The sequence below is a fragment of the Lactuca virosa genome, chromosome 9 (assembly GCF_052849685.1).
Source record: "Lactuca virosa cultivar CGN04683 chromosome 9, Lactuca_virosa_CGN04683_v6, whole genome shotgun sequence".
NCBI lineage: Eukaryota > Viridiplantae > Streptophyta > Magnoliopsida > Asterales > Asteraceae > Lactuca > Lactuca virosa.
Window position 1 is genome coordinate 18,134,481 of NC_136434.1, and position 72,089 is coordinate 18,206,569.

The 72,089-nt window shown below is 41.0% G+C and overlaps 3 protein-coding genes across 7 annotated transcripts; 2 read left to right on the top strand and 1 right to left on the bottom strand.

Annotated features, from left to right (window-relative positions):
- The first annotated feature begins 14,261 nt into the window (after positions 1–14,261).
- On the top strand, positions 14,262–19,649 carry LOC145136555 (receptor-like serine/threonine-protein kinase ALE2). Of its 2 annotated transcripts, XM_079070678.1 has the most exons (10): positions 14,262–14,527; positions 14,603–14,798; positions 16,061–16,150; positions 16,602–16,721; positions 16,817–16,924; positions 17,013–17,381; positions 17,474–17,746; positions 17,837–18,229; positions 18,301–18,541; positions 18,621–19,649. In XM_079070678.1, the coding sequence occupies exons 2-10, from the start codon at positions 14,729–14,731 to the stop codon at positions 19,336–19,338; spliced, it is 2,382 nt and encodes a 793-aa protein (XP_078926804.1). In that variant the 5' UTR covers positions 14,262–14,527; positions 14,603–14,728; the 3' UTR covers positions 19,339–19,649. The 2 variants fall into 2 exon arrangements, with proteins under 2 accessions (XP_078926804.1, XP_078926805.1); XM_079070679.1 differs by lacking the exons at positions 14,262–14,527; positions 14,603–14,798 and adding an exon at positions 14,832–15,104.
- A 4,939-nt stretch (positions 19,650–24,588) lies between these two features.
- LOC145138361 (uncharacterized) lies at positions 24,589–29,646 on the top strand. 4 transcript variants are annotated; one of them, XM_079072456.1, is made up of 13 exons: positions 24,590–24,790; positions 24,882–24,942; positions 25,104–25,193; positions 25,963–26,040; positions 26,387–26,461; positions 26,656–26,708; positions 27,137–27,287; positions 27,408–27,518; positions 28,233–28,362; positions 28,471–28,571; positions 28,659–28,809; positions 29,120–29,172; positions 29,461–29,646. In XM_079072456.1, the coding sequence occupies exons 1-13, from the start codon at positions 24,699–24,701 to the stop codon at positions 29,539–29,541; spliced, it is 1,227 nt and encodes a 408-aa protein (XP_078928582.1). In that variant the 5' UTR covers positions 24,590–24,698; the 3' UTR covers positions 29,542–29,646. The 4 variants fall into 4 exon arrangements, with proteins under 4 accessions (XP_078928584.1, XP_078928582.1, XP_078928583.1 ...); XM_079072457.1 differs by having other exon boundaries at positions 28,671–28,809; XM_079072458.1 differs by lacking the exons at positions 29,120–29,172; positions 29,461–29,646 and adding an exon at positions 28,994–29,113 and having other exon boundaries at positions 24,589–24,790.
- Positions 29,557–33,126, bottom strand: LOC145138360 (C2 calcium/lipid-binding plant phosphoribosyltransferase family protein). The gene has a single exon (XM_079072455.1). The coding sequence runs from the start codon at positions 32,873–32,875 to the stop codon at positions 29,828–29,830; it is 3,048 nt and encodes a 1,015-aa protein (XP_078928581.1). The 5' UTR covers positions 32,876–33,126; the 3' UTR covers positions 29,557–29,827.
- Between the last annotated feature and the right edge of the window lie 38,963 nt (positions 33,127–72,089).

The window sequence follows — 72,089 nt, forward strand, 5'->3', positions numbered from 1 at the left end:
CGGGTTCTCATCTGATGATACCCTCTTAGCCACGAGGAGTCCTTCTTCTATTCTATGTCTTATGAAATGGTATTTTCTGTCAATGTGCCTAGATCTCCCGTGATCTCTTGGTTCCTTAGCCAAAGCAACCGCACTTTCGCTGTCACAGAAAATTTCCATTGGCTCCTTTATAGCTGGTACAACTCCAAGGTCTCCAATGAAGTTCTTTAGCCATATCGCCTCCTTAGCTGCTTCACTTGCTGTTATGTACTCTGATTCACAAGTAGAATCAGCTACTGTCTCCTGCTTGGAAATTTTCCAAGTAATTGCCCCTCCATTTAGGATAAAGACCCAGCCTGACTGAGAGCGGAAATTATCCCTATCAGTCTGGAAGCTAGCATCGCTATATCCTTCCACTCTCAAGTCATCACTGCCTCCGAGGGTAAGGACCCAATCCTTAGTCCTCCGCAGATACTTGAGAATGTTCTTTACCGCTGTCCAGTGTGCCTTGCCAGGGTTCCCTTGATATCTACTGACCATGCTCAAAGCAAAGGCCACATCAGGGCGAGTACAAGTCATAGCATACATGATCGAGCCCACAGCGGAAGCATATGGTATATGACTCATTTCAGCTATCTCAGCCTCTGTACTCGGACTCTGAGTTTTACTCAGCTTGGCATTACTCTGGATTGGTAATTCTCCTTTCTTGAAATCTTGCACACTGAACCTCTTCAGCACCTTATCCAAGTAAGTACTTTGACTAAGTCCAATTAGTCTCTTACTCCTATCTCTCAATATCCTTATCCCTAGGATATAGGCAGCTTCCCCAAGGTCCTTCATAGCGAAACACTTCCCAAGCCAGGACTTAACCTCCTGCAAGGTTGGGACGTCGTTTCCTATGAGAAGTATGTCATCAACATACAACACCAAGAAGCTAACTATGCTCCCACTAGCCCTGACATACACACAAGACTCATCCTCACTCCTAGAAAAGCCAAACTCTTTGACTTTCTCATCAAAGCAAAGATTCCATCTGCGAGATGCTTGTTTCAATCCATAAATGGATTTATCAAGCTTACACACTCTATTAGGGTATATTGTATCGACAAAACCCTCTGGTTGAGCCATGTAAACATCCTCAGCCAACTTTCCATTAAGGAAAGCGGTTTTGACATCCATTTGCCATATTTCATAATCATGAAATGCAGTTATGGCTAACAATACTCTAATAGACTTAATCTTAGTTACTGGTGAGAAGGTCTCATCATAGTCAACTCCCAGAGTTTGAGTAAAGCCCTTCGCAACCAGTCGCGCTTTGTAAGTATGTACCTTCCCATCCATGTCGGTCTTCTTCTTGAAGATCCATTTGCACCCAACTGTCTTACGACCTGGTACATTGTCAACCAAGTTCCAAACTTGATTGTCATACATGGACTGAATCTCGCTGTCCATAGCCTCCTTCCATTTAGCAGACTCAGGGCCTGCCATGGCTTCCCTGTAATTATTAGGTTCATCCAAATCTATTAGTGTACTATCACTAATAAACGTATCACCTTCAGTGGTGATGTGATAACCATAATAAAAATCAGGTGTGTTCCTCACCCTAGTGGAACGTCTTGGAGGTACAGACTCATCTATCGGATCAACAGGAGTTTCCTCCTCAGGTTGGTCGATAGCATTTGAGGTTCCTTCACCACTTGACTCTTGAAGCTCTTCAAGGTCAATTTGCCTCCCACTGTCCCCTTGGCTTATGAATTCTCTCTCACGAAAGACTCCTCTTCTTGCTACAAAGACCACATTATCACTGGGTCTGTAGAAGAGGTAACCAAAGGATCTTTGTGGGTAGCCGATGAAAATACACCTCTCACTTCGAGGTTCAAGCTTATCATGAGTCTCACGCCTCACGAAAGCTTCACAACCCCAAATTTTGATGTGGTCCAAATTGGGAACTTTCCCAGTCCACATCTCGTGAGGTGTTTTGGCAACCTTTTTAGTAAGGACTAGATTAAGGATATGGGCGACAGTCTCCAAGGCATACCCCCAGAAAGAGATTGGTAACGAAGCTCGACTCATCATGGAACGAACCATATCCAACAAGGTTCGATTGCGCCTCTCAGCTACACCATTCAACTGTGGTGTTCTGGGAGGTGTCAATTGTGAGACAATCCCACATTCCTTAAGATAGTCAAGGAACTCAATGCTAAGATACTCTCCTCCCCGATCGGATCGGAGCATCTTGATGTTCCTGCCCAATTGATTCTCTACTTCCTGCTTAAACTCTTTGAACTTTTTAAAGGTTTCTGACTTATGCTTGATTAAGTAAATATATCCATATCTACTATAATCATCAGTAAAAGTCACATAATAGCGATTAGCATCCCTTGTAGCAACTCTGAAGGGCCCACACACATCCGTGTGTACAAGGTCCAACAAACCTTCACCCCTATCACAAGTACCTGTGAAGGGTGACTTTGTCATTTTTCCAAGCAAACAAGACTCGCAACTATCATCTGACTTGAGGTCAAATGATTCCAAGACTCCAGCCTTTTGGAGTTGGCCTATGCGCTTCTTGTTAACATGTCCAAGACGACAATGCCACAAGGATGCTTTATCCAAGCTATATGAAGAATCAATATACAACACATTATTTCCTAGATTGTCTACAACATTCACGGCTTCATATACACCATCACAAGGTAATGCTTTAAAGTAAAATACATCATTGTAATAAACATTAATAGCACCATTTTCATTATCAAATGAAAATGAAAAACCTTGTTTGTACAAGCCATGAAAAGAAATAATATTTCTCGCCATTTCGGGCGAGTAACAACACTTATTCAAATCTAACATTAACCCATTATTAAGCAATAAAGAATAAACTCCTATCTTGGTAACAGGTGATGCTTTCCTGTTGCCCATGACTAAGTTTATCTTCCCGTGCTCCACTTGCTCACTTCTTCTTAGTGCCTGCAAATCAGTACAAATGTGAATACCACACCCTGTATCAAGCACCCAAGAATTAGCATTAGATGAGTTGTTAGACAATATTGTGTAAATACCTGCATGGGTGGGTTTAACCTTCCCATCCTTTAGATCTTGCAGATATTTAGGGCAGCTTCGCTTGAAGTGTCCCTTATCCTGGCAATAGAAGCATTGTGCTTCCTTTGGGTTTGAAGAAGGAGTAATGGGACCTTTCTTTGTCCCACTTGAAGAGGAACCATCAAGAGTCTTACCCTTGGTACCCTTCGAAGGGCTTTTCCTCTTCTTACCCTTTCCCCGCCCAATAGCCAGAACAGGGGCTGTTGAAGGAGTAGAAGTAGCAACCGCTTTACCCTTAAGGCCATTTTCAGCTGTCCTTAAGAGTCCTTGAAGTTTGCTAAGTGTGACTTCCTCCTTGTTCATATGATAAGTCATACGAAACTGATCATAACTTGGAGGTAAGGAATGGAGAATGATGTCAATCGCCATTTCCTCAGGAAAGTCAACATTTAGCTTCAGCAACCGGTCAACGAACCTTTGCATCTTCTGCAAGTGATCGGTGATGGGTTCACCATCCTTCATCCTTGCGGTTATCATGGAGGAGATGATTTTATACCTCTCCTGACGTGCGCTCTGATGGTACCTTTCCATCAGATCCAGGTGCATCTCATAGGGGTAGAAATCTTCATAGGATTTTTGAAGTTCAGGAGTCATGGTGGCCATCATGATGCATGCTACTTTAGTAGCATCCTTTTCATGTGCAACAAACTCCGCAAAATCTTCAGGAGTAGCAGTGGCTTCATTCACAACCTTAAGCTCCTTATCGAGGACATATTCTTTGTCCTCATAGCGGGTAATCATTCTGATGTTTCTGATCCACTCATTGAAATTGGATCCATCAAAGATGACCTTACCACACAAGTTCATAAGGGAAAAGGAGCCTGTTGGGTTTGAGCCAGAAGCATTGTTGGAAGACATCTGAAAGGAAAGAAAGACAAGTTTCATTAGATTAGGAATCCTTAATAATTATTGTTGGATATAGTGTCTAAGTCCATAACTTTATTTGGTATGTACTTGACCCGACCCGACATGGTCCATTTGGGTTGCATGGCATTGCAATACTTTGATAGACTAAATGAGAGAATAAGGCACTTATGATTATTAATATATTATAAGTTCTAATATATTAATAATAGTATTATTTAATTAGTATTGATCAAGTATTAATCTAGTATTAATCTAGTGATCAAAGTGAGACTAATTAAATATATAGGGTTGATTATGACAATCATCAATTCTTTTATGGTGGATTAATGATCCATGGTTTATGGGTTTGGTTATAACCATATGGAGCTCCATGGATAGTCCATGGGAGTTACAAACCCATGGGTCATGAGAAATCAAGAGTCATGACAATTAAGGGCATTCATGTGTAAACCCTAATTGTGACAACACTATAAAAGGAACCCTATGGCTAGCAAAATGGTGAGCTAGTGGACATAGTGTTACTAGAGAGGGCATAACCGATTTTGAGTGCTAGAAGTATTCTCTCAAGTTATTCCAAGTCTTGTGGTGTTGTGTGAAGCATTTGAGGCACAACATTTGGGGTGCTAGGCTCACAAAGTCTTGAAGGAATCCAAGCAACAACAAGGTATGTATTTCTACTAGTTTTTATGTTTTATGTAATCCCCATGCCATGCTAGTTAGGAAATAACCTTGAAAAAGAAATTTGCATGTATATAGAGAAAACATAGATTCAAGGTTATTAGGGTTGCATGTACACTTAGGAAGTGTTAGAATGCTCAGAACCCATCATAAGGTGCCTTGGCGATAGGCGCTGCCCCCGGAACCAAATCGATGCGGAACTCTACCTGCATCTCGGGAGGCACGCCCGGCGACTCCTCGGGGAAAACATCCGGAAACTCACACACTATCGGGACCTCATCGACCGACCTCGGTCTCTCTGCATATACTCTCGTATCCACCACATAAGCCAAAAACCCACTACAGCCCTGCTGTAGGCTCTGCCTCGCTCTAGCGGCCGAACAAAATGCTGACCTAGAACGGGTACCCTCGCCATAAACCGTAAGAACTCCCCCACAAGGATCTCGTATGGTCACCAACTGTTGCTCGCAGTCGATAATCGCTCCAAACCTGCTCAACCAGTCCATGCCCACGATGACACAGACATCTCCCATCGCAATCGGGACCAAATCAATCGGAAACTCAACGCCGAAGATCTCGAGTACACATCCTCGGATCACATCAGTAGCATACACCGCTCTCTCGTCAGCTATGGAAACTCGCAAAGGTCGACTCAACGCCTCTCGACAGATACTGATGTGTTGACTAAAGGCTAACGACACAAAAGACTGACTCGCACCCGAGTCAAATAACACCAAAGCAGGTACATAACTCACAAGAAACGTACCTACGCATATCATAATATAAGCATAACACCATAATCTCAAAATAAATAGATGAAAGAATACATACCAGCCATAACATCTGGCGCTGCGCGGACCTCCTCCGTTGTCAACTGGAAGGCTATCCCGTGAGCCTTTGGTGCCTCGGCCTTCACTGGCCGACTCTCTGCAGCTCGAACGGCAGCAGGGGCAGATCCCTGTGATGCTCCCTGGGCTGACCCCCGCAACTGCGGACACTCGGCTTTCCGGTGTCCAGTCTGGTTGCAGTGAAAGCAAACTGCAAACCCCTTAGGGCAATCCTTGGCCATGTGCCCCTCCTTGCCACACTTGTAGCAAGACCCTGCTCTGCAAACCCCCTCATGACTCTTGCCGCACTTGCCACAAGTGCGGCTCTTCTGGTTCCCTGATCTCGAATCGGCGGGCTTGGCCCGCTTGGCTGCCGGCTGGGACTGTGCCGGTCGCCGATCCCTCGTCTGAGACTCCGCCTCCTCCCTAGCCTGAGTCTCAAGCTCTATCTCCCTCTTCCGAGCATTTTCCTGAAGCTCGGCAAATGTCCGGTACGACGAGTTCGCCACGAACTCGCGTATGTCTCTCCTCAAAATGCTCAAATACCAACTCATGCGTGCCTGCTCGGAAGACACGTGCTCAGGGCAGAACATCGCCCTCTCATGGAACATCCTGGTGATCACAGTAACAGACTCGGTACCCTGCTTGAGGGTCAAGAACTCCTGGGCCAAACGCTCCCTTTCCACCGGGGGAACGTACTCATCACGAAACATAGCGGTGAACCTTTCCTAGGTCACCGCGGCAAGCTCTGCAGAAGAATAGTGCGCTGTCACGAAATTCCACCAGTCCTTCGCTCCCAAGCGAAGCTGGTTCAGCGCGAACCGAACTCTCAGATGCTCCGGACAAGAACACGTATAGAAGCATCCCTCAATATCAGAAATCCATCTCATCGCAGCGATCGGATTCCATCAGTGGTATCAGAGCCTAGGATTGTTTTCTGTATACTTGATGCAAAACTGCTTAAAAATCGAAAATTCTGCATTCTGACGACTGGACTCGCCGAGTCCATGGGGAGGACTCGCCGAGTCCATGAACAAATTCATCCTACTCGGCGAGTAGAATAATGCACTCGGCGAGTAGGAGCGTGCTGGGCAGTTTTTTTTCGAGTTTTGTTGCTGGAAATGGATTAAGATCATTATCCCAATCTGTTTTGGACTTGTAAAATCTGTTTTTCAAAATGATAATGATTATGTTAACCCATTTTACATGGCTTTTATCAATTTTCAAGTATTGTATATAGTTATATGATTTCTTGAAATTGTTTGACATGAATTTGTGTTCTTATGAGTTTTTAGAAGATCATAGGAATTATATGTAATCTCCATGTGTGTTTAATTCATGATCTTAATGGCTATGATGGTGTCCATAACTTGTCCTCAAGTTATGAATAACCAAAAGTCACTTCTTTTAGTTATGATTAAAGAACTAAAGAGGTTTCATAAAATGAAGAGTCTTCATTTTTATGAATCATTAAAACTCATAAGTTACAAATTGAAGAGACTTGGAATAGTTTCAATTCTTGCCCTCAAGTTTTGGAATTTGAAAAGTCTTATACTTTAATACTTTAATTCCAAATTAAACCTTAGATTTTTAAAAGGTTTAAAAACCAACACTTATACTATTATTATAATTTTATTATATAGATATGTATAAGAATATGTTATTCTTACCGTTAGTAGGCCTCATTCACGAAGCCGGTCTATAAAGGGGGGTATAAGGTTGTTGCCTATAAAATGGTGACTTAATGGGTGTCCACTCTCACCCACCGCTTCCTTGATCGGTGGAGGGTCGTTAGCCGAACGGGTAGGATACGACTTTAAATACTCGTTAAAAGTATAATGAATTATAAAGTAACTATACATTATAAATTCCCAATCTTAGTTACTTTAGGAAAATGTGAATTGGTGCTAGCCCATAAAATTACACTTTGTACCTTACCAAGTCGTTAGTGGAGCGTGTGTGGTTAACCGGCACACTAACATGGACTAGTAAGAGTGACAAATGGTAACTTAACTTTATTATAGATCGGTGGAGCGTGTGTGGTTAACCGGCACATCGATTAGGTAATATTGTTGAGGGTACCAAGTCAATTTGTATGGTTATTCACACCTTGTTTGTGATCCTCGGCATACCAGTCACAAACTTGAGAGGGCACAATCGAGATTCAAACATGCCATTGAAAAGTTCAATGTATCTCAAAAGATCTAGGAGTTTCAAAACCAATAAAACCTAATAATAAAATATTTCGTTCTTATGGTGGAAATTGGTAAATCGTCATTTACCTACCTTCAAATATTTTATAGTATGGATTACGGCATCCCTCTTCCAACTATAAATAGTTTGTTGGATCCTAGCCTTAATACCTTATCGCCTTGCGCCGCCAGAGATGCAGGAGTTATCCTTGCAGCTTCAGGAGCTGCTGGGGAAGGGATATATTCGACCGAGTAGCTCGCCGTGGGGAGCGCCGATCCTTTTTGTCAAGAAAAAGGATGGTTCACACCGGATGTGCATTGATTACCGGGAGTTGAACAAGTTAACGGTCAAGAACCGTTACCCACTGCCGAGGATTGATGATCTGTTCGATCAGTTGCAGGGAGCATCTTGGTTCTCCAAGATAGACTTGAGGTCTGGATATCACCAGATGAGGGTGCGAGATGAGGATATCCAGAAGACGGCGTTCAGGACTCGTTATGGGCATTACGAGTTCGTGGTGATGCCTTTTGGGCTCACCAACGCACCGACAACGTTCATGGATCTCATGAACAGGGTGTGCAGACCGATGCTTGATCGATCGGTGATTGTATTCATCGACGACATACTGGTGTATTCGAGATCCAGAGAGCAGCATGAGGAGCATTTGAGGGAGATTCTCGGAGTTCTGAGATCGGAGAGACTTTACGCCAAATTCTCCAAGTGCGATTTCTGGTTACGAGAGGTCCAGTTCTTAGGACACCTCGTCAACCAGAATGGGATATTGGTCGATCCGGCCAAGATTGAGGCGGTGATGAGTTGGGAGGTGCCGAGATCCCCCACCGAGATCAGGAGTTTTCTGGGGTTGGCTGGCTACTATCGGAGATTTATCAGGGATTTCTCCAAGATCGTCGTGCCTTTCACCAGGTTGACCCGGAAGGGTGTGGCTTTTTCGTGGGGACCGGAGCAACAGACCTCGTTTGAGACACTTCGCCAGAGGTTATGCGAAGCCCCGATGTTACCCCTCCTGGAAGGGATGGAGGATTTTGTGGTGTACTGTGACGCATCGATATCAGGGTTGGGTGCAGTACTTATGCAGAAGGGGCATGTGATAGCGTATGCATCGAGGCAGCTGAAGCCTCATGAGACGAGGTATCCCACCCACGATCTGGAGTTGGGGGCAGTGGTGTTCGCCCTCAAAATCTGGCGTCACTATTTATATGGGGTTCGGTGTACCATATACATGGACCACAAGAGCTTGAAGTATTTGATGGATCAGCCCAATCTGAATATGCGCCAGAGGAGATGGTTGGACGTGGTAAAGGATTACGATTGTGAGATCCTGTACCACACGGGCAAGGCTAATGTTGTAGCTGATGCCCTGAGTCGCAGGGCGGAGAATGCCCCGATACGAGATGTTTGTTTGAGATTGACAGTGATGACTCCGGTGTTGGACACCATTCGGGAGGCCCAGGCAGAGGCCGTGAGACCGGAGAACCGCAAGGAGAGCGGGTGATTGGACAGGTACCTGAGTTCGTTACCGATAGTCGTGGGCTTATGACCTTTCAGGGTCGGATTTGGGTGCCATATCCAGGCGGGACGCGCACCACTTTGATGGAGGAGGCGCACCGATCGAGGTTCTCGATCCACCCCGGGGCCACTAAGATGTATTTGGATCTGAAGAAAGATTACTGGTGGCCCTGTATGAAGAGGGATGTAGCATGGTTTGTTGAGAGGTGCTTGACCTGTCGCAGGGTTAAGGCTGAGCACCAGCGTCCGCACGACAAGTTGCAGCCACTTGAGGTTCCCCAGTGGAAGTGGGAACAGATTTCCATGGACTTTATCACCAAATTGCCAAGGACCGCGAGGGGTGTCGATGCAATTTGGGTGATTGTCAACCGGCTGACGAATAGCGCTCACTTCCTTGCTATCAGTGAGAGCTCTTATGCAGAGAGATTGGCAGAGTTGTATGTGAGGGAGGTGGTATCGCGGCATGGAGTACCGATCTCGATTGTGTCAGACCGAGATGTATGTTTCACTTCCAGGTTCTGGAAGAAGTTCCATGAGGAGTTGGGTACGAGGCTGCATTTCAGTACCGCTTACCACCCACAGACGGACGGGCAGAGTGAGCGGACGATTCAGACGCTCGAGGACATGCTCCGAGCATGTGTGTTGGACTTCGGGGGAAGTTGGGACACGTATCTGCCGTTGGCTGAGTTTTCTTATAACAACAGCCACCATTCGAGTATCGGTATGCCTCCCTTCGAGTTGTTATACGGGAGGAGATGTCGGACTCCCATTTGCTGGGGAGAGGTAGGGCAGCGCGTGATGGGTAGCACTGAGATAGTGCTTCAGACGACCGAGCAGATACAACAGGTTAGACAGAGGTTGTTGACGGCTCAGAGTCGCCAGAAGAGTTATGCGGATAGGCGACGATCCGAGCTTGAGTTCCAGGTGGGAGACTTCGTACTCCTTAAAGTGTCCCCTTGGAAAGGAGTGATTCGATTCAGGAAGAGGGGCAAGCTGGGGCCCCGGTATATTGGCCCGTTCAGGGTGACTGCGAGGGTGGGAAAGGTAGCATATTGTCTATAGCTACCCGAGGAGTTAAGCCAGATTCATGATACCTTCCACGTGTCTCAGTTGAGGAAGTGTATAGCCGACGAGTCGGCGGTGGTGCCACTGGAGGATATTCAAGTAAATGCGAACTTGAATTATGCTGAAAGGCCAATCGCGATCCGGGATCGGAAGATCAAGGTTCTGAGGAACAAGGAGGTACCCCTAATGCAGATGCAGTGGCAACATCGGAGAGGGTCCGAGCTGACATGGGAGCCGGAGTTGGAGATGCGGGAGCAACATCCAGAGTTGTTTGCTGAGCAAGACTTCGAGGGCGAAGTCTGATTCTAGCGGGGGAGAATTGTAACATCCGGATTCCCAGGTATCTTATTTTAAGTATTTACCTTGAGTTTTAGGGAGGGACTCGGCGAGTAGGCACTCAGACTCGCCGAGTAGGATCGCGAATTCTTGTCTGGATTAATGAGGGACTCGACGAGTCTATGCGTGGACTCGGCGAGTCCGCGCTGTAAAATGAAACCCTAAATCTCAGGGCTTGAGCCCTATTTAAAGGCCTTTATGGCCTCCATTTGCGGCTACCAGTCCAGAGAGAGATACCCTTGCGATTGTGAGCGAGTTGTGAGAGAGTTTGAGCCTCTTTGTTCATTTTTGGTGTGATTTAGCCAAGGAGGAAGGGTTTACAGCAAGAAAGGGGCAAGAGGACTTCATTTCAGCAAGATTTCAGCTTGGATCTTCATTTTGAGGTAGCCATTCGATCCTATTCTTCTGTTTTGCTTAAGAGCATTGAAATTAGGGTTTTCTATATCTTTTGTGGCTTGTTGGGTTGAGATTTAGTGTCCCATTGAGTAATAAACTTTGGATCCGGACCTTTTGAGGTCCAAAGAGCTTGAACCACCTTGCTTTTTGTGGTTCTATGGAGGAAATGGACATAGGTTGCCATGTTAGAAGGGATTTCACCAAAATAAGCCTTGGGAGCATTGTATGTGTACCAAGATTCGACCTTTACGTGTTTATTGGTCATGGGGAAGTCAGATCTATAGATTAGAGAAGCAGATCTGACCTCAGGAGGTCAGATGAGTGTTTTCATGGGAGGAACTCACCGAGCCCATAAGGGACTCGACGAGTCGAGTCGGGTAGCCCCGCGATTCACGACCTGTGATAACCCGTTGAGTGTAGGGTTGACTCAGCGAGTCGAGTGAGGACCAGGGGCGAAGAGGGCATGCATGTACTCGTCGAGTCACACGAGTGCACTCGACGAGTCCGGTCAATGTTGACCGTTGACTTTGTTGACTTTTAGGGTTTAGTCAGTGTTTGGACTTATGAGCCATTAGAGGGGTAGAATGGTCGTTTACCCTTCTTAGAGAACTTATAGAGAGGGGTTAGCTTAACCTTTAGAAGTTGTATTAATTAGAGTAATTATTTATGTGATTAGGCGGAGGCTAGTGCAGTATTTCAGAGTTCGAGGTTTACCGAGTTACCCGAGGTGAGTCTTCTCACTATACTTTACCTTGAGTGGTAAGTAGAGTTATGTGACAGAGTATCTTGTATGCTATGTATGTGATGTGTTGCACTGCATTATTTCTATGTGATTTATGCTGTGTGTTTATAGAGTTAGGACCGGAAGGTCCACAGAGTTAGGACCAGAGGGTCCACAGAGTTAGGGCTAGTGGGCCCACAGAGTTATAGCCTCGAGTGGCTAATATGTGTTATATGTGGTATTTTGGGGAACTCACTAAGCATTTATGCTTACAGTGTTTCGTGTTATGTGTTGCAGGTACCAGTAGGATCGTGGGAAGGCGCCGACATGATCAGTACACACTATTGGAGTTTTATACATTTTGATCTTGGGATGTGTTTTTATGGATTTGAGATTTGATACATTGAGATTTGAGAATATTTGTGAATGAAATTATATTTTTAAAAGTGAAAAATTGTTTTGAAAAATTACGGTGTTATATATATATATATATATATATATATATATATATATATATATATATATATATATATATATATATATATATATATATATATATATATATATTATGCATGCTGAAAGTGAATAAGGAAGCAATAGAAAGAAAGAAAACATAGTCGGTACAAGCACATACAAGTGAGGGATTTAGACCCTATAATTCGCCAATATTACTCTATTACCCTGATATTAAGCCTCTACATTCTCATATCTAATGTCATGCCTTCAGTAAGTTCTAATTGCCTCCTAATTTTTGTAATCTGAGGGGCCTCAATTTTGCTTTTGGCACGTGCCCTAAATATGGTTGGACCGACCTTGGTAACACCCCCAAAGAAGCTCCAACCCTAATAACTATCTCTTAATGTTTATATAAAATAAACCCTTGCAAAGCTTTCTATCATCATATAAAGGCTAAAATAATTTTTTTTCGTGATATTCAGTTCAAGATCCAACTATGGACCGGTCTTTTTAATAATGTCCAACACTTTGTCACTTTTTTTGGATCCCTAATGACTTTTAAATCATCAAGATACCATGCATGAAAGCTTGCATTTGTCTTTAAGCTTATGCACAAGCGGATGCAATACAAGAGAAAAACAATGGTCCTAAAGTGCCGCTTTGTTGAACCTAGTTATGGACCATATACACTCCTCCCAATACAACCTCGATGCATGTTTATATGAGAATTCTATTGACAAAGAGATATAATGACACCTCAACCTGACCTTATGAAGTAATATTAATATATCCACCAGATTAAATGCATTACTGTAAGCATTGCAAGAAACCCATTAGCATGACATTCATTCAACACTCTATTAACATTATGTAACACGACCTCGACACCACCTGAAAGTGGAAATCATAAATGTACTTTTGTCATTTCTTTACCAACACCTTTTATGACAACACTGTAAACAAATACCTCAATATTGTGACCAATGTAATATGTCATATTCCATTGTCAGGTTTTAGAAACGTCGTAAGAAGAACAAATTTTTACCAAACTCGATGGATATCTTCCCTTAACCACAAATTAACCATTATAGCGATTGCATATAAGAGATATGTGGCTACAAACGTCCCTTCTCCGCATAAAGCATCTGAAATGGGTTATGTTCCTAAGCCATCTCTTCGAAACAAGTTCATTTGGGAAACAATTTAATGCAACCAAGGACATTGCTAATTTCCACTATAAGGGATGGTCAATAAATATGATGTGTAACATAGATGATGGTGACTTTGAGTGGATGTTTAGACTTCATTAAAAATATAGTTATGTGTGGAATGATCAAGAGGATGTTTGAGATTTCATCTCAAAATAACTTATTGACATTTTGAAAAGTCAATAAGTAAAAAAAAACTTTTTTGAAAAAAGAAAAGAACTTTTAAAAAACATCTTCTCCTTAAGCCTTAAAAAAAGATTTTAAATAGTTAGAATTTGTAACTTTTATAAAATCCTTATGACTTTTGAGTTATAAAAATCAATATTACCTTCAAATACCCTTAAGCTAAGACAAACAAAAAAAAAAAAAACAGCTTATTGATTTTTTTCCACTACAAAAATTAATCCAAATATTTTTTAAAAAACTCTATTTTCGATAATCACAAGTCAATAAGTCATTTTATCTAAAATCCAATATGATACTCTAAAATAACGAGTTCCAAAATATGGGGTTATCTTATAAAAAAAATTCAAATGATCGATATTTTTGTTAACTGCCTCGTTAGGTTACTTTAATCAATGTTTTCTTTAAAATATAAAAATTAATTATATCTATCTAACTAAACGGTTTTTGCTCATAAAATAATTCAATACATAAAAATACATCCAACCGATTAGTGTATCTTACTTACAGTCTTACACGATAGAAGACTAAAGTCAACAAAAGTGTCTTAAAGGTGTATTAACAATTTATCCCAAAAAACAAAAAAGAGGTTTCTATTCTTTTATTTTAATCCGCGTTCAGTCTTTTCCTTTTCAGTAGTTTATACACGCGCTTAGATACAGCGCGTCGGCCAGACACTCATTATGTAGCCTGCTAGAGCTGGAGCGTGCAATAATAAATCGACCCCACATCACTCGCAGACCCCTTCCTCTTTTCATCTCCCTGCTTCTTCTATCCCTCTTCTTCCAGCCGAATGCTGTCATTGTTCGTCATCTCTCTCACACACACACGCAAAACACACTCTAAAAACCCTTTTTTTTCAATCTTCTTCAAGATCTAACAACTGTTTTTTTCATTAGATCTCTGTATCTTTCTCTAGTTCACTCGGTTTCTGTATCTACAACTCATTTGCTTCTGATTTTCGCCGCATTTTATGGATCTACATTGCGGTATTTGAGCTTAGTTTTCACTTGATATTACTCTGGAAGTGAAGTGAATAATGGTGTATTTACGTTTTGTTGAAGGACTCGACGGAGGTCTTTGTCGGTGGATTTCACTACAAGAGCAAAACCCTAGCTTGGAGTTCAGTGTTGCATTGTTAAATCAAGCTTTAGCGTTTTGACAATGGTGTTTATGTGTTCGATTACAAAATGTCTACTACTGTGATGCTGTTGTTTATTTTTCCTCTTCTCACTCTCGGTTCTCCTACAGTTAGTTACGGTAATAAAGCTAGAATTGGCTTCTTTTCTTTTTTGTCCTTTTTAATTATTTAGGGTTCTATACTTTTACTTAGTCCTTAGGTGAGTTGCGCCGAAGAAAAAATGGCCAAATGAATTCTAGAGCTGTGTATAGAAATCGCGAATTGACTGCACTTTGGCTCTGCCGACAGTTGATTACTTATCTCTCAGTGAAAATCGTGGCTTATCTGTTTTGATATAATCATATGTTCTTATTGTATGTTTCGTGAGAACCTGCTTAATTTGGGAATAGTATATTCTCTTCGAACCCTCACTTCCTTGAACAAGAGTAGGTTACGATTTGGTGTCAGCCTAATGCGTAAATTGCACAATTGTTGTTGATTGTATCAATAATTTACAAAAATCATTATTGTACTATGTGGTGTGCTTGACTTGTTACAAGGATTTATGTGGCTAGCAACATTATTCCGGTGGTTTGAAATTCAATATCAGTTTTGATTGCTACAGTAACCCAATTGACTTTTAAAGTCAAAATTCATATCTTTTCAATATGAATATATAATCGTTTTCATGGTTAAATATCCCTGTAGGGTGGTTGTGGGTTAAGACAATGCTGTATATCCAATTGGCAGCACTGATTGTATATTAACCTGACTATTACCATTTGCTATTTTTCTATAGAAGTTTTTTTTTTTGTTGAAAAGTTGGATTACTAAAAAGACTATTGGAGGTTATTTAGATTGCACTTTCTATAAGTGTGCTTGTTTGATAACACCTTCCTTTCTACATTGCAATATCCACAACCCAATGAGTATGTTAAATTGGTAGGCTGATGAAATTTAGTTGCCTTTGAAATTCCATGTATTTTAATACGCATAAAAGTTTGCATGTATTTAACTGATGAAAGAAGCGCACCATGCAACACGTAGTGATATAAATAACTAACATATGTGTGTCGTAATCCAGGAAATACGGTATAAGCAAGAGAGAGTATTAACTGAAAATTGAAGTTCCTATAAATAAATGATTTCCTTTTTGATGAAGAATGTAATAGTTGTTTATTATAGATTACTGTTGACTAGTTTGATAACTAGATGGAAAAGAGTGAAGTATCATCATCTACCTGTGTTAATGATTGATGAGCATTTTGTGTTTTGATATTTCTTGTGTAGCCTTGCAGTGGTTATTAGTTACAGTCAGTAGTCACTTGACCTTTGTTCTTTAATTTGATCAGAATGAATATTATGTCCTCTAATTGGGAAAGTTTGTTTACTTCCTTTCCAGGCATTCCTTTCCTGAACATCAATTTATCTCCTTCTCTACTGCCAAGCCAACCTCTGTTTGTGAGGAAACATGATTTTGAACATCTCAAAGGTATCAGTTTCATTCCTTCTTCAAAGATGGAAATATTATGATTAGAAAAATACAATTTGTAATCATCTTTGCTCTTTCCATACCTTTTTCCATCTTGTTTAAGTCTTCTTAAGTCTTAACGGATGAAGTGTTTCATGCTTAACCACCTCTTATTGCAAAATGAATATCATGCAAAGATTGCATAAAATTAGATACTCTATGTCAATATTTACTGAAATGGTGATATGCATATGATAGGTTTTTGGGTACTTATTTTGTTTCTCTAATAGCACAAAGGTATAGTTTCAAATTTGGAAATGTGCTAATGTAAAATCAAAATTTAATTGAATACATACGTTACATGTTGGCTACCATGTTAACCAAGGCATATGAATTGCAAAACTGTTTAAACATCAGGTTACATTAGTAGAACAACCGCATTAAGCTAACGATCCTTTGTTTTTGTTTTCAGTGAGGTTCATGTCAATGAGTGCAACAATTCCATCTATAGCATCACATATACATCCACCCGTGGCCTTTACAAAACCTTCAAATGTACCTGCTGCTCCTTCTCCTTCTCCAACAATTCAAGGTACTTGTAGCCAGGTTTCATCATTCATGTGTAGTATTAGTTATTTTAACTGAATATTGTATTAATTTTCTTTTTGTATAAAATAACATATGTAGGCCCTGTTGCTAGCCCTCCTGTTGGCAGCTCAAGAAGGCGACATCACCATCATTTTCGTAATGGGAAGATCACCCATGCAGTCTCTCCATCTCCATCCCCTGTACCAGGCATGAATCATCATACATCATCTGCATAACTATAATTTAACTTTTCATAATTTCTATAATTTGTATTTTGTAATATGATATCTGACAGGTTGCGATCAAACCTGTTCTGAGCCACTGACTTCAACTCCCATTGGATCACCATGCGGTTGTGTTTTTCCAATGAAAGTCAGACTGCTTTTACAAGTTTCCGTGTATGCGGTCTTTCCCGTTGTGAATGAGCTTGAAATCGAGATTGCAACAGGCACTTACTTAACACAAAGCCAAGTGGTCATAACAGGTGCCAGTGCTGATAGTCAAAATCAAGAAAAAACAGCAGTTGATATAAACTTAGTTCCATTAGGAGAAAAATTCGATAACACCACTGCTTTACTCACATACGATAAGATTTGGCGCAAGAAACTCTCTTTAAATAGAACCCTTTTTGGAGATTATGAGGTTGTATATATCACTTATCCAGGTAAAGATTCCTTTTTTACTCTTTCTCTTGTTGTTTTTTTTTTTACTACTTGGTTCCTAATTATATAAAGTTACTATATGTATATGTATCAGGGCTTCCTTCTTCACCGCCATATGGAGATGGAGATCACCCCGGGAGTGGACCAAATGGAAGTCCTGGAAACAGACAGATCCCTCTCACTGCAACTTTTGTAGGAAAAAGTCAGAACATGAACCCTAAAACCATTTTTGTTATTACTTTATCTGCAGTGGTACTCTTGGTTGTTTGCCTTGCAGCAATTTCTGTCTTCTTAAAGTACAGAAGGGTTGGTAGATCATCAAATGCTGTGGGTCCTGTTTTCGCAACCCCATCTAGCAAAAGACGTGGTAAGTCTTTATATCCATAATACATTTCACTTTCTTAGTCTGAGTTTGATCATTACAGTTAGTTAGCATGATAATTTTTTGGTGAAGTAGGACTTGGAGCAATGTTATCAGGCGATCCATATTCAAACTCCACGTTATCCATTGTCTCTGCCATGCCTGCCTCCCTCCTCTCTGTGAAAACCTTCACACTAGCCGAACTTGACAAGGCCACTGAAAAGTTCAGTTCCAAGAAGATCTTGGGTGAAGGAGGATTTGGATGTGTTTATCATGGAATCATAGAAGATGGATCTGAAGTTGCTGTAAAGTTACTGAATAGAGATAACAACCAAAACGGTGATCGTGAATTCATTGCAGAAGTCGAGATGCTAAGCCGCTTACATCACCGTAACCTTGTAAAACTCATCGGTATATGCATTGAAGGCCGCACACGCTGCTTGGTTTATGAACTCGTTCCTAATGGCAGCGTTGAGTCTCATTTGCATGGTATGTCAATTAATATTATTATTATTGTAATATATGAAATTTGGTAACATGTAATGTGGATTATGCTTCAGGTGTGGATAAGGAGAGAGGGCCTCTTGATTGGGATGGTAGGTTGAAGATTGCTCTTGGTGCAGCGAGAGGTTTGGCTTATCTTCATGAAGATTCAAATCCGCGTGTAATTCATCGTGACTTTAAGGCCAGCAATGTTCTTCTAGAAGATGACTTTACTCCCAAGGTATCAGATTTTGGGTTAGCAAGAGAAGCCACAGAAGGGAGTAGTCATATTTCTACCCGTGTCATGGGAACTTTCGGGTACCATATATTATTCTCTTTCAAACATGCATCTGGATTATCTGTTATTTAATCATTTTTGTTTTAATCTGCACTGCAGTTATGTTGCGCCTGAGTATGCGATGACAGGGCATCTACTAGTGAAAAGCGACGTGTACAGTTATGGTGTTGTGCTTCTGGAGCTTCTTTCCGGAAGAAAACCAGTGGACATGTCGCAACCACCAGGTGAAGAAAACCTCGTGACGTGGGCCCGCCCGCTTCTCACAACCCGAGAAGGACTACAACAGTTAGTGGACCCGAGTTTATTCGGGACCTACGACTTCGATGACATGGCAAAAGTGGCAGCAATCGCATCCATGTGTGTGCACCCGGAGGTAAATCAAAGGCCGTTCATGGGTGAAGTAGTCCAAGCCTTAAAGCTCATATACAACGACAAAGATGAAGTGTGTGGGGACAGTACTACACAAAGGGATTCTTCAGTTGTGGAGTCGGACTTCAAAGGCGGTGATCAAGTCCCTTCCGACAGCAGTTGGTGGAACGCCGGCGGTGGTGCCACCCCGCGGTTGACTTACGGTCAAACCTCTTCGTTCATGACAATGGATTATAGCTCGGGCCCACTTGAAGAGATGGATAACAGAGCGTTTTCAGCTTCGAGTTTTGATGGTGGGGTCGGTTTGGGGCCGTCGGTTAGTCATGGGAACAGGTCGGGCCCGCTTAGGACGGTTAGGAGCAAACCGTTGTTTTATAGATCCAAGGGAAGTATGAGTGAACATGGTGGACTACTCTCAAAGCCTTTTTGGAGTGAAGCTTCCTTTTAACCAAAGGAAAAGAAAGACTGTTGTGTTGTTTGATTTTCAAGTGTACAGAACCAAAAGCCAAGGGCCTTGATGACGAAGTTGAGTAAGAAGTAACAAGTGTAGGTAGGGGTTTGTTGTATGAAATGGAATGAAGTGAGGTTTGATGGCTTATATTTATTTATATATGAGGAAAAGGGGGAGGGACAAAATGGGGATTGTAGTTTTTGACAATCTTGATTTCATTATAATACAATTCGAAGCTGGATAGTATAGTAGGTGTGGTGATTGGTGTATATGTTGATTTCTGATCAATTTTATTCATCTTTGTACAATTTGTGTTGTGTGATATGGTTTCTCTTGTCTGTTTTAGCCTTTTAGGGTTAGATTATGGTTTTTGGTTTAATAATTTTTCATCATAGCATGGCTTTGGTTCATCGGGAAGTGTATCCGAATTTTGATCCATTCGTAATATAAACCAAATAACTAATGTGTGTGCAACCTTTGAACTAAGGAATTGAGTCTTTCTCAATGGCTTATTCATTCCATCTTGTTCGACCTTTCAACTAAGGAATTGAGTCTCTCAAGTAACACCCTACTTTTCACATGATATATTTACTATGGTTTTCAAAACATTTCAAAGTGATAACCTGGTGTGGATATTACAACTTCATATCAAACATAACCATGTTAAACATACTCATTTTTAGGCCTTCTAACATCCGTAAAAGACCTTCTAGATCTTTGAACCTGATTCTTAAATATATGGCATAAAATATAGTATGGAAGACGAAAAGGTCTCGTGAGCTACTTAGGTTTTAGACACATCAAAATCTTTGTTCTTTATTTCAATAGTAATCTTTTATTGAAAATAATTCATTTATAATGATACATGTAATGCATAATCATATATAAAAATAGAAATCTGACTAATTTAACCCTTCTTGCCTTAGTCTATAAAATACAACGTTACTCTGCGCAATTGGATCAATCTATAATGACTCTCTGGTTTATAGACAACTACTTCGCGAAGGAGGTACCATTCCCGGTAGAGTCTTTGATCCCATTTATAGGACAACTGTTCGGACCTTACTTGACACTTATGCAATCACATTCAATGTATACATGATCACCACTTTTCTTTTCACGTTTCAATCACACACAAGTGCCATGATATACATATATTAGAGTAGAAACATTTTCATAATCATATTATAGATAATGCTCGAAAACATTTATATACATATGCATAAAACATTTTTATTTACCATGTATCCCAAAATGGGAAAAATCACCAAGTACTCAACTTATTTATGACCTTTCACATTGGCTGCTTATTTCCTTTCGGCCTAAAGTAGTAATTACACAATATTAATACTTTATTCTTATCATAATTATCCTTGCTTAACGTATTCCCTAAATTCTTCATTAATTCCAATATAATGTTATTTGACTATCAAGTAAAAAACAACTTTGGTAAACTTTTCTGAAATCCAAAAACAAGTCAACATGGCCATTCTAGATACTGTGTTTATAAGTAGATCAACTAGTATTATTACAACTGAAATTAATGATGTATTTTATCCTAATACCATTGTATTAATCCAAGCCTTTGAATTCATAATAATGACATTTTCATGGTACGATAGTTTTTCCAAAGATTACTTAAATTTGTAATAAAAACTATTTTCATGGTTTACTGTCTATTTTTACTCTCATGGATTTGCCGTAAAACTCGTTTTGTATGCGTGTTTTTTTTTGTATTTTTGAATATTTATTTTAAATGTCTTAAATATACATTTAAAAACTTATTAAAATATCTTACATTATCAACCCAAACTATTTATAAATTTTAGGATGTTACAAATACTTACCCTTTAAAATGATTTCATTCTCGAAATCATTGGTTTAACGATATATGCCGTCACCACTCACTTTTAGCCTCCCCAAATTGACTATCTACAACGCTACTAAAATTAACTTTGAGATTTTCTTTTAACGACTCTTCTATCTTATACTAAATTTATTATTTTAGTTTTTTTTTCTAACAGTTTGTTAGTATGTTAGGTTGTCGACTATAACTCAATTAATGATATTTTTAATTCCGTTGATTCAAAATTTTAGTGACTGTTTTATCTTATACTAAACTTATTATTATTATTATTATTGTTATTATTTTTTTTTATTTTTTTCTGATAGCTTGCCAGTTTGTCGACTACTCAATTAGTGATATTTTCAATTTCGTTGATCCAAAATTTTACTATAAATAGACATTCTTATCATGCTTATTTTCATCACAACCATTTCTCTCTTCCATCAAACAATCATTATCAAGAAATCAAGTTTCAAGATGATTATACTTTTTGTTGATCCTGTCTACAATCGTTCTGCTGGTTCTCATCGGCATCTTTAATGTCCATTGATTACGAATTTTGTATTTTTATAACTATTTATTTATGTAATGGGGCTTCCGCCCATTTTCTTTCTTGTATTGTTAATTAAATTACTTTGATTTCTAGTTTATTCAGCAATAAACATCTACTATCTATAACTTACCCGTTTTACTCGTCTTTCAGTTTGTTATTAACTAATGTACCTTTTATTTTTTTAGTATCTTTTACAGATAATTAGTATTTTAACTATGATTGCAATATTAATATAATTTTCATAATAGAACAACCTAAAAGGTTATACACATTTAAAATATAAAAAGGGTATATCCCCTTTATTTAGATTTTAAAATATATTTTGATCGATTCTCAACTCGTTTGACTTGTTTTCTTTTATATTTCTTTAATATTTTGTTTTAATGTGACCCTTTTAGTTTAAAACATATAATAAGCCTATTATTCTTAATAAATTGCTTCAAATTGAGCACGGCTCTTCGCCTCTACCAGCGCCCATGAAAGAGATGAGAAAAATATTTAAAAAGAAAAAAAATTACACGAATGGTCCATATGGTTTGGGTACTATGTACATTTGGTCCCTAACTCTTTCTTTTAACTTGAACATGTCCTATAATATTTTTTTGTTGCGACTTTGGTTTCAGAAATGAAAAAACTATTTTGACCTTGCTATTTTGATAATGAAATTAAATCGAATGAACTCCTAAACAACACGAGGAAACAATATATAGATACAGAAATTACAACAAAGGAATGCATGAATAAGAAAATTACAATAAAGCCCATACACAAATCAAATGTTGCAAGGTGGAGAGATGTTATCCCCCCGCAAGCTGAGTGGTGGAGGGCCGAGCCGAAGCTTGTTTCGAAAGAACTCAAACTGACGCTGAGGAAGGCTTTTAGTGAAAATATCCGCAACTTGAAGTTTGGATGATATGAACTTAGTGTAGAGTTTTCCCGAAGCAACAAGTTCACGGACAAAGTGGTAATCTAATTCAATGTGCTTCATTCTCTTGTGAGCGATGTGATTCTGAGTTAAGAAGAGAGCACTCTGATTGTCACATAGGAGAGTAGGTCGGACTGCGGGAAGAGTGTGGAGTTCTTGAAGCGAATGAGTTATCCAAATAATCTCAGCAGCAACATTGGCCATGGCCCGATATTCGGATTCACAGCTGGATCGAGAAACTGTGGGTTGTTTCTTGGCGCTCCAAGAAACAAGGTTGCCTCCCAAAAAAATCGAGTAGCCATAAGTTGACCGTCTTGTCTCAATGCACCTAGCCCAATCCGCATCGGAGTAGCCAAGAAGGGACATGTTGGTGGGCTTAGAGAAGGTCAAGCCAAACGTTAAAGTGCCTTTAATATACCGGAGGATTCGTTTGACCTCTTGGAAGTGTTGAGTAGTAGGAGCATGGAGGAACTGGCTAACTTGATTAACTGCATATGAGATATCCGGTCTTGTGATGGTAAGATATTGCAATGCCCCTACAATCGAGCGGTACTGTGTCGGATCCGAATATGGGTCACCAGATGATGAGATAGAAGTCGTTGGCGACAAGGGGTGGGCGCCGGTTTTGCATCAAGCATCCGAGCTCTTTCAAGAACATCTTTTGCATATTTAGTTTGGCTAAGGAACAAACCATCGTTTATATACGTGACTTCAAGACCAAGGAAGTAGTTGAGCTTCCCCAAGTCTTTAATAGCAAATTGAGTGTGAAGTTGAGTGATGAACGACTGGAGCACCTCATCATGATTACCGGTCAAAATTTAGTCATCGACATATACCAAAAGATACATGATATACTCGCCACGTTTGAAGATAAAGAGAGAAGTATCGGCCTTGCTACAAGAGAATCCATTGAAAATTAAAAACGTGCTTAGTCGTTGAAACCAAGCCTGAGGGGCTTGCTTGAGGCCGTAAAGAGCTATGTTTAATCGGCACACATGATTAGGATGGTGAGGATTAACAAACCCAGGAGGTTGCTCCATGAATAAACACTCCTGAAGCTGCCCATGCAAAAATGTGTTGTTAACATCAAGCTGATGTAAGGTCCATTTGTTAAGAACAGCGAGAGATAGAATGACCTGAATGGTGGAAACCTTAACCACTGGGCTGAAAGTGTGGGAGTAGTCGAGACCAGGAGTTTGACTAAACCCTTGAGCGACAAGGCGAGCTTTGTATCGCTCAATGGTGCCGTCAGAATGGAACTTTGTACGAAACAATCATTTGGTTCCCACCATCCCATTACTACTCCATCAACCCACCCCTCACACTCTTCTTCATTTCCGTTCACCCTCTTTTTCCTTTCGTTGTAAAATACAATCAATCCAAAATTTTCAGTTTAAACAAACTAGAAATCCTAATATAGTCAATCCAAAAGATGAACTTGAAATCATGACTGATCGAGGAAACAAAAGCGCCACCAGCAAGAAGAGAACGAGAGGTTGTGGGAGGTTTTGGTGAAGGAAGCTTTGGCGAGGGTGTGAGGAATGGTGAGAGAGCCACATATTGAGGACGTATCTCATACATGATACCCCTCTTTTTTTTTTGTGTAATTGTAACCAGTAAAAGTTTAAAACTAAATCAAAATATCAAAATATTAAAAGTAAATATGGCAATATTGTCATTTTTACATCTAATAAGGACAAAAAACACAACAAAAGATTACATTAGGGACTATCCAAGTTAATAAAATAAATAAAAACCATGCAAATTATACCAAATCAAAAGGACTATTTGTGTAATTTACACTTTAAAAAATATATTTGGTGGTTAGAATGTAAAAATTTGAAACAAGTGGTAGCAAATGTACAATTCACATGGTGGATTGGTGGATCCCACCAAGCTCTGGAACAGAATAAACGGTTAAACTATGGCATGCAATCCGCTTCCCCTATCCAGATCCATCGCAGAAAAAATCGGTTCCGGCCGCCGGAGACAATCGCAGTGTTTGACACGCGCCAACTACACACGGCGCACCGATGGCAGCCATGCTCTCTACCAGTGCCATGCTCCCGAGCTTTATCTCCTCTTCGTCGCGTATCTCCATCACTCCCGTGACCACTACAGCCAGGTGATTTTCTTCAATGTTCATATCACGTTATTCAAATTCATTTGTTTCTCTTATTGAATCGTTTAATATGCCTTTGTTTGTTTACACTCAGCGTGCAAAGATTCAGGACAAAAATGTTGTCGTCGGTGACTCAGACTGAAAGTCCAATCGTGGTATGTAATTCTCAGCGTTTTACCAAAATTGAATTGAGATTGTAGAACTATATCAAAATAACCTCATTGTGGCGGAGAGAACTCCCGCACATAATCATGTGTTACAGTTGATATATATGAGTGGAAGTGGAATGTTATGGTGTTAACTGTTAACAATACAGCTTGGATTTGGTGGTGTGGGGGTGGATCTCTTGGCTACTGTGGCTACGTTCCCTAACCCGGATGACAAGATTCGAAGCACCAGCTTAAAGGTACTCAGTCTAGACGATTTTATTATTATTCCTAGGTTAGTATTGGTATTACAGCTTCGCTTTATCCTATAGTTGGATTATCAATCTTATGATTTCGAGTTTTGTGACTGATTGCATAGCATGAGTCTTAAGAAAGAATTCAAAATTTTGTGAATATTTTACCTGTAATTACTGCAGAATGAATGGCTATTGTTTTAATGAACTCTTCCTCTATGATTTCCTAATAGAGGTTTCACAGTATCCAGATCTGTGGTGTAGAATATATCAAGTCCTCAAAGTTATCTGTAATCACTATGATTGAAGAATTCCCTTGTTGATCATATTGTTCATTTATTCCCCCTTTCCTATATGATTGAGATTTTACAATCATCTGTGGTCCAGATTAACAGTTTTATAGAGAAACTGATTAGTTCCTCTAATGGTGGTCTCAACACTTTATCATTCTTCTTTTTATTTTGGCCAAGGGTACTCTGTTTTTTTTTATATGGTTGTGTTATCATTACTTCCAATCTAGGTTTAAATGTAGATTCATCATCTTCTTAAGTATGTGATTGCTGATAATGTTGAATTATCAAACTAGTTGTTGTGTTTCCCTTATTTAATGAATGGGTTGCTTTTTTTGGATGTCAAGTATGTTTTGAAAATCCAATATTCTCTTTTTCGTACATTCTGTTACTGTCGTTGCTGTAGAAATGAGTTGAATCTCAGTAACAGTGTGACCATCATAAATCACACTTTTTTTTTTTTTTCTTTTTTTTCTTTCTGATAGGTACAAGGAGGTGGTAATGCAGGAAACGCTCTAACTTGTGCAGCTCGTTTAGGATTGAATGCAAGGTTAATATCCAAGGTATGCATGCAATATGCTAATACTTGACATCAGAACTATGTTGTTGTTGTTGTTGTTGTTTTTCTATCACATAGTCAGTAGCAACTAGTAAGCTATTGCTGAAAACATACAGAGAAAAGGGTGAGAGAAGGTAGATGGATATGAAGAGAACAAAACACCTTACTTCTAAGATCTAAATGTACAAGTCAGAATATGTTTCGCTATGTGTGTGTATATATGTACATGCGCTTTTACATCTGTCCTCTTATAGATGTTGGTCTATTGTATGAGCTTGTAGATTTTTAAATTTCTTCACTGAGCTATTCTGAAGTGTTTCAGATGTTGTCATGTATTACCTTATTAACAGGTTGCTAATGATGCTCAAGGGAGAGGAATACTGGAGGAACTAAAAGCTGATGGTGTAGATGTATCTTTTTTTGCGGTAATGAACATGTAGAAAAGTACAATCTTTCAACAGTATTGAAGAGAATTTTGTCTGTGTTCTATCCAGGAAATCTCTTTAAGACAAAATTCAGATTATGCAAATTCTTTTATAGAATTTTAGTAGGTAGCATATCTGTCTTTGGGTAATTTTCTTTTTACACATACATATAAGCTTGCATTTCTTGGTTGCAGGTTTCTGAAGAGGGTAATTCACCATTTACCTATGTCATTGTAGACGATCAAACGTAAGCATCTCTATTCTCTTCACTCCAGTTCCTTTCTTCTCATATTTTTTTTACTTATGTCGAAGATGCTATGTTTGACTCTATGATTAACTATTTTCGGCTATTGGAAAACCATTTCTTATTTTCTCAAGTGAATTTGAACTTGTTCAATTGGCAAGTCAGACAAAATACTAAGCACCCAGATCTTGATTCTTGAATTTGAGATGGTGTAAAATATTTCTGTCAAACTGTAACTTATAGTCCACTAAGAAATAAATGTTACTAACCTATGTACATATACTATAACACCTATCAACACAGTACCTTTTGTATACAAACAACATGAAAATGAGGAAATACATGTGTGAATTGTGACAGTGTAAAACATGCATCTCACATAAAATAAAAGTGCATTTTTTATTAATGAAAAGTTAATTAGATGTGTCCAGGAAGACTCGAACTTGTATTCATACACCAGGGTGGCCTCCAATGATTCCAGATGAGCTTTCCAGTTCATCTTTACTAAGTGCATTGGCTGGAGTGAAGCTTGTTTATTTTGATGTACGGTTGCCTGAAACGGCTCTAGTTGTAGCACATGAGGTAACCATCAATTAGGCGATTTTTGATCTTCTTAATCCTTCCCTTCTTGTTTAATTAGCCTCACTCCATTTCTCTATTTACAAATTAATTAAAAATTTCTTTCTACTTTCACCAGTGCAGGCAAATCGCAGGAAAATACCTATTTTAATTGATGCTGAAAGGTCAAGGGAAGGCCTCGATGATCTTCTAAATTTATCAGACTATGTTGTGTGCTCGGCTAAACTTCCACAGGCATGCTATTGCTGTTGCTTATCATTCTTTTTAATTACATCTTAATTATACCTATCTTTCTATTACCCATTGCTCATTATTAGGCTTGTGGAAAGAAAACCGAACCTATCTTGAAAACCAATTTTCTGGTTTTTAGATAAACCGAATTTAGGTTTGGTTTTTAAATAAAATGAATTTTTAGGTTTGATTTGGTTATCTTTTATTTAAAAATGGTACCGTTTTATTTTATATATAAGTTTAAAATTGTATGTTAAAAACTAGAATTATATGATGAATATATTCTTACATTGTCTTGCATTATTTTTTGAGATAACAACATAATTTTCATTTGTATCATGCATATAGGCAGGCCACTTAACTTTTTTCCTCCACTTTCTAATTTTGTCCCATACTCATACAGCCACTCAGTCAAAAATTGACCGGTTAATTAAGTTGCTGATGTGGTGTTGAGTGTTAGCCAAACCACGTGGCTTGGCATCTAGTTGTACATCTCATCAAAAAGTGCAATAGCTACTAAGCTAGCAGTAGAAAATGCGGTCTTATTAATGATATATATATATATATATATATATATATATATATATATATATATATATATATATATATATATATATATATATATATATATCATAACTGTTGAATCGAAAGTTTAATTACTAACCGTCTGAAATTAATTTGTTTTGTATATATAACCGAGTCTGACGTACTGTACAGACATGGACTGGAGCCCCATCTGTTGCAAGCGCACTTGTTTCTATGCTGTTAAGGTTGCCAAAACTCAAGTTTGTTATCGTAACTTTAGGTGCAGATGGTTGCATAATGCTCGACAGAAGAAACATATCTGGTCCTTTTCTTTTTACCTACCCTTAATTAATTTCTATATATATAAATTCTGCAATATGCTATTTATTGCTAACACAACCTGTGTTATCATCAACTTCACTTCCAACAGAGAATGTCGAAGCTGAAGAAATGGATGTAGATGATTTATTAGAGATATTGAAACGCAAATCCAGCACTCTTTTTTCACCTGCCCCGACATGCATTTCATCGGTAGTTAACATGCATTTTCCTGATTCAGAAAACGATGATGTTCATGCATGGTGGGTGCTTCTGCTTCATAGTTCATATATATTTTAGTTTATGTTTCAGGAGGTTACAAGATTGCAGGCAAAGGGAATCGGGAATGTGTGTGGAAAGCTGCTCATTGGCACGGCTGAGAAGATACCACAGTCGGAGCTGGTGGATACAACAGGTGCTGGAGACGCATTCATAGGAGCAGTCCTGTATGGTAAGTACTACGTATTTATAAATTGTAATTATATGACCACTGAATTCACTCCATTATTTTGCTTTATTATTTATCTTGCTTTTTAATGTTCTTATCTAGACAACCAGGTAGATAAATAAATGAATATTTATAGAGCTGAAAACTGAAAAGTTAAGAATATTTGTGTTGACTTGACTTGATAAAGTAGGAATTGAATAATGGAATGAAGGAGCTAAAAGATGGGACACATAGCCAGCCTATAAGTCATAAGTGTCCAAAGCATGCAACTCGCCAAATTGACAACTCCTGTTGTACGTATATTTATTTGTAGGCATTTGCACCAACAAGCCACCAGAACAAATGTTACCTTTTGCAGCTCAAGTGGTTAGTATATTCACAATTCACAAACCAACTACATTCAACTAATTTACATGTAACCATTCAAATTATCATCAAACATATCTTCGATTCTTCTGGGATAATGCTACACCGGCCAATACTTGGATTAACTTTGTATGCATTATCCCATTTTTGTAAATAAAAATGTAAATTATATCAGTCATAGTTACTCTCAGCTAAAAAGATATGATACGTTTGATGATAATATTAATGTTAATCAAGCCCAAACTCACAGAAAACCGTGTCCTTATTTTCCTGCATAAACAATCACAGGCAGCCATCACTTGTCGAGCTTTAGGAGCTCGTGCGGGTCCACATCTCACAGATTCTCGTTTAGCACCATTTTTACATTAACTAATACTACTGCTGTTGCAGGTAAACTAAGTTTCATGCATGTATTCATTGTATCTAATGCATTCAGAGTTGTACATTAAAAAAACATGATTGGTCTGATGTTTCCCAGATAGGAAATTGCCTTGTTCTTAACAAACAACTGAGGCTGCTAAACATTACAATACCACCACCTTCTAGTCTTGCTAATATCTAACTAACGACACAAAACATGATCCAAAATATAGCAACAGATTTTGCCACCCAGAGTTACACCACTTGATTTAAAAGTCAAAAGTTAAAACATCTACTACAACATGCTATCAGCCATTGTAGGCAGCCTCTTGAAAAAACTAACACCACTGGATGGCAACTTGTTCCTGAACCTGGGTGGCCTCAGAAAGTACAATCCCCAAATCGCCACCACCCACCTGATTGGCACCAAGTAAAACCCAAAAGCAGCAAAGAAACAAACCACCACAAACAAGAAGGACGCCCTCGGGTCTCGCCAGCTCAGCAACGCCTGGAACCTCTCCCCTTGAGTCGCCATGTCACCAACCACCGTCTGGATCCTCCCCGCCACACTCCTCAGCCTGTCATACCTAATCCTCACAACCTCTGCGCTTCTGCTCGTTGGAAAAGAGTCAAACTCCTCATCTAATTCATCCGGGTGAACGCTTTCCGCATACGACAGGCGTGTGTCCATGTGAGGTGGGTACCGGGGGCGTAATCGGTATTTCCATAGTCCAATAACCGCAAACCCCAACAGAATCGATGGCACAATAAGCTCCGGCATCAGTACCAGAATCATAAAAGTAACCACAAACATGCTCGAGTAAACCGGCATGTTCCAGTTCCTCATCGCATCAATCACCCGGTTCACGAACACAAGCCAACCCAACACTCTCTGGAGCCGGAAGAAATTAGCTTTGCTCTTCCTCATGCTCCACATATGAGAATCATGATCCAGCATGTACTCCACCACTTCCCTCCCTAGACTCGGCTCGGCTCGGCTCAGCCGCGAAGCCACCACATTCATGGCTTGGTACCTCAAGCTATCTAACTGGCTCACAGACAAAGGCTGTACGTAGTGCATCTTAGGTAGTAAAGGCATTGTGTACATGTGAAGCATGTTCAGCATGTTAGCACAAGAGAATCTAACAGCCAAATGAAGCTCGCCCATTTTCTTAACACCAGAAGGATGCAACATCAATAGCGGGTATGCATGGGTGTACACCCGGTCTGACTCAAGTGTAGACAACCGGATCCGGACTTTTCCGATCCGTGAATCACGTGTGCCCGCCCCATTACCAGTCGGGTTCTTATCGACCCGCGAATTGTCGAAAACCCCAATTGTGATCACCGTGCACGGATCGAAAACTTCCCAGGTGTACTGCTCGTTCCATTTCGGAGCCAAACTATCCACAACGGTTCGGGTCCTGACCCATTTCTGGCCGTATTTCGCCACACAGTAAGCATCCGTGGACCCGCCTTTACCTTCTTTCATCTTCATTGGCATAAGATTAGAAGCCCCAAGAATACCCATCTCAAGAACACCGATATGAGGCTTCCATAGCTGCTTAGCTGTAGGCCTAACGTCACTACTATACATTGTAGCTTCATCAAGCACATGATACCCACCATCAAGTGAGGCCCGTATATGGATCCGAGAAGCAAACCTAACAACTGATTTTGACTCATTCGGGTTACTCGAATGCCCATCAAGATTATACCACCTTGAAGCCACTTCCTTTGAATCCAACCTCCTGTTAATAACCGAAACCGGAAGCATGACCCGACCCACAACCTCCTCACGGTTCGGGGCGACCCGGTCCTCCACAGAAAAAATCACATAATCCTCAAACGGCTCGGCCACCACAAACATTAAGTCCTCATTCCAAAACGGGTTTGAGAGGCTGCGATTGGCCATGGCCGGGGCGACCCGGGTTTTTAAAACCTGGTTTCCGACTTGTACTTTGACATTAAGCTCAGGGTACCTCATTAAAGATGTCCCTTTTTCACCCAAAACGACATCTTGTGCTTCAATCACGGAAACCCTTAAGTACCATAGTTTAGGTGAAAGATATACCTTGGATTGAATTGAACAAAGCCCATCTAAATGCACGTTCGCAGCCTTTGAATGCCATGCCTCTGAGAAAGCTTCATCCGCTTGAGTCCCAAACCAAATTGCTACCATAACTTCTCCACCTTTCCCTCTCTCCCCTCTCTTATCATCCATTCTGTACCATTGTGGTGCCAGTTGACTGTCTGGTGGGACCCTTTTAGGGACTTCATTCAGGTCAAACCAAACACGACCCAAGAAATCATCTTTGTCTCTCTCCTTCACATATATTTCCACCATGGATGATTGTATCGTGTCTTTGCAAAATGCAAATACTTGGTCCCATTCTGCGTTGTTCAAAGCAGCCCTCTTTGTGATTCCTCTGTAGTTTCCAAGTTTCACCTCCGCCACCAGCTCTCCGCCACCGACCACCGGGATTTCACGGCCTTTCACCACCCTTATGTAAAGATACTGCATTTGCTCCACCAGGTCATAGGTTGAGCTTGTCTTGTCTTTGTTCAACAAACCCCCACCAAGATGCGGATTTGTTTCTTTCAAGGAGTACTCGTTTGACCCACCGGAAAACAACCCTACACGACCGCCGCCCCCACCACCAACACCGCCACCTGGTACAGCCACGTTCATGGCGGGGATGGGTGGACCCGGGATGGAAGTGATGACAACTGGCTTGAGGTCACCCTGGTTCGGGTCGGGTTTGTTGGTCATCTGGTTCGGATGTGTCATTTTCTTGTTTTCCTGACCCCCACCGCCAGCCCCACCCATTTGCTGGTGGTTCTGAACCACCGTGTTGGCATTTTGCTGCTGAAACTTGTTGCTTTTCTTGGAAACCCCACCAGAAACCACCACCCCACCACCACCACCTTTGACATGCTCTTTTACAGACAAATAGAGTTTGAATGTGATCTCCCCGCGCACGTGAGAAAAAAGGCTCCTTTTATCAAGCGTGTGAAGCTGTGGAATGAGGTCCTCTTGGCCCTCCCTGGCAATGCTGGTGCCGGAGACCCTAACCTTACCCAAGAAATTCCGGCTGTTGTTTGACCGTTTCTCGTTAAACACGTTGACTTCAATGGTTCTGTAAGGGAGGTCAGCGACGTCGTTTACATGAAACACAAGCTTCTCATTCCAAACAGGGTTAAGGTCTTTGTATTTGACTTGAGTCCTTTGCCTTTGACCTTCAAACTCAACTTCAACAAAGGCAGAAGAAGAACCCTCTCCATCTTTAGGCATCAAGTTGTGGGCCCCCAGCACTTCCACTACAAGCTTCTCTTTACTCATTCTTCTCTTCGATTCAAACTTGTTCTTCTACTTTTTAGATAGATAGATAGAGAAAATGGTGGAAAAGAGTGTTTTTTTTTACAGAGAACCCAAAACGACAATGGAGTGGCTCAAGAAGATGACTGATGAAGAATACCAACAGGTGGGTTGGTTGCCCGGAGAGAGAGAGAGAGAGAGAGAGAGAGATAGGGAGATGGTGATGTATGGAAACTAGACAAGACAAGAGAAAGAGAAAGTGAAATGGATTTTGGGGAATGGACTAGTTTAATCATAATATTATAATAATCTTCTACTCCCTCTTCCATTTGTGTGTGTACTCCACGCGCGTTTTTGCAGCTTTTTTTTCCCTTAAAGTACAATCCTTTTAATGCAATATGGTACAATAATTTAATGCGTGTGTATATATAATACATAATATTGTTTTTTTAATATTAATTTTAAAATTAAAATTATTTATTTATCAAAAAGAAATTATATAAAAGTTCAAAATAGACCGATCAAAGGGAATAACGGGTCAAAAACTACAAAATTTTGTCCATGTAGTGCCAAGTTGGGAACTTGGGATGATTCCAATATCCAAACACCGTTATCTAAAAATTTAGATGTTTGATAAATAATTAATATGTAAATATAATTATAAATATGTAAATAAAGATATTTGTGATTGTTTGCATTTGAAGTAGAGATAATCACAAGACTATAACTAATGGAGTCATTTAACAAAATATTTTATTTTATTTTTCACAAAATTAACATTAGTTAAAGGATCCCATTGCAAATTACCAACTGTATTTTGACTAAAAAATCAACGAAAATCACATGCTTCTTAATATATGATCGTATTTTGCAATCTATGGACACATTTCACATTATATTAATATTTTATTTGCAATATATCATTGTATTTGTAACATCTAACTTTTTCACAAATATATTTTTTTAATTTATAAATATATTTTGTGTTAATACAATTGAAATCTTAATTTTGCAATTAGCAATAAGCAATAAATAGGTCCATTTAATTTATTGCTTATCAATGGTTATTTTGTGATTACGTTCAAAAAAGACTGGTCATTTTAGTAAATAGATCCATTAAATTTTATTATTTTAGTGATAATCCTTTTTAAGGCACCTTTTAATTATGTTAGACAGGATTTTTGACCTATTTAATATGTTACATTTTTAGTTAGTTTTTTTATTCTTAATTAGTTAAGGAAAAAACATAATTCAGTTTGACTAATGAATAAATATAAAGAAAATGACAAAAATAGCCAAAAATACTAATCACTTTGTGGAAAATAGTCAAAAAAAATTGAAATTGCAAAAATGGCCACAAAAATCGTAGATGGGAATGGTCCATTTGCGATTTGCACATTCCATCTGCGAATGTACAAGTGGCTAAAGCACAAGTGTACTTTAGCCACTTGTACATTCGCATGTGAATTATTTTATATATATATATATATATATATATATATATATATATATATATATATATATATATATAGGGCAGGGCAGGCTTAAATCGCAGATGGACACAGTCCATCTGCGATTTCCTCTGTATTCCATCTATGATTTTACGAATCTTTTTTTTATTTTGACTATCAATGGTTTGACTACGAAATAATCTTACTATATATAAACTTTTGTAGAAAATTATCAGTTTAGTTGTTATTTGTTTAGGAAATTTCATATTTTCGGGATTGTTGAAATAATCGTCCATTTTCTTCAAGAAATCGTCAAAAGGAATCCCCGAGAGAGAGAGTTTTTCTATATTGAAGAGTAAAAAATGAGGGAAAAAAAATCGTTTTATAGATTTTCACAACCAAAATCGCAGATGAACAGTACAAATCACAGATGGACTTTTCTATCTGCGAATGTACAAGTGCCTAAAGCACAACTGTGTTTTAGGCACTTGTACATTCGCAGATGGAAAGCCAAAATCGCAGATGGGGCATTTCCATCTGCGAATTTAGTGGTTATTTTTGCAATTTCTATTTTTTTTGGCTAAATTTGTAAGGTAATTAGTGTATTTGGCTAATTTTGTAATTTTCTCATAAATATATTATTCGAAAGCATCGCCTCTATTTTTTAGTTATCTGTTATTCAATTTTATACATAATAATATAATAAGAATCTTTAACTATCAACTGAAAATTACTTAAATAAGGAAAATATTAAACTTATCGTTGACCACATTCAATAAGTATTAGATTTTGCAGTTATTGCAAGTAGTTTTGGAAATTTATCTATTATGTTATCACACTTGCTGTAAAACACAACAGGTATTAGGTATATATAGGATCATCATTATGCCTTTAATTATTTTGATTTTTTTTAACGTCTAACACATACCCTTTTAAATCATATTTCTAACTATTTAGTTGTCCAAAATGACGACTTCTATTCATAAACCTTTTAGAGAGGAAGAAGTCATTCTCTCCCAACCCACTCAACCATTGTCAAATCATTTTTTCTTTCTCTGCTCTTTTTTATCTCTCTCAACCCACAACACATGGAAATCCTATCTTTTTCAACTCACTTGATTAAAAAAAATACAAAACAACTAAGATACAAGTCTTAATTAGCAATAGAGCTACCGCCGATACCTCGAAGATACTACTCCCTCTTCAGTGGGTTGGGAGGGTTGGGAGTGGTGGGTTATTTAATTGGTTTCACTAACTCGCTTCATACTCTCTCTCTACTTTTTCTCTCTCATTTTCTCTTGTACCATGTGTTTTAATATTTGTACCTTAGTTGTTTTGTATTTTTTTAACTGAGTGAGTTGATCGGTTAAGAAATATAGGATTTCTGTGTATTGGGTTGGGAAATATGAAGAGAAAATAATAAGAAAAAATGATGTGGCAGTGGGTTGAGTGGGTTGGGAGAGAATGACTCTTTGCTCCCTTATGAAATGAACACATTTCTAAACACTTTGATACCGCTAGTCACAAGCCCTTTCATATTTCAACTTCTTTTTGTTGATGTGAAATGTAATTAGAAAATTAGTTGTAAATATATTTCGATTATACGTATAGGTTTTCAAGACTTAATCATTCATTCACTCATTTATTCACACAAATGACCGAAAGGTTGTTTACACTTTAGAAAAAAAAATCTAAAACTCAACAAAATGACTATAACAATTACAAATAACGAATAGCATGTTTGAGATAAAACTTTTTCTTATATAAATCTTCATGCATTCACAGGAAACGAATTACATGGTTAAAAAATTGAATTGTATAGTTAAAATACTGAATTTATATATTATTCAAAATAACTTGAGAGTGTGTTCGTATGATGTTTTAAGTTGTAAGTAGACACAAACTCATAAATTATTTTAATAGGGATCAAAATGAAACATATCATATATAACTAATATTTCAATAAGAATTTAAATACAATAAAAATTAACTGAGAATCAAACTAAAGGCTTCTATTCTTAAATTGTATATTATTTTTTAACTATTCCATGATTAATTAACAAAAAATCAACTTATTAAGCTAACATTAAAACATAAGGAAACACATTTACATTAATAAACTCAAAATCTAAAGTGTAAGAGAAAATAAACATAATAATGATAATACTAAGTTTATTTACGTGAAACATATTAAAAAGAACTAAAATATATGAATTTCATTATGTATCTAACATTCCTACATTTGAAAATATTATTCATAAAGTTTAACACTTAAGCCAATTTAAATAATATTTTAATTAATATCGAATTGAATAACAAAAACAAAGTAGAACTTCAAAGATATAAACTAAAAGTAGAAACATAAACAAAACTAAAAATAAAATTATATAATTTCAAACATTGAGAATTTAGGATTAAATAATTAGTTTTTAGACATCTTAACGGTTAATACGATAGGATTTTATGTCAATTATTTACTCTTTAAACGATAATGAGAATGTTAGAAGTTTACTAAATTTAAAACATTAAAAGGAAATAAAAATTGTCAAAACTTAAACCTAAGATACTCATTAATTTTTTTATCTTTGAAAAACTTCATAGATTACATAAAACATTTTAAACATATAAACTATATTTGATCATCAACCAAAAAAACTCAAACTATATATAATCAATATTTAACTAAGTAGAAGTTTTAATAAAGTAAATAAGATCATTAAAATTTCTATTAACAAGTGAACTAATTTGTACAAATTTACATATTTTATCAGTTTCTCGTTTCCTCGTTTGATATAAAACGTTTACCATCAATGTCGATCTTTATATGTTCCCGAAACTTCTTTCCATCATCTTATTCTAAAAACCCTAGCAATTTATTTATATATAATTTTATATCAAATAATTAATGATCATAAGTACAATATTTTTTTTAATGGTATTAAGTAATTAATTAAAATTTGATGAGTTATAATATTAAAGTAGGGGTAATTAATCAATTTAAAATCATCATTAATTTTTTTTTTGAAAAGACATTAGAGTTACAAAGCAATATGGTGCAAGTAAATATTAAAAAATATATTTTGTTTAAAAATATTCTGTTATTGACATTAACATTGACGTAATAATTTTTATACTAAGTTTATATATATATATATATATATATATATATATATATAATATCAGTTATTTTGAACAATATTACTCAATGATTTCTATCCGTTGTTTGCGTATAAATAAAATTGAATATTATTCTCAGTTAAGTGTTATTTTTTAATAATTATTGTGATTGATTAATTTAAAATTACTTATGTAACCATCTTTTAATTTTGATGATATATATATATATATATATATATATATATATTATTTTAACTATTATTGTTAAATAAATTATAAAATCACTTTGAAAAATATTATATTACTATAAAAAATAGCTTTTTGATGTTATTTTTTAATTGATTTAAAAAAAATATTTAATCGTTTTTTAAGTTATTTGAGATTTTGATTTAGGTTTTAAATATAATATCATATTTAAATTAACAAATTAATAATATACTATATTGAAAATTTCAAAGTTGAATACATTGTATTTAACATTATACTTAGATTAAAAATTAAGTATATTATATTAATAATTTAAATAAACTACTATATTAATGATAATATTTTATACTTATTAAATTAAATAAAGGTTTGAAGTTGAAAAGACATGACTTTCTAATCAATATGTTGAGTATATATATATATATATATATATATATATATATATATATATATATATATATATATATATATATATATAAAGGTTGCAGAAATCGTTCGGCGGTAGCTCGGCGGTGGACTAGGGTCAAGAGATTAATTAGCTAGGCGGGGATTAATCAGGGGATTAATCGGGGACCATTAGTTATTAAAAAATTAATAATTATAACATTAATTCTAAGAATATAACATTATATATATCATTAATAAATGTAAAATTATAACAATTTAACATTTCACAATACCAATAAATAAATAACAATTAAACATTTCACAATTTTAGATTAAGCTATCAAAGAAACTGAGGCGACATCCACTTTCAAAGGCATCTGCCTTCCTTGCTATTCAGCATACAAAAGCTTATGGTTGTTATTCACCAAGATCTTGAGAACATCAGTGTTGCCAACTACAGGTTTTATCATTAGAGTTTGGTTCATGGCTTGTAGGGTTTCAAATGTTGATAGCCTGGAATTGGATACTAATCAAGAGCAAAGTTAGGAATTAACAAAAAAATTCATCATATTGAAGTCCTTAATCAACATTTATGTTTGCTTCCGCCAAGAACAACAGTGAACTCTATGGGGATTTTCATCGAACACCTTATGTGCGTGAATCCTTTGAAATAGGCGTGAAGGCAAATTCAATTGATGTCAAACAGTCCTATGACATTCAGTTGCAGAAACATCCTGTGACATTCAATTACAATGAACTTGAGAAACGGTAATCTCATACAACGGTAACATCAAAAAAGGTGTGAAATAGTTGTAAACTCAACCTTAACCATGAACCTGAGAAACTGATTCAATTACACAAACTTCAAAATAGGTGTGAAGTCGGAGACGATGACTAATGCTTTGAGAACTCAGTAAAGAATTACCTTAATAACATACTCCCAACACTTCGCGTACAATTCCCAGAAACATCATCGTGGTAGAAGAGAACGGTAGAAGACGGAACAACAGAGATGATGGCAGAAGTCAGAGACGATGGCTACGGTGGTGAGCAGGGGAGGAGTCAGAGTCGTAGTCGTTGGAGGAGCCAGAGTTAGACTAAATGCGATGGAATGGAAAATCGGAAGGAACCCTAACAGAAATTGAGGAGCTAAACCACCAGTCTAAACCACCAATCAAAACCATCATTGAAAACTGAAGCTCAAACCTTCAACCACCTGCTACGTGAACTAAGAAGAAGTGAAGAAGATATATTCAACCTCCACTCCCACACCCCAAGTCCCACATCCCACATCGCTGGTGCAAGAAAATAATAGGTAGAGACATTCTATAAAAAGGAGTGACAATCCCCTTTGAAACGTAAAACAACAATGCTTTGGGTTGTTGGCTCCATTGGGCCGACGACTTTAGAGTGGGCTGGAATCACTATTGGTGTCCGAGTTGGTCCGATTTGGACCGAATTGGACCGATTTTGACCGATATTGACCAAGGCCGATTAATTAACCCTCTAACACCTATTCGTAGGCGGTTTGAGGCCGCCAAGCGCCTAAGCGCCGATTAATCGGCCGCCTAGACCGATTTTTACAACCATGATATATATATATATATATATATATATATATATATATAAAAGTAAGTTCAAATAAAAATAATAATTGTGTCAAAATATAAAACCATTATATTTATGTTATTATTCTGCAATGAATGTTATATATGTATTTATATTTATTTAAACTATCCCATATATATATATATATATATATATATATATATATATATATATATATATATATATATATATATATATATCATGATTTTTATACATGACAAATAAATAACAAATAATTTGAAAGTACTAGAAATTTTATAAACATGAAAACACTAAAACATACTATATGTTAAAATTTGTATTCAAGAAGCATATTAAGCACTCATAAAACCATACAAAAATAATACATAGAACTTAAAATACGCTTAATATATTTGATACATTAAGAAATATAATAAAATTCTTATTTTTTTATACAACAAAACTTATTTCTTCAAATCTTTGTATCTCTTCAACTTTTCATATTTGATCATAACCAGTTCAAACATATGAATGTTTTTATAGAAAATCTTACTTATATAATACTAATATGGCTAGAAATGTATAAATAAAAGGAAAATAAAATGTTATTAGTAAATAACATTAATTTTATGAACATGAAAATTCATTTGGTTAAGTAATTATTAGATATAAGTTAAAAAAATTTGAGTGTTTGTTATTAATTGATTAAAAGTTAAGATGTTGTGGGGGTTTCAAATGAATATGATGCAAGTATATATCATATTTTGAATCATGTTCATTTAAATGATATCTTTTATAAGATTTATAAAGATAATGATATAGATACATAGATACGTATATAGATAACGATAATGGTTTACATTTAAGTAATCTATCATGATAGATGTTTATGTGAGAATTAAATTCCTATTACTAACTACACACCTTTGTATTAACTATTCTTACTAGTAAATATGTATTCATGATTCAAATTCAACATAGTATTTGTATTTTCTTTTTTCCTTATGCAACCATTACATAAGGCCTATTTTTAATGTGCGCAAATTCGGACTAGACATTTAAGATATAATAAATAATTATTATTTGTCGTACGTTTTACGAGCGATAAATAGATGTTTTTAATAGAAAATTATTTTGGATAAATAATTTCGATGAGCGTTGTAGTAGTCGTGATGACGATTCTGTGGGTATATAGAACGCTTGAATCTGACTTCGTATGAAGAAGTTATGATTGTTCGAAGTTTTGCGTTCAGCCCTAAACGGAAAAAGTGTGTCGTAAAATATGAATCAGATATATGTTGTTTATTAGCCTAAGTAATCTAAACAATAGTCGTAGTACTCGTAAAACCGAGAACGTGCATATAGGGAACGTCCAAATCTGACTTTATACGAGGAAGTTACGGTTTTTCGAATTTTCGGCGCAACAGTGTGGACACATAAATCAAAATTATAATCAATTGACTATTAGGCAAACAATCTAAACGAGAGTTGGATGTCTCATAAATAAGAATCTACCAATATAAAGACAGTCGAGAACGGAGATCATATGAAAGAGTTGTGATTTTTATACGGAGTTTAATAGTCTAAGCCTCTATGAAAATAAGGATTAAAAATAGAGTGAGAATTATCCGACAGAGTGTAACATCCCAAAAATTCAGGTAAAATTTTCATTTTAAATTCATTCCAATCATACGATAATCATATCCAAACAGTTGAGAGTATATCATAGTAAAAATTATCAGAATACAAAATCCCAAAATCACGTGATGCGGAAAAACATAGGTGGATGCAGTGCGATCAGGCCGGACCCTTCCCTTTCGAGCTGTAAGTACCTGAAACATAAACTGAAAAAACCGTAATCACAAAGCTTAGTGGGTTCCTCCAAAATACCCCACACCATACATATATATAATAGTCAAAAACATATTGGGTCTATTTCACCCCCTTCAGTATCTTTCAACTGGTATTGGGTCTAGTCCACCCCCTTTGATATCTTTCAACTGGTACTGGGTCTATTCCACCCCATTCGGTATCTTTCAACCGGTACTGGGTCTATTTCAACTCCTTCGGTATCTTTCAATCGGTATTGGGTCTATTTCACCCCCTTCGGTATCTTTCAACCAGTATCAGGTCTATTTCTTCCATACCACTACACATATAATCATAACAATAGTGCAACTCCTCAAATTTTAGACCAAATTTTTCATTTTAAATTTACCAAAAATAAAGTTTCACAACACAAGTCATCAAACACATAATTATCCAAAACAACCATTATCACAAAATATCATAGTTTCTCAAACTGTCCCAGTAACAAATCTCCCAGCAAGTGTGTACAATTAGACCTTCGCCTTCCCGTGATCCTCAAAAGTACCTGAAACACATAAATCAATAATTGTAAGCACGAAGCTTAGTGATTTCCCCAAGATACCACATACAACACAACATAAATAAACAGATATTGTAACATCCGGATTCCCAAGTATATCATTTTAAGTATTTATTTTTGAGGTTCATTGACCTACTCGACGAGTTGGCGCTATAACTCGTCGAGTAGAGTCGGGATGGCCACGTGGGTTTAATGATCTACTCGACGAGTCCGGGAGTAGACTCGTCGAGTAGGCGCTGTGAGTTGAAACCCTGAATCCCCGGGTTTGGGGCCTATATAAGGTTAAGTATAGCCTCATTTGCGGCTCTCCATCTGTTTCCTTTCACTGAGAGAAACCCTAATCTCCCCCTTGAGCTTTTGAGAGAGTTTTGAGCCATTGTTTGAGATCTTTGGTGCATTTTGGTAGAGGGAAAAGAGGATTCCAAGCAAGGATTGTGAAGAAGTTACTAGATCTGCTGCTTAGACATCCGGGAGCTTCTATTCAAGGTATAAAGTCCGTACCTTTCTCTCTTGTATGGATAGATCTCATGGTTTTAGAGTTAGGGCTTCATTTCCATCTTATTTTGGGGGCCTTGAAGGTTTTGAGCACCTTCTTAGAAATAGACATCAGATCTGGACCTTGTGAGATCCCTAGAGTCGAAAGTCCCCTGTTTTATGCAGCCATGATAGCCCCTTGAATGAGAGACTTCTTCTCAAGCTTGTTCTTGGCATTTTTAGCCCTTTGGTGCTATGCATGAACGTAAAGCTCGAGGCTTTATGTGATATTCGGACCTTGAGAGCTTAGATCTAGAGTGTGAGAGAGTTTTCTGCCTTGAAATCACCTGAATACAAGTTGAGACCCAACGGACTCGTCGAGTTGATGAGCCGACTCGACGAGCCGGTTAGGGTTTTGTCCCGATGAACTGAGTCAGATGGTGACCCGTCGAGTTAGGGGTTAGCTCGTCGAGTTGGAGCTTGCTGGGGTTGCCATGAATCGACTGGACTCGACGAGTCTCCCGAGTGCACTCGACGAGTTTGGTCAAAGTTGGACCGCTGACTGGAGTTGACTTCTGTTGACTTTAGGGTTTGGTCAAAATGAGTGAAAGAGGTCAGGGAAGGGTAGAATGGTCTTCTACCCACTTTTCAGAGATAAGAGTAGGATATTAATTAGAAATATTAATTTGTGATAGACGGAGGCTAGACCGAGGATTTCGGGCACAAGACTTTTACTAGCTATCTTACGAGGTGAGTCTTCTCACTATACTTTACCTAGAGTGGTAATTATATGTGACCAGAGGGTCTTATGTGCTTGCTTGAGTTATGCATGATTGTGTGATATGTATTGTATGCTATATTATTTGTTGCTTAGACCGGACTGGAGGGTCCAACGAACTATGAGGCCAGAGGGTTCTCAATCAGACCGGACTGGAGGGTTCAACGAGCTAGACCGGACCAGAGGGTCCAACGAGCTACGGGACTGGAGGGTCCCGCTGAGACACATAGACCGGAGGGTCGTACAGAGTATAGCCTCGAGTGGCTAAAGTGTTGTATATGGTATTTTGGGGAACTCACTAAGCATTCGTGCTTACCGTGTTATGTGTTTCAGGTACTTCCGAGGATCGCGGGAAGGCACCGGCGTGATTGTACACACACTCTTGATATGGAGCTATGATTGTGGATCCTGGATTTGAATAATTGTATTGAAAACTTGTTGGTTGTTTTGAGAATTAATGATGAGACATAATTTTTATGAGTTTAAAAATTGAAAAAAAAATTGGTTTGAGTTTTCTTGACGTTGCAAGTTGGTATCAGAGCCTTGGTTTGAGGGATTTGGATACACCTACGGGCATATCTGGACTCAAACTGAGGATTTGAGAAAAAGTTTTCAAAAAGAAACAATTTTTCTAAAAAGAGTAAAAGATTCCAGAAAAAGCGGAAAAGAGCAGTGTGTACAATCGGCCAGCGCCCGAACGGTGATTTCCCAAAATACCCTTACGTTATGTGTTATGAGATGTGTTATGCATGCTAGAGTAGGCTAGGTATTCATATTAGGACTAGAGTGGGCCTGGTTTGTGATGCCTTAGCCTAGGAGTTACTACTACTGTGAATTTCTTCGTGTGTGAGTAGGTAGCAGAGAGGAGCTTATGAGAGGTCTACTGGGTGGTAGCCTATGCTCAACGAGATATATAATACTTGTGAACTAGAATCCTAGGAGGAGGACTTGGGGTGAATATTGATGTGGTGTGGAAGGTAGTATAGGGCCCGTACTACTGGAAACACTGGATCAGTGAGCATCCCAAGTAAGAATCATTAGGGTACTAAGGAGCAAGTAGTGTTGAGTGATTGAGTGCGAGAATACTCGAGCGAGTCTCTAATTTCTTTTGTGTTGTGTTTCAGAGACATCATGGTGGGTACGCGCCACACCCCAGAGAGCAACGGTGTTAGCGATGATGAGATTCGCAGGATGATTCATGATGAGGTGGTTGCAGCCATTCGAGCTGAGATACCAGAGATGTTTGGGTCTATCAAGACCACGCTGATTGAGACATTTGACGAGCGGTACGCTGCTCTTACCGATGTTGTTGTTGTTGCGGCCACCGCAGCCGTTGCCACTGCTAGGCCACAGGGGGGTGACTCGTTGCTGTATCAGGAGTTCAGCAACACGAAGCCACCAGAATTTGATGGGACTCAGGATCCGATAGCCGCGATGAGATGGATCTCTCACATTGAGGGATGCTTTTACACATGTTCTTGTCCGGAGCATCTGAGGGTACGGTTCGCGCTGAACCAGCTTCGCTTGGGAGCGAAGGACTGGTGGAAGTTTATGACAGCTGACTTTACTACTGCAGAACTTACCGCAGTGACTTCGGAGAGGTTCACCGCTATGTTTCGAGACGAGTACGTTCCCCCGATGGAGAGGGAACGGTTGGCCCATGAGTTCTTGTCCCTCAAGCAGGGGACTGAGTCTGTGACTGTGATCACACGGATGTTTCATGAGAGGGTGTTGTTTTGCCCTGAGCACGTGTCTACTGAGCAGGTACGTATGAGCCGATATCTGAGCATTCTGAGGAGAGACATTCGTGAGTTCGTGGCGAATTCGACATACCGAACATTTGCCGAGCTCTAGGCAAATGCTCGGAAGTGGGAGATTGAGCTAGAGACTCAGGCCAGGGAGGAGGCGGAGTCTCAGAGGAGGGATAGGCGGCCGACACAGTCTTAGATGGCGGCCAAGCGGGCAAACCCGCTGATTCGAGATCGGGAGGTCAGAAGGGTCGCACTTGTGGGAAGTGCGGCAAGAGCCATGATGGGGTGTGCAGAGCAGGTGTGTGTTACAAGTGCGGGAAGGAGGGGAATATCGCGAGGGATTGCCCCAAGGGATTTTCGGTTTGCTTCCATTTCAACCAGACTTGCCATAGGAAGGCCGAGTGCTTGCAGTTGCTTCAGGGATCAGCGCAGGGATCTGCGCCTTCTACTACTCGAGCTACAGAGAGCCGGCCCGTGAAGGCCGAGGCACCGAAGGCTCGCGGTAGAGCCTTCCAGTTGACAGCGGAGGAGGTCCGCACAGCACCCGATGTTGTGGCTGGTATGTGATCTTTTGCTAATTATTTTGCTTATATATGGTGCTTATTTGTGATATGTTTAGGTACTTTTCTTGTGAGTTCTGTACCTGCTTTGGTGTTGTTTGACTTGGGTGCGAGTCGATCCTTCGTATCGCTAGCATTTAGTCGTCACATCAGTATCAGACGTGAGGCGTTGAGTCGACCTTTGAGAGTCTCCATAGCTGATGAGCATGTTGTTTTTGCGACTGATGTGATCCGGGGATGTGTGCTTGAGATTTTTGGAGTCGAGTTTCCGATAGATTTGGTACCTATCGCGATGGGGGATGTCTGTGTCATCGTGGGTATGGACTGGTTGAGTCGATTCGGGGCTATGATCGACTGTGAGCGTCAATTGGTGACCATCCGGAACCCTAGTGGGGGAGTACTTACAGTATTCGGCGAGGGTACCCGATCCGGGTCAGCATTTTATTCGGCTGCTCGAGCGAGGCAGAGCTTGCAGCAGGGTTGCATGGGTTTTCTGGCGTATGTGTCAGATACACGGGAAGTTACGGAGAGACCGAGTACTGTCGCTGAGGTGCCGGTGGTTAGCGAGTTTCCGGACGTTTTCCCCGAGGAGTTACCAGGTGTGCCTCCTGAGAGGCAGGTGGAGTTTCGTATCGACTTGCTTCCGGGGGCGGCACCTATCGCCAAGGCACCCTATCGCCTTGTGCCGCCAGAGATGCATGAGTTATTCTCGTAGCTTCAGGAGTTGTTGGGAAAGGGATTTATCCGGCCGAGTAGCTCGCCGTGGGGAGCACCAATCCTTTTTGTCAAGAAAAAGGATGGTTCACACCGGATGTGCATTGATTACCGGGAGTTGAACAAGCTGACGGTCAAGAACCGTTATCCACTCCCGAGGATCGACGATCTGTTCGATCAGTGGTAGGGTGCATCTTGGTTTTCCAAGATCGATTTGAGGTATGGTTATCACCAGATGAGGGTTCGTGAGGAGGATGTCCAGAAGACAACATTTAGAACTCGTTATGTGCATTACGAGTTCGTGGTGATGCCTTTCGGGCTCACCAATGCACCAGCAGCGTTCATGGATCTCATGAACCGGGTATGCAGGCCTATGTTGGATCGTTCGGTGATCGTGTTCATCGACGATATTTTGGTGTATTCGAGGTCTAAAGAGCAGCATGAGGAGCATTTGAGGGAGGTCCTCGGAGTATTGAGATCGGAGAGGCTTTATGCCAAATTCTCCAAGTGTGATTTCTGGTTACGAGAGGTCCAGTTCTTGGGTCACCTCGTTAATCAGAATGGGATTTTGGTCGATCCGGCCAAGGTTGAGGCTGTCATGAGTTGGGAGGTGCCGAGATCCCCCACCGAGATCAAGAGTTTTCTGGGATTGGCCGGCTACTACCGGAGGTTTATCAGAGATTTCTCCAAGATTGTTGTTCCTCTCACCAAGTTGACCCGGAAGGGCGTTGCTTTTGTTTGGGGTCCCGAGCAGCAGACCTCGTTTGAGACTCTTCGCCAGAGATTGTGCGAAGCTCCAGTGTTAGCCCTTCCTGAGGGAATGGAGGAATTTGTGGTTTATTGCGATGCATCTATATCGGGGTTAGGAGCGGTGCTCATGCAGAGAGGACACGTGATAGCATATGCATCGAGGCAGCTGAAGCCTCATGAGACGAGGTATCCTACCCACGATTTAGAGTTGGGGGCAGTGGTATTCGCCCTCAAGATCTGGCGCCACTATTTGTATGGGGTTCGGTGTACCATATACACGGACCACAAGAGCTTGAAGTATCTGATGGATCAGCCCAACCTGAATATGCGTCAGAGGAGATGGTTGGATGTGATAAAAAATTACGACTGTGAGATCTTGTATCATCCGGGCAAGGCTAACGTGGTAGCTGATGCCCTGAGCCGCAGGGCGGAGAATGCCCCGATTCGAGATGTGTGCATGAGGATGACAGTGGTGACTCCGGTATTGGATACCATTCGAGAGGCCCAGGCGGAGGCTGTGAGACTGGAGAACCGCAAGAGGGAGCGGGTGATTGGGCAGGTATCCGAGTTTGTGACGGATAGCCGAGGGCTTATGACCTTTAGAGGGCGGATTTGGGTGCCCTATACGGGCGGAGCACGTAGCATACTGATGGAGGAGGCGCACAGATCGAGATTATCGATCCATCCCGGGGCCACCAAGATGTATTTGGACCTGAAGAGGGATTACTGGTGGCCTTGTATGAAGAGGGATGTTGCGTGGGTAGTTGAGAGATGCTTGACCTGCCGACGGGTCAAGGCAGAGCACCAGCGTCCACATGGTCCATTGCAGCCTCTGGAGATTCCCCAGTGGAAGTGGGAACAGATCGCTATGGACTTCATTACCAAGTTACCGAGGACGACACGTGGAGTTAACGCGATTTGGGTGATTGTGGATCGATTGACGAAGAGTGCTCACTTCCATGCTATTAGTGAGAGCTCTTCTGCAGAGAAGTTAGCCGAGATTTATGTGAGAGAGGTGGTATCTCGGCATGGAGTGTCGATCTCGATTGTGTCAGATCGAGACGTGCGTTTTACTTCCAGGTTTTGGAAGAAATTTCACGAGGAGCTGGGCACGCGCTTACATTTCAGTATTGCATATCACCCGCAGACAGACGAACATAGCGAGCAGACAATTCAGACGCTCGAGGATATGTTGCGCGCCTGTGTCATGGACTTCGGATGGAGTTGGGACACTTATTTACCCCTGGCTGAGTTCTCCTACAACAAAAACCATCACTCAAGCATTGGTATGCCTCCCTTTGAGCTCCTATATGGGAGAAGGTGTCGCACTCCCATCTGTTGGGGAGAGGTGGGGCAGAGAGTTATGGGCAGCACTGAGATAGTGCTGAAGACGACCGAGCAGATTCAGTAGGTCAGACAGAGGTTACTGACGGCGCAGAGTCATCATAAGAGTTACGCGGATAGACGACGATCTGAGCTTGAGTTTCAGGTCGGAGATTTTGTACTCCTGAAAGTTTCCCCATGGAAAGGGGTGATCCGGTTCAGGAAGCGGGGCAAGTTGGGGACTCGATATATCGGTCCGTTCAGAGTGACCGCCAGAGTGGGTAAGGTAGCATACCGTTTGGAGCTGCCTGCAGAGTTGAGTCAGATTCATAACACCTTCCACGTGTCCCAGTTGCGGAAGTGTGTGGCCGACGAGACGGCAGTGGTACCACTAGAGGACATTCAGGTAGATGCGAGCCAGAATTATATTGAGAGGCCGACCGCGATCTTGGATCGAAAGGTGAAAGTTCTGAGGAACAAGGAAGTGCCCCTGGTACAGGTTCAGTGGCAGCATCGGAGAGGGTCCGATTTGACTTGGGAGCCAGAGTCAGAGATGCAGGAGCAACATCCAGAGTTATTTGCGGAGCATGACTTCGAGGGCGAAGTCTGATTCTAGTGGGGGAGAATTGTAACATCCGGATTCCCAGGTATGTCAATTTAAGTATTTATTTTTGAGGTTCATTGACCTACTCGACGAGTTGGTGCTATAACTCGCCGAGTAGAGTCGGGATGGCCACGTGGGTTTAATGATCTACTCGACGAGTCCGGGAGTAGACTCGCCGAGTAGGCGCTATGAGTTGAAACCCTAAATCCCCGGGTTTGGGGCCTATATAAGGTTAAGTATAGCCTCATTTGCGGCTCTCCATCTGTTTCCTTTCACTGAGAGAAACCCTAATCGCCCCCTTGAGCTTTTGAGAGAGTTTTGAGCCATTGTTTGAGATCTTTGCCCCTTGAGCTTTTGAGAGAGTTTTGAGCCATTGTTTGAGATCTTTGGTGCATTTTGGTAGAGGGAAAAGAGGATTCCAAGCAAGGATTGTGAAGAAGTTGCTAGATCTGCTGCTTAGACATCCGGGAGCTTCTATTCAAGGTATAAAGTCCGTACCTTTCTCTCTTGTGTGGATAGATCTCATGGTTTTAGAGTTAGGGCTTCATTTCCATCTTATTTTGGGGGCCTTGAAGGTTTTGAGCACCTTCTTAGAAATAGACATCAGATCTGGACCTTGTGAGATCCCTAGAGTCGAAAGTCCCCTGTTTTATGCAGCTATGATAGCCCCTTGAATGAGAGACTTCTTCTCAAGCTTGTTCTTGGCATTTTTAGCCCTTTGGTGCTATGCATGAACGTAAAGCTCGAGGATTTACGTGATATTCGGGCCTTGAGAGCTTAGATCTAGAGTGTGAGAGAGTTTCCTGCCTTGAAATCACCTGAATACAAGTTGAGACCCAACGGACTCGCCGAGTTGATGAGCCGACTCGACGAGCCGGTTAGGGTTTTGTCCCGATGAACTGAGTCAGATGGTGACCCGTCGAGTTAGGGGTTAGCTCGTCGAGTTGGAGCTTGCCGGGGTTGCCATGAATCGACTGGACTCGACGAGTCTCCCGAGTGCACTCTTTCGAGTCTGGTCAAAGGTGGACCGCTGACTGGAGTTGACTTCTGTTGACTTTAGGGTTTGGTCAAAATGAGTGAAAGAGGTCAGGGAAGGGTAGAATGGTCTTCTACCCACTTTTCAGAGATAAGAGTAGGATATTAATTAGAATATTAATTTGTGATAGGCGGAGGCTAGACCGAGGATTTCGGGCACAAGACTTTTACTAGCTATCTTACGAGGTGAGTCTTCTCACTATACTTTACCTAGAGTGGTAATTATATGTGACCAGAGGATCTTATGTGCTTGCTTGAGTTATGCATGATTGTGTGATATGCATTATATGCTATATTATTTGTTGCTTAGACCGGACTGGAGGGTCCAACAAACTATGAGGCCAGAGGGTTCTCAATCAGACTGGACTGGAGGGTCCAACGAGCTAGATCGGACTAGAGGGTCCAATGAGCTACGGGACTGGAGGGTCCCGCTGAGACACATAGACCGGAGGGTCTTACAGAATATAGCCTCGAGTGGCTAAAGTGTTGTATGTGGTATTTTGGGGAACTCACTAAGCATTCGTGCTTACCGTGTTATGTGTTTCAGATACTTCCGAGGATCGCGGGAAGGCACCGGCGTGATTGTACACACACTCTTGATATGGAGCTATGATTGTGGATCCTGGATTTGAATAATTGTATTGAAAACTTGTTGGTTGTTTTGAGAATTAATGATGAGACATAATTTTTATGAGTTTAAAAATTGAAAAAAAATTTGGTTTTAGTTTTCTTGACGTTACAGATATGGGTTATTAGCAACCCTGGGGACTATCAACAGTCCCAGTGGGCAACACCACGCCCTATGGGTTATCAGCAACCCTAGAGACTATCCGCAGTTTCAGTCACACATAAACAACAATATACAAAATGATAGTTAGACCCAGCTGGTCATCACAAATACAACTATTCTACCGCACAGGTAAGAATAAGTGAGGAGACTCATCTAATATTGACGAGAAGTAAATCTCACACCCGAACTGCCGGAACTAGACTTCGCCTAATCAACGAAATAATTAACCCTAATTAATAATTAAGTTCCAAAATTCAACTCGCAAGTCCAAACCCCACAACTAAGTCCTTTAAGGTCAAAAAGACCATTTTCCCTTCTCATGGTCCAAAACCCTAAATCTTGACCAAAAGTCAAAAGTGAACGAAAGTCAATTGCCCAGCGCGTACGCTGGGCATACTCTTCCTTACGCGGGGCGTACTACGCGATCAACGACTAATCGGGGACGGAACCGGCTACATGAGGCGTAGCTAGGAGTGTGCCCGGCGTACTCCGCTCGATTCAGCTTTCACCAACTTTGTGTCTTAATCTGCTAATACATCTAACCCAATTTCAGATCTGACCATCCTAGGGTGTCTTAATCCAAAAAGTCGTCGACTTTAAGCCTTGGCATGGCTAGAAAGGACTCAATGCAACAACTCTAACTTCCATCACACTCTAAGTCTATTTACTTATGCATGGGCCATAGGAAATGATCAAGCAACCATTTTTATGAATCTACAAGTCCTAAAATGCATGAAAGGACAACTAATATTCTCTAGAGTGCTCCAAACTCATAAAGGCCCAAACTTCGGGACAAAAAGATCATAAAACTCATCCATTGTGTAACATCCGGATTCCCAGGTATTCTATGTTATTCATTTATTTTGAGTTATGAGGAGGGACTCGACGAGTTGACGCCTAGACTCGTCGAGTAGGATCGCGATTTGCTGACTGGATTAATGAAGGGACTCGACGAGTCGATGGGTGGACTCGACGAGTCCGCGCTGTGGACATAAACCCTAAATCTTTGGGCCTGTGCCCTATTTAAGGGTCCTTATAGCCCTCAATTGCGGCTACCAGTCCAGAGAGAGAAACCCTAGAGAGCTTGAACGAGTGGTATAAGAGAGAGAGCCTTTTTGATCCTTATTAGTGTGATTTTGCAAAGAAGAAGGTGTTTCCAGCAAGAGGAGGTCAAGGGGATTGCTATTCTGTGGATTTCCAGCTTGGATCTGCAACTTTGAGGTAGTAAATCAATCCCTTCTTCTGTTTAGTATGAGATCCTTGAATTTAGGGTTTTCTATACCCTTTTATTGGCTTGAAATGATGAGTATATTGTCCCTTTGAGCGTTAGACTCTGGATTTGGACCTTTAGAGGTCCAAAGAGCCTTATCCAACCTGCTTTATGTTGTTCCATGGAAGAAATGATCTTAGGTTGCCTTTTTAGAGATAATTTCACCAAAGAGAGCCCTATGTGTGTTGCATGAGTGTAAAGATCGGACCTTTACATGATTATTGTAGATGGGGAGGGCAGATCTATAGATTAGAGAAGCGGATCTGACCTCAGAAGGTCATTTGAGTGTTGTCATGGACGCTACTGGCCGAGTTCATAAGTGGACTCGACGAGTCGAGTAGGGGTTGCCCCGCGATTCGCGACAGGTGTAACCCGTCGAGTGAAGGGATGACTCGACGTGCCAAGTGAGGCTAGAAGGATTCTGAGGACCCGCATGGACTCGTCGAGTCGCCCATGTGCACTCGACGAGTCGGGTCAAAGTTTGACCGTTGACTTCAGTTGGCCTTAGGGTTTTGGTCAAGTTGATTGAGGAGAGTTCAGGGAGGGGTAGGATGGCCTTCTACCCACTCTTTAGAGATGAGGCTATGAGCGGGTATTGATCAGGAATGTTATTCGTATGATAGGAGGAGGCTAGGTCGGGACGTCAAGCACGAGAGTTTATCCGACTTCGTACGAGGTGAGTCTTCTCACTATACTGTACCTAGAGTGGTACCTATGTGTGACCGGAAGGTATTATATGCTATGAGATGTATGTGTTGTATGCTGTTATATGATATGGATGTGTTATGTATGTTATGAATGCTAAGGACCGGAAGGTCATTATGATATGGACCGGAAGGCCAAGATGATATGGACCGGAAGGTCATTACGGGTAGGACCGGAAGGTCTACCAGGGTTGTGGGACGGAAGTCCTCTGAGACACAGTGACCGGAAGGTCTTATAGCCTTGAGTGGCGTATGTGCGTATGTGGTATTTTGGGGAACTCACTAAGCATTTATGCTTACAGTTGTTATGTTATGTGTTTCAGGTACTAGCGAGGATCGCGGGAAGGCGTCGGCATGATCCGTACACACTCATGGAGTTTATGTCTTGAGATTCTGGGATATGTTTTTTTTATGATAACATTGGATACATTATGTTTTGATATTACCTTATGAATAAAACTATGTTTTAAAAATGAAAAATTGTTTTGAAAATTTACGTTGTTACAAGTTGGTATCAGAGCCTTGGTTTGAGGGATTCGGATGCACCTTCGGGTGTATTTGAACTCAAACTGAGGATTTGAGAAAGTTTTTCATAAAATAAACAATTTTCTAAAAAGTAAAAGAATTTGAGAAAAACAGAAGGAAGCAGTGTGTACGATCAGCCAGCGCCCGAACGGTGATTTCCCAAAATACCCTTACATTATGTGTTATGAGTTAAGTTCTATGTCAAACAAATCAGAAATCGGGAAACAAATGTTGGACAATAAGCAAGACCATGTTCCATGTATTTGTCCGGCTGATATCTAGAACAGAGGATTATATGATCACTTATCTAACATGGCGCTTCATAGTTCAACAGAGTTTAAAGAGCTACGATTGCTGATCGGTTCCTGAAGTCATACTTGCAACTATAGTTATTAGACTTATCCAAGTGGGAGACTGTTGGATATAGTGTCTAAGTCCATAAATATATTTGGTATGTACTTGACCCGACCCGGCATGGTCCATTTGGGTTGCACTTCACCCGAACAATTTATGGATAATCGTTTGAGAATAGTATAAGTTATGATTTATTAATATATTATAAGTCCTAATATATTAATATAAAATCATATTATTTAATTAGTATTGATCTATAATTAATTTAGAATTAATTTAGAGATCAAAAGTATGACTAATTAAATATGGGCTCTTGTATTTATATAGTGTGGGCTAATGCTTATTTGGAATGGGCTAGGCTTGCATGGAAAGTCCATGGATACTCCATGGAGCTTTAACCCATGGATCTCATGGAAATGAAAAGACATGGGTATTAGGGTTTACATGGATGTAACCCTAATCCACCACACTATATAAAGGAGGCTTTGGTTCTTGAAATTGCACTAGTTAATGTGTGTAAACTAAGAGGGCCGATTTCAAGAAGTTTGTGACTATTCTCTCAAGTTTCCAAGTTTGTGGTGATTTGTGACTTCCATTTGAGGCATCCACATTATTGGTGCTAGGCTCTCAAACTCCAAGCAATCAACTTGTAACATCCCAAAAATACCAACTAAAAATTTCATTTTTAAATTAGGTTAATACATAAAACATCGTTATAAAACGTTCATAACAAAATATTCAGAGTACATCCCAGAAAATCCACAGTGCGGAAAACATGAGAGTGTGTGATATGCCGCTACCGTGCCGGCTCCTTTCCCCTAGCTGAAGAGGTACCTGAAAACAAAACTATAAAACGTAAGCACGAAGCTTAGTGAGTTCCCCCATAATGCCATATACCATGCAATCATATAATGAACAACTAAGAGATATGGGCCTCGCCCACACCCATAGAGGTACGGGCCTCGCCCACACTCTACTAGCTAGGAGATACGGGCCTCGCCCACACTCTGCTATCCATGGAGATACGGGCCTCGCCCACACTCCGCTACTAAACCATAACATACAAGTATCACACAGACAACAAGTATAAGCAATTCTATCATACTGGCATATATCACAATCAAACTCAGCTATGAGATACGGGCTCCGCCCACACTCCGATACTAACATATCGTCTATACGAGCCGGCCTTGGTGCCTTAGACCCGTCCCTACTGGAAGGAAACTCACCTCGAGAGTAGCTGCCGAAAACCTGCTCAGACTACGCCTGGCTGCCGCACCGGTAATCCCTCCGGCTATAAATCTGTAAACATGGATTAGGTACTCATAAATACCCCTAAGGTCAAACGACTGGTCAAAGTCAACTCCTTGGTCAAAGTCAACCTTCTGATTGACTGGACTCGCCGAGTCCAAATGGCGACTCGCCGAGTCCTTCTATGTCTGGCCCGACTCTGACTCATCGGGTCCCTGTTCCCACTCACTGAGTCAGCCTGACTCGCTAGACGGGGACAACTAACAAACCTGCGACTGGACTCGCCGAGTCCAAGGGGGTGACTCGCCGAGTCCGACGAACAGATCTCACAAATCGCTCCAATCTTCCATCAGAACATCAACCTTGGAGATTTGGAGATTCTGGGACTACAGCTACACGTTAAATTGCTAATTCCACGTGCGACTACGGAGGGTTGGACCTCCTACACTTAAACCCTTCTTATCCTTGTGACTGATCATATGACTCGCCGAGTTGGAAGAACAACTCGTAGAGTTCAAGGCTATATTCGAGGGACTCGCCGAGTTTGAAGAACGACACGCCGAGTACCAGGCAATTCATAGGACTCGCCGAGTTGTTTATCCAACTCGCCGAGTCTAAGGCCATCTTCTTGGAACTCGCCGAGTGCACTTTGGCACTCGCAGAGTACCCTTCGACTCTTCACCCATTCTGGCCAAAACTGAGACATGCAATGGTTCCAAACCATAAATCTAAGCTCCTAGGGTATAAACACACGAAGTTTGGGAGGTTTAAGGTCTTGAAATCCACATATAAGGGACAAAAAGGGAATCTATTATACTAAAGATTAAGAAGGAGCTTTCTTACCTGGTTAGGAGCTTCTCCCAGGGTAGATTTCGGATCTACCACACTTCCTTGCACCCTCCAACTTCCTCCTTCTTCTCTTAAGCTTCAAACTTCCTTCACCAAGCCAAAATCACTCTCAAGGATCAAAATGGGCTAGGGTTTCGCTCTCCAGTTCTTCTGGAAGAGAATGGGACGAAATGGGTGTTTTAGAATGGGTAAAATAGGGTGCAATGTCTGAAAATAGAGTTTCATCCAGACAGGTGGACTCGCCGAGTCCATGCATCGACTCGCCGAGTTCACCGCTCAAATCCCGTGTCCACCCTGCTGCTACTCGGCGAGTCGGGACGCAGACTCGCCGAGTTCGTGGCAAAATTAAGATAAAAACTTAAATAAAATCATACCATGAACCCGGTGTTACAAATCTCCCTCACTTATTTTAGACTTCGTCCTCGAAGTCTGCCGCTCCCTTCCGGAACAGCTCCGGATAATGCTCCATCATCTCATTCGCGGGCTCCCAAGTCCATTCCGAGCCCTTCCAATGTTGCCATTGCACCTTCACCAGCTCCACCCTTTTGTTCCTCAGTTCCTTCGACTTCCGGTCTAGGATAGCCACAGGCCGCTCGATATAATTCAGGCTGTCATCAACCTGGATGTCCTCCAAAGGTACCACTGCTGAATCGTCCACCATGCACTTCCGCAGCTGGGAGACGTGGAAAGTGCTGTGGATCTGACTGAGTTCGGCTGGCAGGTCCAGCTGATATGCCACCTTGCCCACCCGGGCTGCAACCCTAAACGGTCCAATATACCTGGGACCCAACTTGCCCCGTTTCCTGAATCGGATGACGCCCTTCCACGGTGACACTTTCAGGAGAACCATATCCCCGACCTGGAACTCCAGGTCTGATCGGCGCCTATCGGCATAACTCTTCTGCCGACTCTGAGCAGTCTGAAGCCTGCTCCGGACCTGCTGAATCTTCTCTGTCGTCTTGAGCACTACTTCGGTGCTCCCCATGACTCTTTGTCCAACCTCGCCCCAACATATCGGAGTCCTGCACTTCCTCCCGTACAACATCTCGAAGGGAGGACAGTCAATACTCGCGTGATAGCTGTTATTGTATGAAAACTCGGCTAAAGGAAGATAGGTATCCCAGCTACCACCGAAGTCTAAAACACACGCCCGCAACATGTCCTCCAGAGTCTGGATGGTCCGCTCGCTCTGGCCATCCGTCTGCGGGTGAAAGGCTGTACTAAAATGCCGACGAGTACCCAGCTCGTCATGAAACTTCTTCCAGAACCTGGAAGTGAACCGCACATCCCTATCCGAAATCACTGAAACTGGCACCCCGTGCCGTGCAACCACCTCTCTGATGTAGATATCGGCCAATTTCTCGGCCGAGATGCTCTCCTGAATCGGGATAAAGTGGGCGCTCTTGGTCAATCGATCGACGGTGACCCATATCGAATCCACTCCCCGTGCGGTCCTGGGAAGCTTGGTGATGAAATCCATCGTGATGTCTTCCCATTTCCACAGCGGGATATCCAACGGCTGCATCTTGTCGTGCGGTCTCTGGTGTTCGGCCTTGACCTTCCTGCAGGTCAGGCACCGCTCAACGTACCATGCTACATCCCGCTTCATGCAGGGCCACCAATAGTCCAGACGAAGATCCCTATACATCTTCGTTGCCCCTGGATGAATGGAGAACCGGGATTTGTGCGCCTCCTCCATCAGAACCTGGCGCACGCCTCCGAGGTATGGAACCCACACCCTGCGGTGTAATGTCAATAATCCCCTGCTGTCATGGTCGAAGGAGGAAACCTGTCCCACAATCCGCTCACTCTTCTGATGTTCCTCCTTTATAGCCTCCTGCTGAGCCTCCCGGATCCGCTCCAAAAGCGGAGTCACCACTGTCATCCGCATGCAAATATCCCTGATCGGCGCCGCCTTGCGGCTAAGCGCATCGGCCACCACGTTGGCCTTCCCCGGGTGATAAAGGATTTCACAATCATAATCCTTTACCACATCAAGCCACCGACGCTGCCTCATATTCAGATTTGGCTGGTCCATGAGGTACCTCAAACTCTTGTGGTCCATGTAAATCGTACAACGAACCCCATAGAGGTAATGACGCCAAATCTTGAGGACGAACACAACAGCCCCCAACTCCAAATCATGCGTCGGGTAGTTCGCCTCGTGAGGCTTCAGCTGCCTCGACGCGTAGGCGATGACATGCCCTCTCTGCATCAATACCGCGCCCAAACCTGAGATGGACGCATCGCAGTATACAACAAAATCCTCCATACCCTCTAGCAAGGCTAAGATTGGCGCCTCGCACAATCTCTGTCTCAGTGTCTCGAATGCTGCCTGCTGCTCAGGCCCCCAACGAAAGTCCACAGCCTTCCTCGTTAACCTGGTCAGGGGTAATGCTATCTTGGAGAAATCCTGAATGAATCTCCGATAGTAGCCAACTAATCCTAGGAAACTCCGAATCTCAGATGGAGACTTCGGAACCTCCCATCTCATCACGGCCTCCACCTTGGCCGGATCCACCGAAATCCCATTCTGGTTGACAAGGTGCCCAAGAAACTGCACCTCGCGTAACCAGAACTCACACTTGGAGAACTTAGCATACAAGTTCTCCCTTCTCAAGGTCTCCAAAACCTCCCGCAAATGCTCCTCATGCTGCTCTCGCGTCTTGGAGTAAACCAAGATATCATCAATAAATACTATCACCGACCGGTCTAACATCGGTCTACACACGCGGTTCATGAGGTCCATGAACGCGGCAGGAGCATTGGTGAGCCCGAAAGGCATCACCACGAACTCATAGTGGCCATAACGTGTCCGAAATGTCGTCTTCTGCACATCCTCCTCTCTGACCCTCACCTAGTGATACCCTGAACGCAAGTCTATCTTGGAGAACCAAGATGCTCCCTGAAGCTGGTCAAAGAGGTCGTCAATCCTCGGGAGTGGGTAGCGGTTCTTCACCGTTACCTTATTCAGCTCCCTATAATCGATACACATCCGATGCGACCCGTCCTTCTTCTTCACAAACAGAATCGGGGCTCCCCAGGGTGAACTGCTCGGTCTAATGAAACCCTTGTCTAACAGCTCCTGAAGCTGTGTAGACAACTCCTGCATCTCAGGAGGAGCCAACCGATACGGTGCCTTGGCTATCGGAGCCGCACCAGGGACTAGGTCGATCCTGAACTCCACCTGTCGCTCTGGAGGTATCCCAGGCAGCTCCTCGGGGAATACATCCGCGAACTCTCGTACTACGGGCACATCGCCCACCGTCGCCTTACCCGCCTCCCGGGTGTCCATGACATATGCGACATATCCTGCGCAACCCTGCTGAAGGTAACGCCTTGCCCTCGCTGCCGAACAGAAGGCTGGCCCTCGCTGTGATCTCTCACCCTGAATTACTAACTCTCCCCCACTTGGGGCTTTGACTCGTACTAACTGTTGCGCGCAATCTATCACTGCCCCATTGGGACTCAGCCAATCCATACCAATAATGACCTTGTTTCCCTGCAATGGAATGGGAACTAGGTCAACCAAATACCGCTCTTCGAACAACCTTAACACACAATCTCGGAAGACTTCTGATGCTCGCACCGACCGGTCATCCGCAATCTCGACCTCTAAAGGGCAATCCAACATGCCCGAGGACTCAGGAAACTTCTTGCTAAGTGCAAGAGAAACAAAGAATCGGGTAGCCCCCGAATCAAACAACACCTGGACTGGAATACCGTTCACATGGAACGATCCTAAACGTATATACACAGAGCACATATCAATATCATAAATCTCATAAATAGGTCAGAGGGAAAGAATCATACCCGTCACCACATCGGGTGCAGCGCGTGCCTCCTCGGCTGTCAGCTGAAATGCCCGGCTCCTCACCACCGGAGCCTCTGCCTTGCCCTGCCGGCCATCTGTAATCCGCAGGGTCGCTGGAGCTGGTGCCTGTACTGGCGCTGCTGCTGTCAACTGGGGGCAGTTGGCCCTCTTGTGGCCCCTCTGGTTGCAGTGGAAACACAGCAACTCAGATGTCTGAATAACCGGAGCAGGGGCAGTACAATCCCTGCTGAAGTGTCCCGTCTTGCCGCACCTGTAGCAGCCTGTCGATCCTAATCTACACGCTCCCTCGTGCGACCTGCCGCACTTCCTACAGCGGCCCGGTCCTGAATGGCCTTTCGGCCTACCATCTGATCCCTTGGGCTTCTTTCCCGAAGCCCCTATCGTCTGTCCCTCCTCTGCCTTCCTCTTCCGGATGTGCTCCAGATCTATCTCCCTCTCCCTCGCCCTAGCAATCATAGAATCCAGGGTGGGGCAAGCTGAAAAACTGACATGCTCCCGAATGTCGGCTCGCAGCATGTCATGGTAGCGGGTCCTCCTCATATCCTCATCACCTGCATACTGGGGCACCAGTAATGCCCTCTCCCAGAACTTGGCAGTGATCTCCGCCACTGTCTCTGTCGTCTGCCTCATATCCAAGAACTCCCGTGCCAACTGCTGGAGCTCCACCGCAGGCGCGAACTCCGCCCTGAATCGTGTCACAAAGTCCGGCCATGTCATAGCCTCAATGGCCGCGGCTCCCAAAGAGTCACAAACCGACTCCCACCAATCTCTAGCTCTGTCACGTAGACACTCTGCTGCAAATTGTACCTTCGACCCCTCGGGGCAGAAGCTGATCATCTGTGCAGACTCAAGGTCTGCAATCCATCGTCTGGCAGCAATGGGGTCCTTCGCCCCATGGAAATCTGATGCACCACTGCCCCTGAAGTCCTTAAAGGACAGTGTGCGTGGTCCTGACTGGCTAGCCGCCATATCACTCCTGAACGCCCTGAGACGATCCTCCATCAACTCTACAATACCCTCCTTGATCGACCCGAAGATGATGGGAGTCGACTCAAGGATGCCCCTGGTAATCTCTGACGCAATGAACTCGCGTAGACCCTCATCAACTGGTTCGGACCCTGAACCCGAACCCGATCCTGATCCTGAGCCTCCCGCTCCCTGTCGTGTGGTCACCATGCTGCAAAACATAGCATAACCACCATCATACTATATTCCACTAACGAGGCTCACATTCATATCACAAGTCCCCGGTCTCGTCTAGGCCCTTTTTGAATCGAGTACGGATCCTCCGGTTTCAGTAGTACGGGCCCATACTACCTTCCACGTCTATCCGTACTTTCCTCAAGAATTGCCTCAACTCAACCAAGTCCTTTCTACTAATATTGCGGTTCTCGTGCTACTCTCGCCTTAGGCTTGCCCTAAGTAATCACCATCCCACTCTCTGCCATCAGCTGCACAAGAAGTCCCTGCTTTCTTTCCCTAACTAGCTCGCGAATACTATTACATATTACTCAGACTAGATAATTCTTCGAATGAGAGGTCCTACCCTACAACGGTTGGACTCAAACAAGAGCTGCGAAATAGGGCTAGACCCAACCTTCTGAAATTATTTAATCCTTGCAATATGTAACTTAGCATATTCGTTCACTAGTTAGTGAAAGATGACTAGAACTCCTAATAGCACAAAGCAAGCAACATTCGGGCATTGAGTACACATAATCGAGTATATACTACTCTGGCTATCATACTGACTGATCTATACTAGCATGCAATTCTCAAAAAGCCGAAACACATAAAGCAGGCACATAAGGCATCATTCCTAGATCCTTAGTCCTATTCTAGCATGCTGTTCTACTGAAACTGAAACTGATAATCATAACGTAAACTTGTATGGGTACTTTGGGGAAAACTTACTTGAGCTCGGCCGGTCGCGCACATCACACACCTTTTTCTTTTTAGAAACCCCTTTTACTTAGTCTTTAGAAAATCATTTTTTTTATAAAAATCTTTTAATCCCTCAATTTGAGTCCAGACACCCCCGAAGGTGTGTCCGAATCCCTCAAACCAGGGCTCTGATACCAACTTGTAACATCCCAAAAATACCAACTAAAAATTTCATTTTTAAATTAGGTTAATACATAAAACATCGTTATAAAACATTCATAACAAAATATTCAGAGTACATCCCAGAAAATCCACAGTGCGGAAAACATGAGAGTGTGTGATATGCCGCTACCGCGCCGGCTCCTTTCCCCTAGCTGAAGTGGTACCTGAAAACAAAACTATAAAACGTAAGCACGAAGCTTAGTGAGTTCCCCCATAATGCCACATACCATGCAATCATATAATGAACAGCTAAGAGATACGGGCCTCGCCCACACCCATAGAGGTACGGGCCTCGCCCACACTCTACTAGCTAGGAGATACGGGCCTCGCCCACACTCTACTATCCATGGATATACGGGCCTCGCCCACACTCCGCTACTATACCATAACATACAAGTATCACACAGACAACAAATATAAGCAATTCTATCATACTGGCATATATCACAATCAAACTCAGCTATGAGATACGGGCTCCGCTCACACTCCGATACTAACATATCGTCTATACGGGTCGGCCTTGGTGCCTTAGACCCGTCCCTACTGGAAAGAAACTCACCTCGAGAGTAGCTGCCGAAAACCTGCTCAGACTACGCCTGGCTGCCGCACCGGTAATCCCTCCGGCTATAAATCCGTAAACATGGATTAGGTACTCATAAATACCCCTAAGGTCAAACGACTGGTCAAAGTCAACTCCTTGGTCAAAGTCAACCTTCTGATTGACTGGACTCGCCGAGTCCATATGGCGACTCGCCGAGTCCTTCTATGTCTAGCCCGACTCTGACTCATCGGGTCCCTGTTCCCACTCACTGAGTCAGCCTGACTCGCTAGACGGGGACAACTAACAAACCCGCGACTGGACTCGCCGAGTCCAAGGGGGTGACTCGCCGAGTCCGACGAACAGATCTCACAAATCGCTCCAATCTTCCATCAGAACATCAACCTTGGAGATTTGGAGATTCTGGGACTACAGCTACACGTTAAATTGCTAATTCCACGTGCGACTATGGAGGGTTGGACCTCCTACACTTAAACCCTTCTTATCCTAGTGACTGATCATATGACTCGCCGAGTTGGAAGAACAACTCGTCGAGTTCAAGGCTATATTCGAGGGACTCGCTGAGTTTGAAGAACGACTCGCCGAGTACCAGGCAATCTTCATAGGACTCGCCGAGTTGTTTATCCAACTCGCCGAGTCTAAGGCCATCTTCTTGGAACTCGCCGAGTGCACTTTGGCACTCGCCGAGTACCCTTCGACTCTTCACCCATTCTGGCCAAAACTGAGACATGCAATGGTTCCAAACCATAAATCTAAGCTCCTAGGGTATAAACACACGAAGTTTGGGAGGTTTAAGGTCTTGAAATCCACATATAAGGGACAAAAAGGGAATCTATTATACTAAAGATTAAGAAGGAGCTTTCTTACCTGGTTAGGAGCTTCTCCCAGGGTAGATTTCGGATCTACCACACTACCTTGCACCCTCCAACTTCCTCCTTCTTCTCTTAAGCTTCAAACTTCCTTCACCAAGCCAAAATCACTCTCAAGGATCAAAATGGGCTAGGGTTTCGCTCTCCAGTTCTTCTGGAAGAGAATGGGACGAAATGGGTGTTTTAGAATGGGTAGAATAGGGTGCAATGTCTGAAAATAGAGTTTCATCCAAACAGGTGGACTCGCCGAGTCCATGCATCGACTCGCCGAGTCCATGCATCAACTCGTCGAGTACATGCATCGACTCGCCGAGTTCACCGCTCAAATCCCGTGTCCACCCTGCTGCTACTCGGCGATTCGGGTACCCCATGCCATGCTAGTTAGGATAAGAACCTTGGAAAAATAATTATTTGCATGTATCTTAGTCAAACATAGATCCAAGGTTTCTAGGGTTGCATGTACACCATAGGAGTGTTAGAATGCTGAAAACCCATCAGTGGTATCAGAGCCAGGTTTGTTTATTTGATACTTGATGCAAAAAAAAAAAAAAAAAAAAAAAAAAAAAACTTGGAAATCGAAGTTTTGTTCAAAAGTTCGTATCAAAATTTCAAGTTTTGTATATGTACTTACGATTCTTGAAATTTTTGATATGAATATTCATAAACATATGAGTTTAGAAGATCATAGAAATTATGTGCTAATAATTGATTAGATTAATTCTTGATCTTTATGTGTTTTAATGGAGTCCATAACTAGTTCTTAAGTTATGGATAACCAAAAGTCACATTTATAAATAACCATTAAAAGAACACATAGGTTACAAAAAATGAAGAGTCTTCATTTTTAATAACCATTAACTCATAAGTTATGAGAAATGAAAAGTTTTGAAAGTTTACAAAACTTGCCCTCAAGTTTTGGAACATGTAAAGTCATATTAAAAACTTTAGTTCCAACCCCTAGAATTTTAAAAGTTAAAATTCAACCCTTATACTTTATAATGTTATAAGTTTAATAATATTTATATATGTATAAGATCAAGTCGTCTTACCGCTAGTACGCCTCATTCACGAAGCCGGTCTATAAGGGGGGTATAAGGTTGTTGCCTATAAAATGGCAACTTAATGGGTGTCCACTCTCACCCACCGCTTCCTTGATCGGTGGAGGGTCGTTAGCCGAACGGGTAGGACAAGGACTTATAAATTCTCATTAAAAGTATAATGATAATACTAAAGTAACTAAACTTTATTGAATTCCCAATCTTAGTTATTTTAGGAAAATGTGAATAAGGTGCTAATCCATGAAATTACACTTTACACTTTGTTTAAGTCGTTAGTGGAGCGTGTGTGGTTAACCGGCACACTAACTTGAACTTAACAAGGTAGGTAAAGGGTGACTTAATGTTTATCATAATATCGATGGAGCGTGTGTGGTTAACCGTCACATCGATTGAGGGGTAATACATTAAGGGTACCAAGTAATTTGCATGGTTACTTCACACCTTGTTTTGTGATCCTCGGCATCCCAGTCACAAAACTTGAAGGGCACACTCGAGATTGAAACATGCCATTGAAGAAAGTTCAATGAATCTCAAAGAATCTAGGAGTTTCTAAACCAATTAAAACCTAATTAAATATTTCGTTTTTCATGGTGGAAATTGGTGAATCGTCATTCACCTACCTTCAAATATCTTATAGCTTAGATTACGGCATCCCTCTTCTAAGTTATAAAATATTGTGTTGGGTCCTAGCCTTAATATTACATTTGGGTGTTTTGTTAAGGACTATCTCTATATCTAATCTAATCTATTCCCTCTTCTTTTCAGATGTCTTCCAATAACAATGCTTCTGGCTCAAACCCTACTAGCTCCTTCTCTCTCATGAATCTTTGTGGGAGAGTCATCTTTGATGGGTCCAACTTTACAGATTGGATCAGAAACATCAGGATGGTCACTCGGTATGAGAACAAAGAATATGTTCTCGACAAGGAGCTGAAGGTACCCGAGCCAACTGCTACTCCTAAAGAGCTTGCTGAATATGAGGTACATGAAAGAGATGCTACAAAAGTGGCATGCATCATGATGGCCACCATGACAGCCGAGCTCCAAAAGTCCTATGAGGACTATTATCCTTTTGAGATGCACCAGGACTTGATGGACCGCTACCATCAAAGTGCTTGTCAAGAGCGATATGAAATAATCTCCTCCATGATAACAACCCGAATGAAGGATTGTGAACCCATCACGGGCCACATGCAGAAAATGCAAAGGTATGTGGACCGTTTACTGAAGCTGAATGTGAACTTCCTTGAGGAGTTAGCAATATACATCATTTTGTACTCCTTGCCATCGTGTTATGATCAATTCCGCATGACATATCACATGAACAAGGAAGAAGTCACCCTTAGCAAACTTCAAGGACTCTTGAAGACCGCCGAAAGTGGTCTAAAGGGTAAGTCGGTTGTTACTACTCCTACTCCTACTCCAACTGCGGCCAATGTCTTGGAAATCGGGCATGGCAAAGGGAAGAAGAGAAAGAACCCTTCTAAGGGTACCAAGGGTAAGACCCTTGAAGGCTCCTCTTCAAGCAAAACCAAGAAAGGTTTTGTCACTCCTTCTGCTAACCCTAATGAGGCTGAATGCTTCTAATGCCATGAAAAGTCGCACTGGAAGCGAAACTGCCCAAAGTACCAGCAAGATTTGAAGGATGGGAAAGTAAAACCCAACCATGCAGGTATATACACTACATTGTCTAATAACTCACCTCATTCTAAGTCTTGGGTCCTTGATACAGGTTGTGGTATTCACATATGTTGTGATTTGCAGGGACTAAAAAAAAGTGAGAATGTGGAGCAGGGAAAGATAAACTTGATCATGGGAAACAGGAAAGCTTCACCTGTCACCAAGATAGGAGTTTATTCCTTAGTGCTAAATAGTGGGTTTACATTAGATTTGAATAAATGTTATTATTCGCCAGAAATGGCAAGAAATGTTATTTCCTTTCATGCATTGTATAAACAAGGTTTTACCTTTTATTTTGATAATAATAATGGTAGTATTGATGCTTTCTTTAATAATGTTATTTATTTTAAAGCATTACCTTGTGATGGCGTGTATGAAACTGTATCTGTTGTAGATAATCTAGGAAATAATGTATTGTGTATTAACTCTTCCACTAGCTTAGATAAAGCATCCTTATGGCATTGTCGTCTTGGACATGTAAGTAAGAAACGCATAGGACAACTCCAAAAGGATGGAGTCTTGGAGTCATTTGACCTAAAGTCAGATGATAGTTGTGAATCTTGTTTGCTTGGTAAAATGACAAAGTCACCTTTTACTGGCACTTGTGCTAGGGGTGAAGGTTTGTTGGACCTCATACACACGGATGTGTGTGGACCCTTCAGAACCGCCACAAGAGATGCTAATCGGTTCTATGTGACTTTTACTGATGATTTTAGTAGATATGGATATGTCTACCTAATCAAGCATAAGTCAGAAACCTTTAAGAAATTCAAAGAGTTTAAGCAAGAAGTGGAGAATCAGTTGGGCAGGAACATTAAGATGCTTCGATCCGATCGTGGTGGTGAGTATCTTAGTACTGAGTTCCTTAACTATCTTAAGGAATGTGGGATTGTCTCACAATTGACACCTCCTAGGACACCACAGTTGAATGGTGTAGCTGAGAGGCGCAATCGGACCTTGTTGGACATGGTTCGTTCCATGATGAGTCGAGCTTCGCTACCAATCTCATTTTGGGGGTATGCCTTAGAGACTGCCGCCCATATCCTTAATCTAGTCCCTACAAAGAAGGTTGTCAAAACACCTCACGAGGTGTGGACTGGAAAAGTTCCCAATCTAGACCACATCAAGATTTGGGGTTGCGAGGCTTTCGTGAGACGCGAGACTCACGATAAGCTCGAACCCCGAAGCGAAAGGTGTATTTTCATCGGCTACCCACAGAAATCCTTTGGTTACATCTTCTACAGACCCAATGATAATGTGGTCTTTGTAGCAAGAAGAGGATTCTTTCGAGAGAGAATTCATGAACCAAGGAGACAGTGGGAGGCAAATTGACCTTGAGGAAATTCAAGAGTCAAGTGGTGAAGGAACCTCAAACCCTAGCCCTCAACCTGAGGAGGAAACTCCTGTTGAGCCGACTGAAGAATCTATACCTCTGAGGCGTTCCACCAGAGTTAGGAATGCACCTGAGCATTATTATGGTTTTCATATTACTGCAGAAGGTGAGACACTTATCAGTGATAACACACTGGTAAATCTGGATGAGCCTAACAGCTACACGGAAGCCATGGCATGCCCTGAGGCTGCTAAATGGAAAGAGGCTATGGACAGCGAGATACAGTCCATGTATGACAATCAAGTTTGGAACTTGGTTGACAATGTACCTGATCGTAAGATAGTTGGGTGCAAATGGATCTTCAAGAAGAAGACCGACATGGATGGTAATGTACACACTTATAAGGCACGACTGGTTGTAAAGGGTTATTCTCAAACTCCAGGAGTTGATTATGATGAGACCTTTTCACCAGTGGCCAAGATTAAGTCTATTAGGGTTCTGTTAGCCATTGCTGCATTTCATGATTATGAAATATGGCAAATGGATGTCAAAACCGCTTTCCTTAATGGAAAGTTGGCTGAAGATGTTTACATGGTTCAGCCAGAGGGTTTTGTCAGTGAGAGTACCCCAGTAGAGTGTGTAAGCTCGAGAAATTCATTTATGGATTAAAACAGGCACCTCGCAGATGGAATCTTTGCTTTGATGAGAAAGTCAAAGAATTTGGCTTTTCAAGGAGTGAAGATGAATCTTGTGTCTATATCAAGGCTAGTGGGAGTATAGTCAGCTTTTTGGTACTGTATGTGGATGACATACTACTCACAGGAAATGACATCCCAACCCTGCAGGAAGTAAAGTCCTGGCTTGGGAAGTGTTTCGCTATGAAGGACCTTGGAGAAGCTGCCTATATCCTAGGGATAAGGATTTTGAGAAATAGGGGTAAAAGACTAGTTGGACTTAGTCAAAGCACCTATGTGGACAAAGTGTTGAAAAGGTTCAACATGCATAACTCCAAGAAAGGAGAGTTACCCATCCAGAGTAACGCCAGATTGAGTAAGACACAAAGCCCTAGTACTGAGGCTGAGATAGCAGAAATGAGTTGAATACCTTATGCTTCAGCTGTAGGATCGATCATGTATGCTATGACGTGTACTCGACCTGATGTAGCCTTTGCTTTGAGCATGGTTAGCAGGTATCAGGGGAACCCTGGAAAGGCACACTGGATTGCGGTAAAGAATATCCTCAAGTACCTACGGAGGACTAAGGACTGGGTCCTTACCCTCGGTGGCAGTGAGGACTTGAGAGTTGTAGGGTACAGTGATGCTAGCTTTCAGACTGACAGGGATAATTTCCGCTCTCAGTCAGGCTGGGTATTTACCCTAAATGGAGGGGCAATTACTTGGAAAAGTTCCAAGCAAGATACAGTGGCTGATTCCATTTGTGAATCAGAGTATATAGCAGCAAAGGAGGCTATATGGCTAAGGAACTTCATCGGAGACCTTGGAGTTGTACCAGCTATTAAGGAGCCCATGGAAATTTTCTGTGATAGTGAAAGTGCAGTTGCCTTAGCAAAGGAACCAAGGGATCACGGGAGATCCAGGCACATCGACAGAAAATATCATTTCATCAGACATCGAATAGAAGAAGGAATCCTCGTGGCAAAGAGGGTACCATCAGATGAGAACCCGGCAGATCCCCTCACGAAGGGAATGATTCGGGCTAAGCATCTCCAGCATGCTCGGAGCATAGGGCTGAAGGATGATATTAGTTTTAGTAGTTAGATAATCTTGAAATTTGTAAAATGTAATTGACATTTGATGATAAATAAAAGCTGTTATTTATGAGTAAAGTGTTGCTATCTCTTGTCAATCATTTACTATTATTTCTTTTTGCATGTTTTGACTTCCAGAATAATTATGTTATGGTTTATATCATATTATTCAAACTCTCCACAGTCGGTCATATGTTGGAAGTAGATATGAATCAAGACTGTCATGGGTTGGCTTGTAGAGGTCTAAGATGTTAGACAAAGCGGGGCTACAACACTCATGAGTGCTCATAAGTTCTGAGTATTGGATTCAACCCACGCTCACTTGTATCACTTCATGGAATTTATCTTGAGTGATCGTGAGACGGTAATATCATATAAGTCTTCAAACCTAGAGATATGATTTGTTGCCTATGAGTTGGTTATGCATTGATTGCATGAAAACGCATTGGTAACTCGATGTTATAAACCGTGCCTTTGTGTGTAGTTCAACAAGTAGTAGAGCAAACATATGAGTCGAAGTTTATCTGTTCCTTCTAGGATTAGAAGCGATATCTGGGCCCCTCGATGATTTTGTTTTGACCTATGTACCAGGCCCGGTCAGAACTAAATTGATGTGTTCAGTTAAGTTCTATGTCAAACAAATCAGAAATCGGGAAACCAATGTTGGACAATAAGCAAGACCATGTTCCATGTATTTGTCCGGCTGATATCTAGAACAGAGGATTATATGATCACTTATCTAAAATGGCGCTTCATAGTTCAACAGAGTTTAAAGAGCTACGATTGCTGATCGGTTCCTGAAGTCATACTTGCAACTATAGTTATTAGACTTATCCAAGTGGGAGACTGTTGGATATAGTGTCTAAGTCCATAACTATATTTGGTATGTACTTGACCCGACCCGGCATGGTCCATTTGGGTTGCACTTCACCCGAACAATTTATGGATAATCGTTTGAGAATAGTATAAGTTATGATTTATTAATATATTATAAGTCCTAATATATTAATATAAAATCATATTATTTAATTAGTATTGATCTATAATTAATTTAGAATTAATTTAGAGATCAAAAGTATGACTAATTAAATATGGGCTCTTGTATTTATATAGTGTGGGCTAATGCTTATTTGGAATGGGCTAGGCTTGCATGGAAAGCCCATGGATACTCCATGGAGCTTTAACCCATGGATCTCATGGAAATGAAAAGACATGGGTATTAGGGTTTACATGGATGTAACCCTAATCCACCACACTATATAAAGGAGGCTTTGGTTCTTGAAATTGCACTAGTTGATGTGTGTAAACTAAGAGGGTCGATTTCAAGAAGTTTGTGACTATTCTCTCAAGTTTCCAAGTTTGTGGTGATTTGTGACTTCCATTTGAGGCATCCATATTATTGGTGCTAGGCTCTCAAACTCCAAGCAATCAACTACTACTACAAGGTAAGTAATTCTACTAGTTTTATTTGATTCAAGTACCCCATGCCATGCTAGTTAGGATAAGAACCTTGGAAAAATAATTATTTGCATGTATCTTAGTCAAACATAGATCCAAGGTTTCTAGGGTTGCATGTACACCATAGGAGTGTTAGAATGCTGAAAACCCATCAGTCTGGACCCTCTTTATGCTCTAAGTCCCTTGTCAAGCTTTTATTAAGTGTTTCTAGCCTTGGATGCCTTGCATAACACGTAAAGTTTGCAACTTTACGTGGTAACTACACCATAAGTAGTTGGATCTGTGATTTGGAGCCTTGGTTTCCACTGTAAAGGCCTAAAACGAGTAGGACTAAAGGGACTCGCCGAGTTCTTTAATCGACTCGGCTAGTCGGCTGAAGGGTTTACGACCAAGGAGTTGGCCAAAGGTTTACGGCCAAGGGTTCACGGTCAAGAGTGTATGGTTGGGAGTTTACGACCGTAAACATTAAGGAACTCGACGAGTCTCTCGGGTGACTCGGCGAGTTGACGAGTTAAGCAAGGAACCCGGCGAGTGGCTAATTGCACTCGAAGAGTCAAGGTCAATATGGACTGTTGACCTTGACTACAGACATAGACTTTGACCAGATTTGACCTGAGGGTATTTATGGGATTCTGTTAAGCTAATCACCTAATGATTATGGGCAGTTGAGAAGGAGTAGCATGTGGGATATGTCTGATTTCAGCTTATTAGTTCAGCAGTCGAGAGGTGAGTTTTCTCACCATACCAATGGGTCTAAGGCACCAAGGTCGGCCCATTTTATGATAGTTAGTATACTTGTTATGTAGAAGTGTGTGATATGTATGTATGTGTGATAGCCTTTGTGGCTAATGGTAGAGACAACCTTTATGGCTGATGGTAGAGATAGCCTTGTGGCTAATGGTAGAGACAACCTTTAGGGCTAATGGTAGAGATAGCCTTTGTGGCTAACAATAGAGATAGCTTGGATAGCTAATTGATATGTGCCAATGGTAGAGAGAGCTTTTATAGCTATTTGATATGTGATATGTGGTAGAGTAGCTTTTATAGCTGATTGATATGTGATAATGGTAGAGATAGCTTTTTTACAGCTAATACGATATGTGTTATGTGGACTGTGTGTGGGGTATGCTCTGGGGGACTCACTAAGCTTTGTGCTTACGGTTTACAGTTTTGGTTTCAGGTTTCATCGATTTGGAAATGAAGGGCTCGGATTGATCGCAGTACACACACCTATGATTTCCGCAATGAATGGTTTTGGGACGAACTCTGATAATTATTTTACTTAATAATGATTTGGAATGTTTGAAATAAATGGTATCAATGTTTTAGCTATATTAAAAATGAAATTTTTACCTCTGATTTTTGGGTCGTTACATTAAGTTAAGAACAATAATAATAATACCTGATATTCAGATGTTACAAATAAGAGTCATAGAGACATCAAGCAGATACAGGCACTACAGGTAATCGTCACGAAGGCAATCATCATGCCACAAACATAATCTAGTGAGCCGACATTGGTGCCTTCGACCCACAGCTACAGTGAAGGAAACTCACCTCATACTAAAGATATCAAATCATACTCGAGCTGCCGACACGTAAAATCCTCTCACTCTAAATCACAAGTAATAAAACCCTAATTAGAAATTAGGTCAATAACCCATCCCGATTGTCCAAACCCTAAATCATGGCTTTAAGGGAAAAATGCTACTTAATCCTT

What these genes read in the sequence shown, in the direction of transcription:
- LOC145136555 (XM_079070678.1), top strand. Translation starts at nt 14,729, where the DNA reads ATGTCTACTACTGTGATGCTGTTGTTTATTTTTCCTCTTCTCACTCTC. An exon ending in TGTATATATCACTTATCCAG is followed by an intron (nt 17,382 to 17,473) that starts GTAAAGATTCCT and finishes TATATGTATCAG; the next exon opens with GGCTTCCTTCTTCACCGCCA. An exon ending in CGTGTCATGGGAACTTTCGG is followed by an intron (nt 18,542 to 18,620) that starts GTACCATATATT and finishes TCTGCACTGCAG; the next exon opens with TTATGTTGCGCCTGAGTATG.
- LOC145138360 (XM_079072455.1), bottom strand. Translation starts at nt 32,875, where the DNA reads ATGAGTAAAGAGAAGCTTGTAGTGGAAGTGCTGGGGGCCCACAACTTG.
- LOC145138361 (XM_079072456.1), top strand. Translation starts at nt 24,699, where the DNA reads ATGGCAGCCATGCTCTCTACCAGTGCCATGCTCCCGAGCTTTATCTCC. An exon ending in GTCATTGTAGACGATCAAAC is followed by an intron (nt 26,709 to 27,136) that starts GTAAGCATCTCT and finishes AGATGTGTCCAG; the next exon opens with GAAGACTCGAACTTGTATTC. An exon ending in GCTCGGCTAAACTTCCACAG is followed by an intron (nt 27,519 to 28,232) that starts GCATGCTATTGC and finishes CGTACTGTACAG; the next exon opens with ACATGGACTGGAGCCCCATC.